We start from the raw sequence: 72,089 nt of genomic DNA, 5'->3' as shown, positions 1-72,089 counted from the left end.
AGGCAGAGGCTTTCTTCTTCCGAATTGCTGGAATCTCAAATCACTGAATACTGTTGTTATTGTTTGCTAGTTTTCCTTTCAGGATACTCAAATTCTAAAATTTCCCCTGGGTTGAATTTCATACATGACTATGCAATCATCTTCTCCGGCGAGCTGAGAGTCTGCCGTGTTCCTTGGGCTGATAGTGCTATAAGTACAGAGCGTTCATGAATGATAAATTATTAATGAAGACCCTGCAGACTGAGTTTTCATAGATGATCTGTATTGTCATCAGTTTCTGGCCCTTGTGAGTGCTTTCCCCACATGTCTTGTAGTAGATATATAGCAGCCACGAACTGGACCACGGATAAACATTCACTTTGCTATTAAGTCCTGCTCGAGTCTCTGCCATTTGGTAGTGACATTTCCCACAGTGAACTCTTTAGTAAATCCATGTGCGACCTCACAAGCATGTCTACTTAGATTAGCTGATGGAGAACACGTGGTTAAGATTTGCTGAGAGCTATTGTTCTTCTTTACTTCTTTAATGATCTGGCTGATTGCCATTGTATGTTCCAGGCATCCAGAGTGCACTGGGACTCCCTCTTTTTGGACACCTGTGTCACTGTACTCATTGGTGAGTAGATATGTTATCGACCTATGGCAATGATGGACCATAAAATCTTCCCAGATACGAAGAAATATCAGCCTCCCACTTTTTGGCTTTCCAAAGATGTCAACTGTGAACCGGAAAGGGTTGTCATAGAGGCCTTCCTCTACTTTCACCCTTACTCCTTTCTCTGGATTGTCTCTGCTCTGCAAAGCTGAAGCAAGTTATCCAGGATAACTTTTAGATCATTAGTGTGGCGTGTATTGTGTGTGCGCGTGCGCGCGTCTATGCATGTGTGTGTGTGTGTGTGTGTGTGTGTGTGTGTGTGTGTGTGATATCTTCTTATTAATTATTTGAATTCTTCTTATATGCAAGGAGCTGATTTCTAATTAAGAAGCAAAGGTCCGTTGCTGTAATTTGGTCGGCATAAGCGATGTGTGTTGCGTATTGAATTTTAGAAAAATCTTGCGTATTTTTATTTTTCCACTTACGACTTACAGGTTGTATTTAAGTGATTGTTCACTAATCGTTACTTGAAAATTAACTAATTGTTACTTATTAACTAATCGTTACTTATTAACTCATCGTTATTTAACTAATCGTTACTCTAAGTTTTTTGATATTACGGCTTAGACACTTAGTAGCAAAGCCGAAAACCCCACCAATTAAATATATAAATCATCGTAGCAGGTCGGAGGCTGGCGCATATCTTTGACTAATTTCATGCAATTCAGTCGAGTAGCCCTTCTCTGATACATTTTGGGATGACAGTGTATGCAGCAGTAGCACCATCTCTGGTAAGAGAGCAACACTCTATTGTGATCTTACTTAAGCTTTGTAGAGAGTCAGCAAATGTTAGAGACTGACGTATTTTCTGAACCTGAAGATAAGGTTGGGTATTCACCAGAACATTTGGAGTGTTTGTGAGGGCTGTAGTAAAGCGCTGCTCACGTCTAAGTGGGTGAGGTGCGATGATATTTCTTCATATGAACAGGGATTTGTTTTTGTTTTTTAGATTTTTCTTTTTTGCTTTTGCTGATGGAAGATTGATGTTGCTCCACTGGTGAATGCCTTCAAGGTCTCCCTTTATGGAATCGGTGCAGGTTGAGGGTTACAGTACCTAGGTTGCGTGTAGCTGATGCGTGTTTTGAGAAGTTTAGTTCTATTATCCGCGCCAGAGAGGGATTTGGACGTGACAGCAAGATGGCCATTGAAGTATTGAAGGAAAAGTGTAGCGACAAACTGAACACTGGGGTACACCAGAATTGATTGAGGGTGGACAGAAAGAGCTCTGTTAATACAGTACGATTGATTCAAGAGACGAGAGAGAGAGAAAGATGTTGCCTGTAGGTTGGAAGTTTCTGTTGGAGATTCACATGCCAGACATGTTGAAAAGTTGTATTGATATTGAGAGCAACAACATTGCTTTTTACCAAATTTCTCTAAGACGAGAGCTCGCAGGTGAATGACACAAGAAAGTAAGTCTCTAGATCTCCAGTGGAATTTGCTCTACGGAATCCATACTGTTGATCGTTGAGGAGAGGAAGGGAGAGAGGGGAAGGGAGGGAGAGGGGACGGGAGGGAGAGGGGAAGGGAGGGAGAGGGGAAGGGAGGGAGAGGGGAAGGGAGGGAGAGGGGAAGGGAGGGAGAGGGGAAGGGAGGGAGAGGGGAAGGGAGGGGAGAGAGAGGGAAGGATAGAGAGAAGGTGAGAAAAGGAGGGGACATAGAGAGAGTGAGAGACAGAGATTCAAAGTGTTGGAGAAGTCGTTGTTGAAGGCTGTTTCCATTACCTTTGAGATATGGAACTGGGTGCAATAGGACAATAGTTGACAGGGGTCAGAAAGGTTACTTTTCTTGGGAATAGAACACACTATGATATGCATTGCCAAAGATCAGGATATTTCCTATAGTGATTGAGAGATTGAAGAGTTTGTTGAGTATAGGGACAAATTCCGTGTTTGAAGGTTATGGAAGAGATGCTGTCAAGGTCGGCGATCTTGTCAGGTTGAAGCGACCGAAGATATTTCCCCTCGACATGTGCGTATATGCAAGGTGATGGTCCTGAAAGGATGTAAAGGGATAGATTTGGAGACCAAATAGGTGTAGTATGGAAGTAGAATCAAAACAAGTAGCGAAGGCGGAGGCTTTTTCGGCGGGGATACTGCACAAAGATCCGTTGTTGCCGAGAAATGGAGAACAAGAAGATTCCACAATGTTGGTGGAGATTCTTTTGGTAAGACACCAGGACTGTCTGCGGTTTGGAAGGTGGTAAAAGTCGAAGGATGTGCAATTCACGAAGGCATCTTTGGCAGTTCGGATAGTAGTTTTGCAGGGTAAAGGGTAAACCCTCCATTGGTCACGATTGACCATGGGATTGCACCGAGAAAGTTCCTCCCCGAGGCACAAGTCCGAGCAAAGTTGTTTGTGGAAGACCAGCAGTCGTCTATGCATTCCAGCCTCCCCTCTCTACGCCATTGATGTTGTCTAAGAGAAAGGCAAAGGCCAATACGGATTGGTACCAGTAAGGTCGCAACTCATTTCTACAGCAGAGTGAACAGGAGCAACGTGAAATAAAATGTCTTGCTCAAGAACACATCACACAGCCCTCTCCGGGGATCGAACCATGCCCGTCATTAAGGAGGTACACTGGACGACACTTCCCCCTCACTATTCAATGATGCACACTCAGATTTACAGTGATTTCGAAACTCCATTATTTCAAATCGATGCTCACCTAGAATATTCTGAAGCACCCCCAGACACCAAAGTTTGGTGACGAGTCTGAATTGAACTCACAGCCTCACGATTGTAAGCCCGACGCTCTAACCACTGAAACATAAGAGCTGTGATATTGAACAACGCTGTCCAGTTTTGGGAAGTGAGTGAATTTCTCCAGATGATGTAGGCCTTGCTTTCCCCTGAACAGCTGCAGTGCAGTTATGAATGAACCACTTGGGGAGATTTGAGTTTCTATCGTGTTGGGGATATAGAGACATACCTAAAAGGATATTTTCAGTCACCTACCTAGATTAGCCGTTGTAGCAGTATTATAGTCCACCGGGCAAATCAATGTACTAGGCCCTATAATATTTATTTATTGACAAGCCACAAACATACGTAGATCAGAATTAGGGCTCTAGACCTGTGAGGTCCCCGGGTAACTGCCTAGTGTGTCTATGCTTTAAGACGGCACAGCTGCCTAGTTGCTTCTGATAGATTAGGAGTGAATCACGTGTACTACCAGAAATAACCGGCATAAAACGGGCAGAATTTCGGCCAGTGGGTTGACTTACAGTACCGTAGGATACGAGGGGTAAAGCGTTATGTAGTATGTAATTCCGACGAGATGGTGGTCGGATGACCCAATAAGATGTAGAGATTATTACGATTTAGGAGAGCAGATTTTTAAGTAAGAAAGAGGTCGTAAGTGTTTAAAGTGTCTTTGTGTCAGTCTGGAATGCGAGTAGAAGGTAAGGCAAGTTGATACATTGAGTTGAGAATAGCAAAATATCAAGCTTTTGCATTAGTAGCTTCGGTATGGGAGATGAGATTCATGAGCTTTGAAGTCACCGAAAACGGTAACTTCGGGGAACGATAAAGTAAGCTATATATTCCTTTAATACAGAAGGAAATATAATCAAAGAGTTACTAGTAGTTTAAGGTGTTCGGAGAGCGAAAACGGAGAAATGTTCATCGTTGAAAACGACGGAGAACCATGAAAAAATTTGTGTGTTGTACGCGCCTCTATATGTATGTATTTATGTATGTATGTATGTATGTATGTATGTATGTATGTATACGTATTTGTGCGTGTGCGTGTTTGTGTGTGCGGGTGCGTGTGTATATAATACACCGGACATAATGCTTAGTGGCATTTCTTCCCATTTTACATCCCGGGATCAAACTGCCCGAGGTCGACTTTGCCTTTCATTCTTTCAGGGTCGATAAAATAATACCAGTTGAGTACTGTAGCTGACGTAATGTACTCTCATCTCCTCTAATATTTTAGGTCTTGTGCCTGTAGTAAAAAGAAAATTGTATTGTATTACATATTTATAATAGAAACACCTCACATTTCTCTACTTTCTCTCTTGTGTGTGTACGAGTTGTGTATGTGATCTCACTGTCTCTAAGTATCCAGGTAAAAGTGGTGGGGGAAATCAATCGTAGACTCATGCAGTTCTGATCAGCCCTAATGAAACAGAATTATACTTAAATGAGATCCAATCGTGACAATCCCTTTTATATTTGTATATCATCGAAATTCTCTAATGTGTACATCCTTTTTTAAAGGTAATATTAGCTGCAATTTCTAGTCGGATGACTGCATAAAGGTTCCCTAGTCGATTCCTATTAGTAACCAATGGTGATGGTTTATAATGAGTCAATAGTATTTGTTTTGAAAATGGATGAGGAGGAGGTAATCTCTTTTCACCCTCTCTTATAAACATTCCTCTCAATTTCCCCTATATTCACCTAACCCTTCTGTCTCGTTCTTTTTCTCCCTCGCTGTATCTTTCTTGTAGCTTTTGTTTTCTCATTTTTTTTTTTTTTTTGAGGTGAGGAAGGCGGAATTTCAGTAAATACTTTTGCTGACCTACTAATACCGTTTTTTATTCTAAATCATCGTCACTATTGTTTCCTTCGTCGTCATCGTGATCGACATAAGCTGTTTCCATGCATATGGTTTTCTTTACTTTCACTACAGAGCAATAAATTCGTAAGACCATGTCTCCAAATGCCAAGCTGTTTTCAGAAATATGTATATCATGGGAAGTAACTCTTGGTTCCCCATTACGCGCGGAAGAACACATTTCTGTGTACAAATATCTGTACGCGTATATACAAAGAGGGAAAAAAATGTGATTACATGTAATTCAGTTATTTATTTGAATTTACTGATTCAGTCCATTTTCACTCTATATTTCCTGCATCTAGGTGTTTGTTCTGTTCAGATGAATACATAGACACATTATAAAAAATCATTAACTGTAATGAATTAATTATATAGTAGAAATGTGTCTGAACAGGTCACAACAAAGCCGACCTATCTTAGAGAAAAATAACCTTGAATAAAAACTGATACATTATAGCGAATGATTTTAGTTCTATCAGATGGCCTCCCTACTGTCGATGGTATGATAAAATTCATGCAACCCATGCTATTACGTGGTTTGTGATAGAAAAGGCATTAACCATTAAAAAACTCATGCAATCATAAATTTGAGGAAGAACTCTAATTGTGTATACAAGACTAACACTATATTAACACTGAACAAGGTGTGTGCTGGCTTGGTGTAAACATTCTTTGACTCTCATCAAATGATCATATGAGTGCTCTTCCTTCAAGATGTTGGCAGATATAAAGAAACCGGCGAAAGTAAAGAATACATACACCGGGTGTTTAGGGCTAAGGCTTTTGTTACGCCAAAAACGGGTGGTGTACGTATTTTTTACCTCTGCCTAAGTAACCTACACACTGCCACCAGTAGAGAGGTTTTAGATGGATAGGTTGTTTTCCATCTAATGTGACTCTACTCAGAAGGCTGTAACATCATTGGACAGGAACACGGTATAAAGAAATACATGGAACAAGGTGGTAACTTTAAATATCTTTAATGTGGCCACAAATATAAATACGAACGGAATAATAAATGGAAGTGGTTGATGGACATTTATTCATATATCTACATGCATCTGCGTGGGTTGTATGTTTGCTGTTAACCCTGGTGAGGACGCTCATGAACAGCGATATAGGTCAGTTTTGGCATGGCTTTTACAGCTGGATGCCCTTCCAAATGCCAACCACTTTACAGTGTGGACTGGATGCTTTTTAAGTGGCATCAGCACTGGCAGGGTCACTAAGTAACTTGCATGACAAGGAATCTTTGAGAGGGAAGGAGGCATTGGAGGAGGTGATCTTGTGTCAGATGATGAAAGGTTAGAGTGTGACAGAGAGACTGAGAGACAGAAACAGATGTCTTGTTGTGGAGGAGGTACATGCATACCAACCCAAGAAAAGTATATACTTATTTCTCACATAGTCAGTTTAGTATCCATTGTTGTATACAAGAGGGAAGACTGCCTGATATGGATTTTTAATGCACATGAATATAGTTGGGTGAAAAAGTGCTAAATGATGCAAATAGAAACCTGTAGAATAGGAAGAATGAAAAAGCCATGACAGAAGTGTCGAGGCTGATCTCAGAATGTATTGCCTCAGAAAGATTACAAAGGACTACAACAAGTGAGAGACACTGTGTTTAAAGTAACTCATCCAACCTATGTGAGCATAAAGATGTAAAAATTACAATGATCGTGATGATGATGATGATGATATATATAAATAGAGTATACATTTAAACACATAAGAGATATCCACCTTAGAATTCGTATTGATCACATATATATATATATATATATATATATATATATATATATATATACATATATATATATATATATATATATATATATATATATATATATATATATATATACCATCATTGTGGGGGGGGGCATGTATGCATGTGTGCACGCAAATATGTATATGCATATATTTGGGTCTCTTGCTCAATATGTACTTGTGAAATCTCCATCTGATGATCTCTCATGTACAATTCAGTCATCTCCCTATCATGTACCTTTTCTGCTTGCTATATTATTTTGCTACTGTAACTAAGGAATGCAGTATTTGATACACCATATCATCATCCTTTCTGCACTGCTACTCATCATTCCTTTTAACCACTTGCTAATAACATTCCTAACTTAGTCTTAACATTGCCCACTACCACCTCTTTTACCATTTACCATTCTCATTCCTCATTTCCTGCCTTCTCCCACTAATTATTCTGCTCTTGAAGCTTTCACCCACCCTTCTTGATTCTTTTACTGTTATATCTCTGTCTACTAATCAACATGTGGAGGCGCAATGGCCCAGTGGTTAGGGCAGCGGACTCGCGGTCATAGGATCACGATTTCGATTCCCATCCGGGTGTTGTGAGTGTTTATTGAGCGAAAACACCTAAGGCTCCACGAGGCTCCAGCAGGGGGTGGTGGTGAACCCTGCTGTACTCTTTCACCACAACTTTCTCTCATTCTATGTTTCTGTTGTACTTGTATTTGAAAGGGTCAGCCTTGTCACACTCTGTGTCACGCTGAATCTCCCCCGAGAACTACGTTAAGGGTACACGTGTCTCTGGTGTGCTCAGCCACTTGCACGTTAATTTCACGAGCAGGCTGTTCCGTTGATCGGATCAACTGGAACCCTCATCGTCGTAAGCGACGGAGTGCCAACAACAACAACTAATCAACATCTTGGACCCATTTAATTGAGTGTCTGAATGCATTATGTGTATCCCATTACACTTTCTAATCTTATTGGATACAAAGTAACCTTACTAGTGCCATTGCCATGATAAAATGCACCCAGTAATTGGTAAAGGAGTGAAGACAGTATCAAGCTGGGAAGAACCTTTATTCTTGTGGTGAACATGATAGTCTTTCTATTACTGGTGCCATGATAAAATGCACCCAGTACACTCTGTAAAGTGGTTGGTAAACAAACAAAGACAACATAGGTCTAAGGGGACTCTTTAAGTCTTATAGAGGACATGACAACTTCTTTGGTTGTCATGTACTGGATCCACAGTAAAATGCATCCAGTAACTCTGTAAAATCGTTGATGATGCAAAAGATATTAAGTCATAGAAACCAAACCAAAAGATGGGAAGATATGAGCAAAACATGGTCGTCTGACACATCTAGATGGGCACTAACTAAGAAGTAACTCAGAATAGGAACTGTCTTGGACTGTGACAGTATGTCAAACCCATGCCAATTTGGAAAGCAACGTTAAATAATGGTGGTGGTGGTGGTGGTGGAGGTGGTGATGATGATGATGATGATGATGATGATGATGATGATGATGATGATGGCGATGATGATGACAATGATGATGATGACAACGATGATGATGATGATGGTCAACATTTTGACCACTTCCATTTGAAGAAGGCATGCATTAAATTTGTTTTGCCTGTGAAATTAATGGATTTCATGGCTGCCAGCTTAAATAAGCATTTCTACTGTTTCTAAGTTCCTTAAATTCAGCATTTCATAAATTTTTAATCGTTCTCTGTTGTTAAATTTTTTGTGGCATATCACTAAAAAAGTGCTCAAAGAAGTGGCATTTTAGGAAAATATGAACTTGCATAATGTTACATGATGTTGCATATTGTAACATGTCAAGTTATATAATGTACTTGTGTTCTAAATTAAAATTGCTATGGAAGCATACATAGTAATAACCAATAATAGCCATTTGTTTCATATGTATTACTATAGATTACACCACATCAAATGTACCAATTATTCCCTTGATACATGCTTGGATTTGCAGAATATCTGATGTCAGTGAACTAACCATGCAACTCAACATTGACTGCTGACTTGAATGTTTAATTACCTGGAATATTTAGAATGAACTGTCTAGCCAAAAGGTGATGTGCTTTGATGTTGATTCGCCATGATCTGATTTATTTGGTCCCTCCTTTTTTATGATATATATTTATATATATATATATATATATATATATACATATATATATATATATATATATACATATATATATATATATATGCCAGTCAGCCAGCCAGCCACCCCACTTCGAACTGGCTCCTGTGCACTCACTACATTCTCAGAGTGGTTGGTATTAGGAAGGGCATCCAGCTGTAGAAATATTGCCAGATCAGATTGGAGCTTGGAGCCTGATAGCTATTTCGATTCAGAAATCTTTAGACAATTAATTTATAAAATTAAATTTATTATAAGACGAATATCTTCAGATGTAGAAAGGATATACTAATTAGAAATACATGTTTGAGATAATATGTATTTAGATAATTTAGATAACATGTTGAGATAGCATATTTACATAACATGTTGAAATAACGTGTAACATAGCCATTATCTCAACATGTATTTCTAATTGGTATATCCTTACTACCTCTGAAAGGATTCATCTTATAGTGATTTTAATTTTATAAATTGATTATCAAAAGCAAAAGTTCTCAACCCATTTTGGCCCATTATCACCCTTGGAGTCACAAATGGCTCCCCAAGAAATTATTTTTATTTTTTAATATACTACTTATTTTGATATCAGTAGATAATGATTAAAAAAATAAAGGTTGTCATTTTACATATGCACTTGTACGCAGTGGGGAGTACAGATGTACAAATTGAAATGCAAAAAAACAAAACAAAATAATGAATTGAAAGTTTGGTAATTACATTTATTTCCTCCATGCAACACTTATGAGATCAACGTGTTGTCTATCGAAAGAGTGCTCTTTGGTACATGAGAGCCCCTTTGTGCTAAAACGCCCCCCCTCCTCGAGCTCCAAATGGCCCCCCCCCATTGAGAACCTTTGATCTAAAGATTAATAAATAATTTTTATTAATTACCTCTCCATTTTCTCCTTATTCTTCATATATATATATATATATATATATATATATATACACAGGGTGTAATGGGTAAATTATTGTCATTTTATATTTTTAATTTCACACATGCTCCTTGTTTGATTTTGATTTTGTTGACTACACAGTATGGTAGGGTCAGCTTGACATTCGCACCGAAAGCTCCAATACGAACATTTCAGAGTGTTTGGGTCTCAGTCTGAGGACAGTGCAATCTTAGGACAAGTACCAAGAGCAATAAAAATCAAACATCCAGTCAACATCAGGGTGCTTGGAGTGATCACTAGTAATGGTAATGTTGTGCCTCCATTTATCTTCCCACATGGCCTGAGACTCAACATGGAGACCTACATCAAGTGCCTGGAGGAGGTAGTGCTGCCCTGGGTCAAGAGGGTGGTTGCTGGAAGACCCTATGTCTAGCAACAAGACTCTGCACCATGCCACACAAGCAGGAGAAACCAGTCATGACTATCAGACAATTTCTACAATCACATCACCTCTAACATCTGGCCACCTAACCCCCCAGATTGCAACCCCCTTGAGTATTATGTGTGTGTGACACAGTTGAGCGAGAGACCAACAAAACTCCTTGTAACACCAAAGATGAACTGAAGGCAAGGATTATGGCAGCATTCACTAACTTGAACAAAGAGACTGTCCACAAGAGTTGCAGGAGATTCCAAAGTCGAGTGGAGGCTGTGGTTGAAGCCAATGGCAATTTTATTGAATAAATTCACTCTTTAGCATTTCAAAATATTTTAATGTAATTTTGGTAAATATATCTGTTACAATGAGATGTCAGTGTTATTTTTATTTTTGCGTAATTTTAGACGACAGTTTATTCACCGTACCTTGTATGTATGTATATATATATATCGCTACGTTAAAAGCACCCACCACTCACTGTAAAGTGGTTGGCATTAAGAAGTGCATCCAGCCATAGGAACCAAGTCAAATAAGACTGGAACCTGGTGCAGCTCTCCTGCTTGATACCGCTGGTCAAACCGTCTAAACTATGCCAGCATGGAAAACGGACGCTAAAAGATGATGATGATGTGTGTGTGTGTGCACGTATATACAATTTTTAATGGGGTGGTTTTACGCAATTATACAAAGCTTAAGATACAGAAACTGCTTATATTTTGTTAATGGGTGAGTATAATTACTGCATGCGAAAGAGAGGGGGAGAGAGAGAGGGGGAGAGAGAGAGAGAAAATAGAGAGAGAGAGAGAGAGAGAGAGAGATGAATATTACAAAAGATAACCTCTCTTAAAATTCTAGTTTTAGAGATAACTTTATGCTTCGCATAAATAAGAAGGGAAGGTACCTGCATCAAAATTTGAGAGGCTAACAAAACCTCTAGAAGCAACGTTGCGTTTGTTACATGTATAAATATATTTAAAATAATTAAAGCAAATTAGATGTTTTAGGAAAATTAATTATTTTGGCATTAAAACATTTTCTTCATTATTTGACAATATACCTTACTTATCTAGTAAATATTTTTGAGATAATTACCAAAATTTGCAAATATGACATTAAAATGTAAATTATACAACTTCGAACATTTGCAAAAATCTAAGACTATACTATGAATAATTTATGTAATTTAAAATGTATAGTGAGTACGCAATATTATTAGATTTTATTTACGCATGTGTATTTGATATTAAACGGAGAATAACAAAAGGTGGGGCATAAAGGTATATCGTCAAGCGAGATAACTCGAAAGTTGGAGAGATCACGTGCTTTTGCACACAGCGCCCCGTATCAGAAGCTCTATACTTGGTGAGTTGGCGCCAACAGGAATTACTACAATGACTACTATACATTCATACAGCTGCCCCCACTGCTAATAGGAAGTAAAAAAAACACGAGAAATTAACTAAAATAATATCGACCCATTTATGTTTTTAAGTGGTTGGAAAATAACTCTGAACAAAATCCACCTGGAAAGGAATGTATTATGGCAAAAAATATACATTAATTATACAAGTCAACGAACAATATATTTCATCTTCGCCTTTTCCCGTTGTTGTTTTTTTTCTATCACCCTCTCTTACTTCTTTCTGCGAGCCTACTGCCACTACCGCTGCTGCTGCTGTCGTAAGGCCCTGCCAACATGGCGGACCAGCGAAGTGCTACTGGTATCATAGAACAACATAATGTTGTTGTGGTTGCCGGAGGTAGTTCTGCTGAATTGCCCGCGATGGTTGTACCTACTGGAGACAGTCTGATTGTATCTGAAGAATTAACTGAACAATCAGTTGACCAAGAACAACAACAATCCGAAGGTGTCCGAGATATTTTGCAGCAAACCATGTCAGAAACGGTTCCACAGGAAAGTCTTGCTTCAGTCAAATATGTACAGTCCACTATTGACAATAACAACACTTCTACAGAAAGTGTCGTCAGTGTAGTTGGTCCAGCTGGAGATATTGTTAACTCTGTTGTGGAAACTAGTACCGTTCTTCAATCTGCTGTCACTACAGAGACCATTACATCGCCGTCAGTTACTGGTTCAGTCTCTACTGTGGACACTGTACAACATGCAGTCAACGTTGTTTCATCTTTATCCATTCCGCAAGTTGTCCACATTGCTCAGCCGCAAGTGCAAGAAAGTGCGACAGGATCATCTCAACAGGAACGTGCTGCCACTGTGGTTGTTGTTTCCAGACAAAACGATGACAAAGGACATCAAGTTGTTGACGGTGTACTCGTCCCCGAAATACATGAAAATGTCGTTGTTGGAGCCAACAGCGGTGAAAATCAGCCAGACACTAATACTGACAACAGTTTTGTCGATGGTACTGGGGACTTTTCTATAGTTACTACTGCAAATCTCTCTGAACAACCGTCGTCATTATCGGAAACTATGTCTATGAGTGAAGTAGCATCATCTGTGACAGGTGTTGAAGATGAAGGAGGTAGTGATAGCGTAGCAACAGCAGTGGCTGCTAATGCTGCTGCTGCAGGGGTCCAGGAGACATTTAACCAAGATTTAGTTAACACACATACTACAACTTTACCTGTACATGTCATTACCACTAACAGAGTAACCACAACAAACAACAACACGGTTAATAATAATAACAACAACAATGACCGAAACGATCTCGTACACCATCAACTTCAGAATCTGCAACAGCAAACTGGTGATGTTTTAGAGACGGAAGAAGAAATGATGGGTTCAGATATAGGCACACAGAACATAGTGGTGGAACAGCAATTTGTAAACAACGATAACGGATGTTTGGCGAACGACGAAAATGTCGACGAGGCAAATGATAACAGCTCGTCTCGCAATGGTATAACACCACAAAACAGTATCAGCATCACTCTTGCACCTTCTAATGACGAAAGTGGGGCTCCGTTGGGCTCCAGCCAAAACCCTATCCGTATTATTCAACAAGGGAATCAATATACACCGTTGCAGCAGCTGACTACGGATCAACTACAACAAATTATGCAAGTCGTACAGCAACAACAGCTAGCTCGCAGCACGCAAGCTGAGGGTTCGAGTATTCTGTATAATCCTCAGACCAACACTAGGATCGTCTATAGAGTGATCTATCCGTCCGAACTACACAAATCTGTCACCAGCGGAGAAGTTGAGAGTTCTAGGTCAGACGGAACCACATTGCAGACTCGAGTGGAAACTCAGTCACAGGGTCAACAAACAGTGACGTTCAATCAGTTACAACGGAGACCTTATCGACGGCGGAACAAAGAAGAAGAGGAGAAAATAGACGGACCCGAACTAAGCAAGGAAGAGAAAGAGGAACGTAAAAAACATCGGCCCAGGACTAGGTCAGGTCGTGTATCGAAACCTCCTAAACACATGGTGAAAGATTATAAACATATCCACGTGCTTGATTGGGACGAGGACTATGATGATTCGGATGGGGGTTACTCTGATTTTAAGTACAGCGAAGATGAAGAAGCTGAACGAAGGGCTGCCGCAGCCGCTGCCGCCCGAAGTGGTAATCTAGAAGTCCTTGATGAACCTTACATCCACCCAGGTAAGTTTAATAATCGATAGTATTCACAAGCTTTCTTTCTGTTGGCTTCATCAAAAACATCTCTGTTATTCGTTATCATTCCATATCTATATTTGATTATAAGGTCTATGGCTTCGACATGGTGGGGAAAACTTTTACGTGGTCATTCGATCTGCGAGAAAGAGCAACCAAAATTCCCTCAAAACACTCATATGAAAAGAATACGTTAATGTAGTTGGTGTTACATAGTCCTGAACATATAGGATGATATGCCTTTAATCATGCGTTTGTTCAAACTGTGCTGACGTTAGTTAAACTAACAGGACGAACAAGATTTCATTTGGTGTCCCATTTAAGTTCCGAGTTTACACTTATTTCCTCGTACAGTGACAAGGGATCGAGAAAAGATTAATCAATAAATAAGTAATACAATCCTTTATGGAAAAGGGCTAGTCTGGGAAATAAGTTATTTTTGAAAGATTTGCAAATATTACGCAATACTCTTTTCCATTTGTCTGCATGTGGCTTCAATACTTCATATTTGTTATTACCCCAGCTCTTAACTCTGTTAACACTAAGAGAGAAGGGTTTTTGTAGAACAGTTATAGATAAGATAAAGAGTTTCTGTTAGGATCCATCCGCTGTTTTCATTTTTCTCTCATCACTTTCGTAACTCAACATTTTGTCCATTTGTTTGTTAAATTGGAAGTAAAAATCTATTTTCCCTCATTTTTTTTTTTTTGCACCTGAAATCTAATCCACTCAAAAGATGAGAGCCAGTATTTTGAATACATGTGCAAAAATTAACGTTGTTCATTGTATGACGTTAATTTCTTTGGGAGTTGGGATTATATTGAGACTTACATGATTAGACACTGACCACCACTACCACCCCACTTTCTTTCAGTGTGTGAGAATACAAATATAAGGTTGCTGTGTGTGTGTGTGCCTGTATGCATGCGCACAACACTCGGTTGCACTCGTGCTACATACAAATGTCAAAAATATGAGAGACGTAAAGGTAGTTTGTTGCGATTATATGAGTTTGGGAAGAGCGCAATATTCTTTTTCACAAGAGAGTATTTAACTCATCTTAAGAGTAGTTCTAGTTGAGTGAAACCCAAACAAGCAACCACTAAAAGAAAAGCGAACTCATCACCAAGAAAACTGTTCAGAAATTTAAATTGTTTATGTTGTTATTTTTGTAAGATGAATATCATCGTCTCTAACAAATTGATTGTGAATAAGGAATATGTATACATACATTCATAATAACTTGTTAGATGAATAAAGAAATATAAACATTTTTTTTTTTATATATATTAGAGTGAGGGGCCACTGCCCATCCATTCTAGTACGTCAGATTATTCGAAGTTCCTATCTAATGATTTCTAATTTCGATGCAAGACCAGCAATTTTGAGGGGAGAGAATTAGTTGATCTCATTGATCCCAGTAGTTGACTGCTACTTCATTTTATCAACCTCGAACTGCAAAATTGACCACTGCAAGATTGGAACTCATAGCATTAAGAGACGTAACTAAATACTGCAATGCATTTTGTATGACGCTTTAACAATTCTGCCAATCTATCGCCCGCAATAACTGTTTCGAATTTAGGCACAATGCCAGCAGTTTTGAGGGGACGGGGGTCAGTCAATACTATCAACTTGCGTACGTGGCTGATGCTACATTTTATCGGCCCTGAAACGGTGCAACGCAAAGTTGACCTTGGTGAGATATGAACTCAGAACATCAAGGAGCAGAACTAAATGCTGCAGTGCTCTCTGACACTTCTACTAATCACATCCGTATAATAATAACAAAACATAGCGGTATTAAAGAGATTATTTAATGTAAGGTTATGTATTTAGGTAATCTGTGGTGATGTTTGTTTTACAAATAGAATCGTGCAGTAGTGATTATTGATTTCTCAGTTGCTTGCCAGTGATACCGTCTACAGAAATTTAAAAGGGGCCTGAATGTGTACACACACATATACACATACACACATATGTGGTTGTGTGGTAAGAAGTTTGGCCCCTCTCTGTAACGCCTCCATTGGCGAATTTTAATGAAATAAAGAAGTTTGCTTCCCCAGCCACATGCTTCTGAGTTCAGTCCCACTACATGGTACCTTGGGCAAATGTCTTCTGGTATAGTATGGGCTGACCAAAGCCTTGAGAGTGGATTTGGTAGACAGGAGTCTATCATGTATGTGTGTGTGTGTGTGTGTGTGGTGGTGGGGGGAGGGCACATGGCCTAGTGGTTAGATCATGGTTTCCATTCCTGAACAAGTTGGTCTGTTGTGTTCTTGAGCAAACAATTCACCTCATGTTGCTCTGTGATCACTTTGACACCTGACATGTGGTATACTATGTACTTGTTCGGGCAACATTGATTTGATGGAAGGTGTGAGCAAATAATATACAGCACAAACATTTGATCACTATAAACAAATCATTTATGCAGGTTGTCCAACAAGAAATTGCAGAACTGTGTCTCTTGGACTATGAAAAACTATCTTCATCAAATATATATATATATATATATATATATATATATATATATATATAAATGCAGGTGTAGCTGTGTGGTAAGAAGCTTGCTTTCCAACCACATGGTTCCTGGTTCAGTCCCACTGTGTGGCACCTTGAGCAAGTGTCTTCTACTATAGCTTTGGGCTAACCAAAAGAGACCTATAGGATAAATACTAGGCTTACAAAGAATAAGTCCTGGGGTCAATTTCTTCGACTAACACCCTTCAAGGTGGTGCTCCAGCATGGCTGCAGTCACATGAATGAAACAAGTGAAAGAAAATATATATATATATATATATATATATATATATATATATATATATATATATATATATATATACACATACATACATACATACACGGTAGCAGACTGAGTCTAAAAACATTGGTTGCCTGGAGTCTAAGGGGGCCCACCCACAATTACAATGCTATCATTTAATTTTTTTTTTGTTAAAAGTGTTCTTTTCAACTGTCTACACAGCCAGGCTTTTCCATGCTGCTTTGTTTTTAATGTAAGAGCAGGCATGTCATTATCCTTCAAAACAAGAGTTGACTCTGCTTTGAATCATGGAACACCTCATGCTGTAGAACATTAACAGTCCTCTCAATTTCCCTTCTAGTCACTTGGTATAGTACTCTGCTGCCACTTTCAGTCTTTCGAAGCTGTCTCTTTTGTGGTGTTATCAGCAGTAGTATTCCACCACTAAATCACCTTCTATCTGGTTGAGGCATTACTCCAGTTACAAATTTGATCTATAGCCCATGGTAGTTTTTCGCGAAGGAACTCCCAGTTGTCGTCTATGTTATAAGTTTCCATCTCCTCTTCCTTTTTGTTTAATGTCTCAACTCAAACCTATCTGAATTTCTAATTCTTCAATGGATCTTTAAAGTTTCTGTCTCTCCTTTCTCTAAACTGTTTTGGGTAGCCTGAGTCTATCCAGCTCTTACCCTCAAGTCATTAATCACTAACTTTATTTAGAGTGATAGACATAAGCATTCTTCATAAAATTTGCAAAGCAGTCCAACAACTGTCAAAGTTTGTTATTTATTGATGAACTGGGCAAAGCTTAGGTGTTCTGGAAACTGAATTTGTCTAAATTGAAAGGGTACATTTGTAGGTATGTATGGAATTCTTGATATAATTGCATCTCCTCCCTTGGTGTACCTGCTGAAAATAATAGTATATCAATGACATATAGCATAAATTTTCTAATCATTAGTCTTGTGCTTTTGCATAAGCACACCTGATCTTAATTACACTGTAGCAGTATTGAGGATCCTTTTTCTAGCTGATGTCTGCATGGTAGTACACCTGGAGGTTTCAGTAAAACTTCTCTCTACATTAAATTCCACTGGACATCAGTTTTCACAGCAACCCAAGTTCAAACATCTCTCTCTATTGGTTGTACAAACTTTCTCACTTACAGTTTGAAGATCTTGAAATGAACTTGTTGAATCCTAGAGTATCTTTATGAATGGTAAAGACAAAAAAAGCACCTGAAAACTTCATAACTGCTGATACATTGTCCCTGTTGGAATTTGGTAACTTCTTTGCCGTTATTTTTTTTTCTCATGGCAAACACTGTAATTTTAGATCTCTTGATAACATATTTACAAGTATATTTGATTAACCTTATTGAATTGCAGGATTCAAAATTAACATGTACCTTATGTCTTGGTCAGGAATACATTGTCGGGAGCTATCCATTTGTTGCCCATTTCCTGCTGTCCGACCAAGTTTTCAAAGCTTCCAACTTATGATGCTCTTTTATCTGTAGAAGGGATAACCATCTTCACTTGTTTGGGTCTCTGTGACAAATGGAAACCATTTGGTGCAGTTATTGTCTTCCATGCAAAGTGAATTCATGATGAGTTCCCAACAGAGACCATGAATCGGCTGGGTTTTAATAATGCAGAGGAGATCTGTAGATATGATGAAATCAGCTTGATTGGAATGTATCTTAATTGTTAACCAGATCAAAATGTGTGCATATAGCAAACCCTCTTTTTCTGTAGCATAGTGATGGAAGCAGCATTTATAGCAAATTTAGGATAAAAGACTATATTTCTTTGCGACTGAAATGGGAACTCCCATTCACAAAATATAATTTCCTGCTTAAGTTAAAATCAATTGGTACATCAATTTCTGATGTGCATAGCAACATTATTAGCAACAGTTCTACATTAATCAAGAATAGAGAGAAGTAGAATTGGGTGGAAGAAAGGAATGAGAAAGGCTTGAATTGGGAAAGTTTTCAAATAAAGAGCAGCAAGAGGAATTATAATAGTAAAACATATAGATTTAGTACTGTAGTGAGAACAGAAGAGCTAGTGATAGCTGCATACAAATGAAAGAGGTTGAGGGGCAGAGAAAATGGATGTACATACCCTAAACTTCTCAAATATATAAGATTGCACACACACACACACACACAGTTTGGTGGGGGTGGGAGACACACTTTGTGTTTAGAATTTATAGTATTAAAAGCTTTTGTTCTTCTACTAGTCTTTGTCATTGCATTGTGGCCATGTTGGGATACCACTTTGAAGGGTTTACTCCAGTCCCATGTTGCACTTCAATTTTCAAAAAAAAAAGTGTTCCCTACTATGTATGGACAAACAACTTTCAGCTTCTCTCTTTATCGACATCTTGCTACAGAGAGATACCGAGTTATTTAGGAATGTTACCTGCAATAGATTAGCATTATTCAGTGGGGTCTATCTCTCTCTCTCTTTCCCTTTTTTGTACCTTAAAACCAGAACTAAGCACTGGACCTGAAAAGCCTTTGGATTTTAGGAGGTATTTGCATTTCATTGCATGCATGAATACATACATGTGTGTGTATCTAGATATGTGCTTAAGCTCTCTCTGAATCTGGCCGAATGTGCTTTCTTCCAGAAATAAGAATTGTAGTATTGTCACTTCATTATCAACACCCAAATGGATGTAAAGCGAAATTGACCTTGACAGGATTTGAACTCAGAGTGCAGAGAATCCCAAAGCATTCTATCTGATGCTCTATTCTGTCAAACTGCTGCCTTATAAATATGAGCAAGGGTGTATAAAGTAGAGGTGGCTTTGTAAGATGCCCCTAAAATTATCTTTAGTAGTCACTAATTTTCTGTTGACTGGGTCAAACGTATATCATAATAACCTGTTTCATCTTATCTGAATCTGTACTAGCTTTTCATTGTTGTTATGTTTGAAGTTAAACTTGATGGAGCAGGGGTTCCAGCTATGATCATTCTAACTTTTATTCAGCTAATGGATTTAAAACTGTCTTCTTTTTCTTTTCTTGTAAGAGAGTAGGTGTGATTTGAGGGATATTTGGATTCTATTTCTTAAAGAGTGATTGATACAAAGAAGCTCTTCCTTTGGTTTAAAACTGTTTAAACATTTTGCATGAAAGCCATCTCTAGTAATCTTAATGAGCTTAAACCTAAGTCAAAGAGGATTTGAAGTTCAAGTATTCTTGTACTGCAACTACACCACTATTAGCAAAAATAGTGTATGAGTTGGGGAAATTGCTGAACAAATTGAAATCTGAGGTAGACTTTCAGGCTCCATTGAACAGGAAGTGAAATCCATCAATAATGCGGGTGGGTGTGGGTGCTCTGATTCACTATTGATTTGATAAACTGGTAATTTCATCCTTAACCAGTTAAAGCATTTCTTTGTGTTGCTAGAAACTCTCTACTTTTTTACTTGTTTCAGTCATTTGACTGCGGCAATGCTGGAGCACTGCCTTTAGTCGAGCAAATCAACCCCAGGACTTATTCTTTGTAAGCTTAGTACTTATTCTGTCGGTCTCTTTTGCCAAACCGCTAAGTTACGGGACGAAAACACACCAGCATCAGTTGTCAAGTGAAGTTGGTGGGACAAACACACACATATACACACACACACACACATATATATATATATATATATATATATATATATATATATATACATACATATATACGATGGGCTTCTTTCAGCTTCTGTCTACCAAATCCATTCAGAAGGCTTTGGTCGGCCCGAGGCTACAGTAGAAGACACTTGCCCAAAGTGCCACGCAGTGGGACTGAACCCAGAACCATGTGGTTGGTAAGCAAGATACTTACCACACAGCCAAGTGATCCAAATTAAAACCTTCCATCAAAATTTCATGTTAACATATGCTGCTCCAAACAACATCATACTAATGACAAAATTATTTTACTAAATTCTTTGTTATTTTCAAAATTATTTGAAACAAATGATGTTCATATCAACAGAAATATGGTAACAAAAGGGTTTTAGTATGTGTGTGCATGTATATGTAATCGTGTGTGCGTGTGCTGGCAGAATACCTAGTACTATTTGGGATGAAAAGCAGCTATAAATTTTTCTTAATGAAGGTATGACCAGTTTAAAGAACAGGGTTGAATTTCTCTTCAAAAAGTTATCTTCCATGTCAGAAATGAAATTTGTTTTCCAGTACATTTATAGCAATTCGTTATCTGGCCATTGGAAAAGCTGTCTCAACACAATTTCATCTAACTTGTGTAAGCGTGGTGGTAGTAGTGGCTATGTCAGCATAAATATATACTAACAGAATGCTTGGCATTGCTTGGACTGGAAAGTAACCATAAGTAATGTAGAATTGTACTTAATGAAGGCATACTCATTTAATAGAAGACCAGTACATTTCACTTGAAATGTGAGAAATGAAATTGCTTTCCACTATATTTATAAGTAGTCCAGTGTCGAATGCACTGTACTACTGATGTTTACTCAATGGGATATTTCATGATTGTGTGAAAGACTTATATCTAATTCAAGCAAATTAAATAAAAATACAGGGTTAGATAACTATGAATACCTTTTCTTAATTTTTCATCATCATCATCATTTAGTGTCCTCTTTCCATGCTGGCACAGGTTAGATTGTTTGACTGGAAATGGTAAGTCGGAGAGCTGTGCTAGGTTCCAGGCTGAATTTGGCTTGGTTTTTATGGCTGGGATACTCTTCCTAACACCAACCACTCACCTGGGTGCTTTTTGCATGTCACCAGCACAGGTGCTTTTATGTGTCACTGGCACCGGCCACAACTATGATTTCACTTGGCTTGGCAAGTCTTCTCAAGCCCTGCAAATCACCAAGGGTCATGATATTCTTAAAATAAGTTGAAAAATGAGTAGAAATGGAAGTGTCTAGAATCAAAGATTCGTGGAAATGAAAGCATTCTCATAACATGCCATATAAATACTGGTATGCATCCACATATGGCTACACTCATCAGTGAGGGTGGCAGTGGGAGGATTTATGTCCAGGTGGTGGAAGCAGTAGTGAAGTAATTGCTAATTTCTCTTGCATTTTCAATTAACTTTTCTTTGTTCTATTATATGTATGTATGTATATGGCTTCATGTAACATTGTGTTGTGTGTGTGTGTGTGTGTCTTATTAGCAAAATGATCTCCCAAGATATAACATTTGTTGCAATATATGTTCTTGCATCAAGAATCTTGCAAAATAAATAGAAAAGCACACATACATATAAATATATATATTTATATATACACACACACATATCTATATATATATATATATATAAATTAGATTGGAGCCTGGTGTTGCCATCCGGTTTCACCAGTCCTCAGTCAAATCGTCCAACCCATGCTAGCATGGAAAGCAGACGTTAAACGATGATGATGATATATATATATATATATATATATATATATATATATATATATATATATATATAATCCTTGTGGGTGAATTTTGGTAGAGAGGAAACTGAAAGAAGTCCATCATGTATGTGCGTGTGTACCCCTGTCTTGACATCATGTGATTGTAAAGGAGAGTCAGGGTTATACAAGTGATGTTATTTGTTTCCAGTCTTTCATGAAAAGACATACCTGAAGATGGGGGCAATGTTACTTTGCTTGGAAACAGGTGACATTTGGTGATAGGAAGGGTGTCTAACTATAGAAAACCTGCCTCAACATATTCTGTTTGACCCACCCAAGCTTGGAAAATGGACATTAAGACAAAGATGACGATAATCATACATCATCATCATCTTCGTCATGTCACTTGTGATCTCTCATGAGTGCTGCTGTTAATATGGAATCCAGTACAACCTGTGGCATAGTCGGGTTGTCAGCGACTAAACTGGCACCTCAGCTAGACTTGCTTGGTAAGGAGGGTTGCTGGAAACCCAGCAGGGTTAAAAGCAAGACCAATGAACCTGGTATAGATTCTAGCACTATCTAGCACTAGCATGGGCTTTCAAAGAGATCAGGTTGGTGTCTGGCTTACTGGAAGACCACTGGGAGTAAGGCATCCCAATAACTTTTATTAAAGCATGTCTCTAGGAGAAGGTCACTCTAATATAAAACCAGATATGCAGGGAAATGGCATTGAACATTTTGGGGGACTTTTACTTGCACTTGAGATCATGGTGCTCCCACTTTCTTCAGCCTGCAATCCATATTGGCATTGGATATCTTACCCTGGTTTGTCTCTGGATCATGTCCGTAGGGTGGCAAAGGTTTCTGAGGTGCTTTGCAAGCTTTATTGGACCTAAAAGTTTAGGTTGTGCAATCATTGGTGAGACAACTACACGATGCCTGGTCAAGTAGGCAGGCTTTACCTACTTTGCAGTGAGCATGGAATCCACAGGTGCAGACCTGGGTGAAGCCAACTGCTGTGTATAATAACCTCATGCACAGGTGTTGCTGGCGTTTTGCATGGGCAGTGTTCAGTGATGGTCTTCCTCAGTTACATCACACACACATACAGACATATATATATATATATATATATATATATACATACATACATACATACATACATACACACACACACACATATATAAACCTACATATATATATGTATATATATATATAGACTACTTTTTTTTCCTTCCATGCCGTTTCTATTTTTGAGTTCTTCTTAAGTTTTTCTTTCTTTACATAACTACCATACACATTCAAATGGTATACATACATACATACCATCATCATCATTTAATGTCCGTTTTCCATGCTGGCATGGGTTGGACAGTTTGACTGGAAACTGGTAAACTTGGGAGTTGCACCAGGTTCCAATCTAGTTTGGCATGATTCCTAATGCCAACCACTCCAAGAGTGTAGAGGGTGCTTTTTACATGCCACAGGCACAGGTGCTAGTTATATAACACTGGCATTGGCCATGACTACAATCTCACTTGGCTTGAGAGGTCTTCTCAAGCACAATATATTGCCAAAGGTCTTGGTCACTTGTCACTGCCTCCATGAGGCCCGAAGTTTGAAGGATGCTTTTTTATGCGCCAGGTGTGTGCGACACTGACATTGGCTATGACTATGATTTCATTTGGTTTGACGTATTTCCAAATAATAGTCTACAAATACCAACTAGACATATATGATTTATCTTTCAACATAGTAGACTAAGAACCTCTCTTGGTTAATTACAGTTTAAACTAAACCACACATGGTATTACTGTGGATGTTGAACATAGAAGATGAGTATAAAACATCTCAGTGGCCCCAAAATCAAGTCAATATAACTAGCAGAATGCTAAAGAAACAAATCGGCCTTTAAAACTATTACCTTTGGATTTGTTTCTGAAATAACTCCATATATATTAGGAAAAGTAACAGTACAAATTTTAAGACTTTGCAAATATACCATGGAGAATAGAGTTACTGATGTTTTGGGCAAAGTTGTTCTTCCAGTCTGAGATAAAAGAGAAGGGAAGAGGGAAGTGTTTTATATCACTGGTAGTGACTGTTTGGGGGACTGTAAAGCCACACAAGAGTACATGCATAAACAGGATGTAGTGTGAGAAACTTTGTGAGAGAGGGAGAAAAGGGGAAGGAAGTGGGGAGAGAGATGAAGAGAGTGTGGGCAAAACTGATGGAAGGAAAATTAGAACAAGACAGGAACTAAAGGGTAAAATGAGATTAGCTGCAATTTCTCTGGATTTCTATTTATATCCATTTATTTATATATGTGTGTGTGTGCATCATTGTTTTAACATCTATTTTCCCATGCTTGCATGGGTTGGGTGAAACTCCATTGAGGTAGAATTCTTCCAAGGTTGCTGCACTTTCTCATACCAACACTCACCTGTTTCCAAGTAAGCTAATAATTTCCCTAGTCTGTCAAACAACAAACAGCTTGGAATGCTTTCACAAAAAGACTGAAAACAAATGACACCATTTATATGAATAGTGAGGCTTTTGTTTATGATCAGCATGCATGTCAAGACAAGGGAAAATACACCACACACACATAATACGCATATGATGAGCTTCTGCTTTTCATCTACTGACCCCACTCATAAGTAGAGGAAGCGAGATAACAGTATTTGTGCACTGAACACCTAACTCCTAACCAACCAGTTCCAGAGGAAACTTCGTGACACAGCTTGGTCTGCAATTATTATATAGACGTGTGTGTGTGTGTGTGCACGTGCACGCATGGTGATTCAGAACTACCATACACATTCAAATGGTATATAGATTTTTTTTTATTTTGTTACAATTTTTGTTTTTATATACTTTTAAATGCCATTTCAAAATGAAGTTAACATGCTGTGTAGAGTAGAGCTTTTGGATGTTTCAAGCAGTTCTTCAGGATTGCATAGTTTGTCCTTAATGCTTGTTCTTGTGCCATGCATATAAGTTCTGCAATATCTGTCTTGGCATTTGTATCTCTTGCAAACTGACCGTACTTTTTTTTTTCCTTCCATGCCGTTTCTATTTTTGAGTTCTTTAAGTTTTTCTTTCTTTACACAACTATCAGATTTGATGATGCTGGACTTATGCACCTACTTCAGCAATGGTTCCACGGCATTTTTTACATATCATTCTAAGCTGTTCTTCTCTGTTTCTACACAATCCTGGCAACTGGTCAAACCTTTCCCACCCTTTCTTCTGGACAAGTACAACCTATTAGTGTCACTGTTGGGATGGAATGCTCCCTGCCCTGTCAATATTTTCCTTGTCTTTGTATCCATGTTCTTCAGTTCTTTCTTTTGTCAGTTTATGATCCCAGCTCCAAACCAAAGTGTACATGTGTGTGTGCAAGTGTATGTGTGTTTATATATACAAGGTCTGATTAATAAGTATTCAGACTGTTGTCATAGTAACGAAGCTAATGCGCATAGCGTGAGGCCGCTTGGCAAAGATTGACCTTGAACTCTGCTTTGCATGTGCACTAAGTTTTAAAGTTCTAGCTCACTTCCGCTGTAAACAGCAGAAGTGTGTGTTGTGTGTGATCATCACAGTGACCATGACAGAGAAAGCTGTCATGGCGATACCTGCTCAGAGGCCTACACAAAGTTGCAGAAAGTGTATGGAGAGGAGTGTATGAGTCGCACATGAATGTACTACTGGTTCAGATGTTTCCAAGATGGCTGAAAAATGTCGATATTGACGAACGTTCTGGGAGACCCGCAACCAGCAGAACTGAGATAAACATTGCAGATGCACATGCAGCTGTGAGGGGAAATCGTCGAATCACCATCCATGAGTTTTCAGAGGGTGTACAGATTAGTTAAGGTTCAGTTCAGTCCATTATCACTAAACATTTGGGTATGAGACGCGTGTCTGCCAAGTTTGTGCCAGAACTGCTTTCAGCTGACCAAAAAGACACTCGGGTTTCTATTTCACAAAATCTTGATTGTGTCAAGAATGATGAAAACTTTTTGAAAACTTTGCGTAGGCCTCTGAGCAGGTATTGCCAAGCTTTTGATAAAATTTGATAGATTCTCTGCTCAACTTTCTCTGTCATGGTCAATGCAACGGTCACATGCTACACACCTTTCTTCCAAGCACTGTTGTAAACAGTGGAAGTGAGCTAGAACGTTAAAACTTAGTGTGCATACACAGCAGAGTTCAAGATCAATCTATACCAAGTAGCTTCACTCTGCGTGCTTTAGCTTCATTACTTTGGCAACAGTCTGGATACTTATTGATCAGACCACATATATATAGGTGTAGTTGTGTGGTAAGAAGGCAGCAAGCTGGCAGAACCGTTACGCTCTGAGTTCAAATTCCGCCGAGGTCAACTTTGCCTTTCATCCTTTCGGGGTCGATAAATTAAGTACCAGTTACGCACTGGGGGTCGATCTAATCGACTTAATCCCTTTGTCTGTCCTAGTTTGTCCCCTCTATGTTTAGCCCCTTGTGGGCAATAAAGAAATAAGAAGTTTGCTTCTCAATCATGTAGTTCTGCATTCAGTTCAACTGCATGGCACCATGGGCAAATAGCTTAGAGTATAAGTTATGTTTTGGGCTGACCAAATTCTTGTTGAGGGATTTGGTAGGTGGAAACTGAAAAAATCCCATTGTATATGTGTGTGTGTGTATGTTTGTATTTGTGTTTGTTCCTCACCATTGCTTGATGACCAGTGTTGGTTTGTTTACATCTTCATAACTTATCAGTTTGGTGTAAGAGACCATGGAATCAATTTACTTCACTAAAACCCTTCAAGGCAGTGATGCCCCAGTATAATGAGCGAAGCAAGTAAAAAAGATTTTTTTAAAATCCTTTTTTGTGTCTATGTATGTGTGTGTGTGTGTACATATATATATATATATATATATATATATATATACATGTGTGTGTGTGTGTCTACCAAAGTAGTGGAAAGCAGATAACGGTTTATGATGATGGTGAGGTTGTTCTTCAGGTCTGAGATAAAAGAACAGGGAAGACAGAAGTGTTAAATGATGATGATATATATATATACCTATATGATGATATATATACCTATATGATGATATATATACCTATATATATATATCTATATATATATGTTTATATTTGTACATGCATCTGTACATTTACCGTAAGGTCATATTTTTCATTTCTTGATTGCTATAGATATAATAGATATTGTCGATTCTTAGAAATGTGATGGAATTTAAGAGTATTGCCTTTGTTTTCTTGCATTCAACTCTCTGACTGACTTATTAGAATCAAGTTAATCTAGAAACATGGTGGAAGGAGTGAAGCTACAGTGTAATGTAAATTAGTTTATTTATACAGTCTATAATCTATATATGCTGCATAAAGTAGTAGCTTTATAACTATATATAGAACAGTAAATGATGAGTGTGTGAGTCTGTGTTTGTTTTATGTTTTATAGTAACTGTAGCTTAAAATCCCTGCTATAGTCACCCTAGTATCTGGCTAGATATATCTACACAGTGATTGTGAATGGAGTGAAATGAAATGTATTTGCATACATGTGTGTGTACATGCACACATATAAATATAGATGCTTATCTTTTGCTCTCAAGGATGGCATGCAAATTTGTGAAGTGTCCCATACATTACCATCCAACCCATGCCAGCATGGACAGTGGATGTTTAAATGATGACAATATATATAGTCAAAAAAATGAACATTAAAAATAACAAACAAGGTGACTGTATTAGTTTGAGTCTCGATAAGAAGAAAGTTTTTGATGTTCTGAGCATAGCTTTTCATCAGAATGGAAAACAGAAAAGTTCAAGGAAGGTAAAAAAATACCACAGCACGTGTGACTGACACACACACGTGTTGATTTTCACTGTGTACATGTGCGTGCGTGTGCTTATAAGATGCATCTGAAAGGTTTGGCGTCAGGAAAATCATTTGACTGTAAATTGCCACTTCAAAAAGTCTCATGCAACTCTTGTCAGCGTGGAAAAATCAAGCATAAAAATGATGGTGATGCTACCGACAATGGTGATGACTTAAAACATGTGTGTTATATAATGGCTGCTCAATAACATTAACAAGCAAATGTTAAAACCTAGACTGAGCTTTCAAATGACAGATGTGATACTAAAGAAACATTTCTAGTTTCTTTAAAACCACATTTACTATTTCAGTATGATTAAATATTTTTGTTCAGCCATTTGCACCCATGGGTCCTATCCATGTTAGATAATCTGGTGGAATATGATTCACTATCTTGTAACCAACAAGGATCAGCAGTGCTAAAATAGAAGATAAGGAATTGTAAATCATCATTTAGTGTCTATTTTCCATGCTGGCATAGGTAAGATGGTTTGACTGGAGCTGGTAAGCTGGAGAGCTACACCGGCTCCAGTCTATTTTGGCTTGATTTCTGCAGCTGGATGCCTTTCCGAACACCAACCACTCACTGAGTATATTGGGTGCCTTTTATGTGTCACTGGTCTTTTACATGTCACCAGCACTCACACAACTGGTACAGGTGCCTTTTATGTACACCAGCATAGTTACCTCTTACATGTTACCAGCATAGTTACCTCTTACATGTTACCAGCATGGATGCCTTTCACATGTCACTAGCACTGGCCATGACTATGATCTTACTTAGCTTGATGTGTCTTCTCAAGTACAGCAAATCAACAAAAGTCTTTATTATTTGTCATTGCCTCCAAGAGTCTCAAAATCTAAAAATTCTGTTTCACCACTTTGCTCCATATCTTCCTGGGTTGACCTCTTCTACTGGTGCCTTCCACATTTAGAGATCGGCACTTCTTTATGCAGCTATCCTTATCCATATATATCACATGATCATACCAACACAGTCTTCTCTCTTGCACACTACATCTGATGCCTCTTATGCCCAGGTTTTCTCTCAAGACACTTACACTCAGTTCCCTGTTTTATTAGCCTTCTCATTCACTAGGAGACAAATTCCTCAGTAGTACTCAAACAAGTTAATATGTTAAAGCTCATTGCTTTTTATTTCTTTGCAATAATTAATTCTCTGTCACTCTTCAAGTGATTTTTTTTTCTTGATTGCTATAGATGAATTAGATATTGTCAATTCTTAGAAATGTGATGGAATTTAAGAGCATTTCCTTGTTTTCTTACATTCAAGTGAATCTAGAAACATGGTGTTTTGTAGGTGATTCAGTTTGCTATAATTTAAAAAGACAAAAATTAACTGTTTGGCTTCTCAGACTGTTTAATATTTATCATTTGTTGTAGTGAAAGAGAGAAACTGATTGAATGGATAGGATACTGGGCTAGCTCCGGTTTGTGAGTTGAATTTGTTCAACTTCCATGCAGAAATGAATGTGAAAAAAATATATTTACGAGGTGGTATTAAGAAGTTTCCAGACTAGTTATGTTTACTAAAAAAAGTAACTTATTTACCTAAGTTTTAACACCATCTCCTTCAAAATAGTTACCTTGCATAGCAATACACTGGACCCAGTGTTAGTGCCACTTTTGGAATCAGGCCTGAAAATCGTTTTCCATAAACAAGTGAAGGACCTTTAGCAATTCACTCTTGATCTCAACAATGGTGTTAAAATGGCGACTTTTGAGCTGCATTTTCATCTTGGGGAAAGAGATGGAAATCTGCAGGTGCTAAATCTGGCGTAAAGGATGGGTGTAGAAGAAATACCATGTTGTTTTTGGTGAGAAACTCATGTGCGAGGAGAGCTCGGTGACAGGGTGCATTGACGTCATGAAGAATCCATTTCTTTGCACTCCACAGATCTGGTCGCTTTCGTGGAATGTCCTCTCTCAAATGCTTCAAAATGTCGTTAATTGTCCTCTGATGATCTTTATGCACAAGCTGGTGCATTTTCTCCACATTTTCGGAGGTGCTGCTTGTGGCAGGTCTTCCAGATTGTTCATTGTCTTTCAGGGACATTCTTCCACTTTTGAAGCACCCATGCTACTCAAAACATTGCTTACAATCCATTGCCTTGTTGTTGTAAGCTTGCTGAAGCATGTCAATGTCTCTATAGCAGACTTCCCGACTTTGATGCAAAATTTTATGTTGGCTCTTTGTTCCAACTTCCTGTCCATGACAAAAATTGCAGACTACAACATACACATGATCACAAAAACACAAATTTCAAAACTTGTAAAGTAAACACAGGGATGTCACCCAGCACACTGCCTTGTGAAGGTCACTGCTTGCTCTCACTGCACACGCAACCATGTGCTGCCATTTCTTGGCATGCTCTAGAACTAGTCTGGGAACTTTTTTTATACCACTTTGTATATATTTTTATTTCTCTTAAATGCTATTACTGATCTCTTTCTCTACTTATCTGTTTTTGCTTGCTAGGTTTGGGTTCTTCTAAACCAAAGAATTTTAAATGCGAACTATGTTCCAAAGCATACATTGGCCGAGCTGGTCTGGCCAGACATTATCGTCTGAACCCAACCCATGGCCAGCTTTCAGCTGAAGATGAACTTGAACTGCGAAACCAAGGTAAGATATTTTCTTTTCTCAAGAGAAATTTTTTAAAAAATTTATTTTATTGTTATCAGTGTAGAAGTAACATTTTGGCTAATACATGATAGAAAGAAAGAAAAAAACATGCAAAATTATCACTATTTTGTTCTTGACAATGGTAGGCTCTTTCTAAAGACAGTTTCATCACCATTCATAATGTTTCTTGGTTTATTCTTTCAATTCCGTCATGGATGTTAGCCTTAAATTGCTGGATGGTCTGAGATTTGTTATGGTATACTCTGTCTTTCAGGTATCACCATGAGAAAAAGTCTGAAACCATTAAATCAGGTGAACATGAGAGCCTATTGAATCTTGACTTTCTCGAAACTATCCTCCTTCCTAAAATTTACCTTAACCCATTCCCTCCCATAATTCTATTAACTGGAATTTTTTTTATGAAACTTTGATTTCTAGCATAAAACAGCCTTAGAAACACGCTGGAATGATCAAAATAACATTTCATAATAACATTTGAATATCAGAAAAATATACCTAGTAGATATAGCAAGAAGGTTAGATATGTGTAAATATTCACAGATAATTACGAAATTTGTAATTTTTAAGTGATCTCATATGAGATCACTGGTAGGTAATGGGTTAAGAGCTCCATCATAAGGCAAGCTGTATAAGCAGTAAACCCAATTTGTTGTCACCATACCTCTGGTGTGTTTTCAACAGTAGGATACACCAAATGTTCCAGCATCTCCCAATACCTTTTGCCTGTGTCAGTTAGTGTTTTCTGCCTCATTCTCAAAGAAAGGACCAAGAACTTTTTCCGCAGTTACCCTGAATCAAAGTGTTACTTTTCCAGGGTGCAGCTCACATTGGTGGGCTATTCTTGGGTTTTTCGTCCTCCAAAATTGGATATTATGTTTATTGACAAAGCCATTTTGATGGAAGTGGGTCTTGTTACCCTTCATGAGGTTGAGAATGAAATCACCTTGCCCTGCCAATTCTTGGTTCTGGGCAGCATACACTAACTGTACCTGATAATCTACTAGCATCAGTTCCTGCACCAGCTGCACTTTATATGAGAATAAATTCAACATCTTTTAAACTCTCTGTAGTGAGCTTCGGGATATGCCCAGCTGCTGGGACCACCTTTATGTTTATGTTAAAGGCTCTTCTTCAATGCCCTGCTAAACACACTGAATGTTGTCCTGAGACTTCCTTGAACATGACCTTTCCACACATGGTAAACCAGTCACGACCCCATGTTGTTCAAACGACTGGAATAAGTCGAGTATCGTTTGCTTAGATGTTGGTTGTGACTTCAAAATGATGAATGTAACTTCCTTGGGTTAGCACAATCGATCATTGGTTTTCTAGATAAAATTAGACTTATTTTTACTGTTTGCTTTGTTGTAAATTTCTCCATGATTAATTTCCAAGGACTAAATGTCAGTCACAAACAAAAATAAATTGGAAACATTAATTGCGAAAAAGTTATATTTTAAAATGGTCTAGTGATTTTGGGACACCCTGTATATGTATTTTACCTTATTGAAGTCTCTGTTGATTATTGGGTCTCTATTGATTCCTTTTTTGCTGCATTCCTAACAAAAAAAACATTTGTGTTTCTCATAATTGTATTTAACTGTTATGGGGGAGAAAACAATCCCTTCCCCTGTATACTAGGATATGAAGGAGTTTGGGCAACAAAGAAATATCACTAGTTTGAACCAACCAAATATTTCATATTAGCAATATAGAAATGTAATCTGAATGGTTCCTCAATATGTTTCAGTCTTTAAAAAATACAAACAACAAAAACTATTACTTCTTTCCATTTCCAGTTTTACAACATACTACTGTAAATGGCATGGGAAACAGCAGTGGAAATCTCTCCGAGGACAGCAATACTCAAGACTCTCTTTTAGGGTTATCATCAGGTTCGGGAAGGACTTCAGTTTCCACATACACCACCAGCAGTTCTTTGAAGTCACTAGCATCAGCAACGACGACATGCATAGCTGGTACTACCACCACAACACCAACGGTGACGATAACTACTGCTACTACCACAACCACAAGCCTCCCCAGTAGTGAAACAACAACAAGTAACAGCAATGGTGTTAGTGGTGGTACTGCACCTACTGTCTTCACCAGTTCAACTCCAACCAGTTATGTATCCAGTCATGTAACACGGGGACCCGGGCGGAGGCTTGGACACCATCTTCATGAAACACCAGCTAAAAGAAAAGCCAGATTAAAAGAGGTGATTTGCATTACATGTTTATTATGATCTTACATATAGTAGAGTTTAATGCAATATGTATGTGTGTTGGTTAATAATCTTTTTATCTAAACTATCATGATAATACTTCATTATCACGTTCTGAGTTCAAATGTTGTCAGCATCAACTATGTCTTTTATCCTTCCAGGGCCAGTAAAATATAGTGTCAGTCAAATACTGGGGTCAATGATATCAACTAAACTCATCCCCTAATCTGAGGCCATGTGTCTATTTTAGAAACTGTTGAATATTATTATTCTTAGGACAGTGGATTGACAGAATTGTTTGAATGTTGGACAAAATGCTCTGTGGTATTTGTCCCAGCCCTTTACAATCTGAGTTGAAATCCCACCAAGGTTAACCTTGTCTTTCTTCCTTCTGGGATTGATAAATTAAAGCACCAATCAAATACTGGAATCAATAAAATTAAGTACCAGTCAAGTACTAGAATCTATGTTATTGACTACCTCCCTTCTCTCAAAATAGCTGGTTGACTTTGCCTTTCATCTTTTTGGAGTTGATAAAATATGTACCAGTTGAACATTAGGGTTGATGTAAGTGACCTACCCCATCCCCCAAAATTGCTGGCCTTGTGCTGAAGTTTGAAATCATCATTATTATTATTAGTGCTGTTGCTTTATTCAAACTGTATCTTTAGACTCCTTTCTATTGTGTTCTTAGCAAAAATCATCATCTGTTGGTTCTTATAAAGGCCTTGTTTAAATTTAAATGCACTTCAACCTTATAGTGTAAAAACCAATTTTCTTTTTCCATATGCATAATATGGAGACCGTTGTCAATTGCTTCAATGAAGAAAATGCTTCATAAATATTAGATTACATCTGAGGTACTGGATTTGCAGAACTGTTAGAACATGCAATTCTTGTTCTGTTTCCATACATTCTCTGTTCAAATCCTACCAAAGTCAGATTTGCCTTCATCTTTCTGGGTCATTAAAATAACGTACCAGACCAGGGCAGTGAATTGGTAAATTTGTTAAGAGTGTCGGGCAAAATATCTTTTAGTATTTGTTCCAGTATTTTATATCCTTAATTTGTCTGTAACAACACTGATGCCAATCTGTATTACCACTTTGCATTTCCCTTGAACAAAATGGTGTGAAGAAGGAAGATGTACGTGCATGGTCAGCTATTGGCCTTTCATGAAACACTTTGCCATACAAAAAGAATGCTAAGAAGAAATATAGTTCTTGGCATTCTTTTTGCATGCATTTGTATATCATCATCATCATCGTTTAACGTCCGCTTTCCATGCTGGCAGGGGTTGGACGGTTTGACTGGGGTCTAGTGAGCCAGATGGCTGCACCAGGCTCCAAATCTGATCTGGCAGAGTTTCTACAGCTGGATGCCCTTCCTAATGCCAAATACTGGAAATATTTTCTTAGTTCACTTTGAATTTAACTAATTTTGGATCACCTTGAAAATGTTAACATGTATTTTCAGAAATATTAATTTCAATGATATATTCTATATCTAAATATGTTAATACAACAGAAACAATAGTCGGCTTTGTAAGGTGAATTCTGCAATTAAAGATGTGATTTTCTCTATACAAATTTTTGTTATATATATAATGGAATGGGTGAAAAATAAGAAGCGTGCATAGTGTTACATTAAATAATAAGTTCCAAAGTTTGAACAGAAGCACAACAAAAACACAAATAGAAAATTCACACACAGGACGGAGCATTGCTAATTCCTTGTCACTTATCGTCCAAAAGATTAGATTTCACTATAGAGAAAGAAAAGGCAAAACTTGACTCTGGTGGGGAATAAAATACAGTATTAAATTAGATTGATAAAATCATCTGCTTGCTACCAATCTTACAGTTTTTTTTTTTTTTACTAGTCAAGTAGAAGGGGTATTGTTAATTGAACTGACTTTCGTAGTATATTACATCTATTTTATTGATCACTGAACCAGTCAGTGGCACATTCAGCACAAGTCGGATGTGTACTCATAAATTTGTTTGTGTTTCCAATAATAATAATAATAATAATAATGATGATTTTTCCTATATACACAGGCACAAAAACTAAAATCTAGAGCAGATGAGAAATAGAATTATGTGTTTTTCATGCCTTTCTCAATGCTTGAGGGCATTCATGTCTTTGTCAAGAGGTGAAAGTAAAGTGTCACTAGCATGTCTTTGTCTGTGTATATGTAACCCTGTTTTCATTTAATTAACTGTATGTATGTGTATACACATACACGCACACACACACACATATATATGGGCTACTTTTGTGTTTTCAGTTGATTAAACAATGTGAAGATGAAGAACTGATGGAAATTGTGCTTCCTCGCCTGGCTACTGTGATTACTGTTTGGGAGTTCCTTTTAATGAAGGTAGAAAAGGGACGCCCGTCAAAACCTCAGATTCCTGACATCTTCAAAGAGTTTGAAAATTTACACAAACGTGTTCAAAAAATATGTCAAAAGTATCTTGTTCCTGTCTCCGAGCGAGATGGTCATTTGGAAGGAAGCACTTCAAGTAGACTAAATGTAAGTATATCTATGATATACTTTTCTATTTTTCTTTTGTTTGTCATGTGACTCCTGAGAAAGCTGTGTAGCTCTGGTCACCTTAGGCTTCTTGGTTAACATAAGCGTCGTTCCTATTTCATGATTAAGTGAATTAATGGTAGAAGAACATGGCTTGGCTTGGCTTCATGCTCTTTCCTGATATGGTTGGGATCATTCCAAGTTAGTAGTCCCAGAAGCTTCACCATGCATAGAACTGGTCTGGTCCATCGGTGCTCTCCATCACTGGTGGTCTTGTGCCAGTCCCTTTGCATCCTCCAAGGTGACATCGATCCTCTGGAGATCTTCCCCAATCACATCTGATGTGGGGCGTGCCACAAGGCCTCTCCCAGTTCACAACTGCTGTGTCAAAGGAGAGTAAAGTCCTGGTATGATGACCTAGTAGGAAATTTAGGACATGTCCTTACCAGCGCATACAATGGATAGCTATGAGGTGGGAGGCTGAGGGCTGATGCATGCATGCATGCGTGCAGTTCTTTGTTGGAAATGTGATGGTACCATCTGATGTTCTTGATGGTTCTCAGGGCTCTGCTATTGAAGCTGTTGATCCTCTTAGCTTGGATCTTAAAGAGGGGCCATGTTTCTGCTCCATAAAGGAGAATGGAGAGGACTGACGCATTGTAGATGTGGAGCTTCATAGAGATAGAGCAGTGGCACCTGTGGGACTTCCATAGGGAGTACATAACCCCAGCAGCCAGACTACATCTGCAGTTGATCTCCAACTTGAAACTTTTCGCTCTAACACAGTAGAAACATCGAAATCAGCAAAATCTGTTTCAGATGGTAAAAGTAAAAAACAGTTGATGTTTTAAAAGTTTCTAAAAGATTAAAAATATTAAAACTATTTTTTGTATGCAAAAATAATAGTACAATGAAGTGGAAACTTGAATGCTTACAATGGATTGAAATTGTGAAGTCATTATATCTTTTCTATTTGTAGGTTTTTGTAATAGGAGCAGTTGTATATGAAAGATGATAATTTGTACCTTACTTTTCAATAGCAAGTTTTTTTTTTTTTTTTTTTTTTTGTGCAAAAAACTTGGTAGTAAAATATTTAAATCAAATATTAGAGAAATGAAAGTTACTGGTTTTGAATTTTTACCAAATGTTGACAATTTTATGAAAGTATGGGATTGAAAAGTTGTTTTTTTTTTGTTTTTTTTTGCATGTATAGTTTTCCTAGATGTAAATGGATGTAGGCCATGGCAATGTGGTTAAGCAGCTTGCCTTTCAATTATGTTGTTTTAGTTTCAATCTCACTGCAGGGAACTTTGGGCAATTGTCTCAGATGAACTACAACCTTGTGAGTGAAATTATTTTGGTGGAAACTATGTGGATGCCTGTTGGAGGAACTGTTTCTGCATCACCACTTGTCCCTTGAGAGTCCTTACTTCATTGGAAGTATTTTGCTAGGTCTCTGATGTGAGGATAAGTTTCTCCCTTCCTCTCACTAAGACATGGCAGGAGGAAGAAAGTGGTATCATGGTTAATATAGCTTACCATTAAAATCTGCAGGAGCATTGCACGATTTACAAGTGTTGTGGGTAACTCTGCCTACAAATTTGTTTTATTTTTGACGCTTGATTTTTTGTCCGTCTCCTGTGATTCTGCATTGACACTGCAACAACTTTTTTTAGATTTTTTTTTTCTTTTAAATGAATGACAAAGTACAAAAACATATTTTCAGTTGTTTTGTCACAAAGTAAATTTTGCATTCTCATCATCATCATTGTTTAACGTCCGCTTTCCATGCTAGCATGGGTTGGACGATTTGACTGAGGACTGGCAAGCCAGAAGGCTGCACCAGGCTCCAATGTGATCTGACAGAGTTTCTACAGCTGGATGCCCTTCCTAACGCCAACGACTCCAAATGTGTAGTGGGTGCTTTTACGTGCCACCGACACGAGGGCCAGTCACACGGTACTGGCAACAGCCACACTCAAAAAGGTGTTTTTTACGTGCCACCTGCACGGGAGCCAGTCCAGCGGCACTGGCAATGACCTCACTCGAATGATTTTCTAACATGCCACCAGCACAAGTGCTGAATTTGAATGCTAACTAAAGCTAAAATATCTTAAATTATGTCTATTCTTCGAAAAATTTTCTTTTTGATTTTAGAAAAGAGGGGGTTTGAGAGCTTCTAAAATATTGTAGGTGAAAAGGTAAAGTGTTTGTGTTTTCTTTAATGAGAGACCAATGCAGAAGGTTGCATGGAATTGATAGTTGATGGTATGAATTAGATAAAGTACATAAGTGTATAGTTTATGATGTAATTACATAAAACTAAAAACATTGGGTTATATCATTCTTTTTCCATTCATAATTTAAATATTTGTGTAATCTTATTTATGTTATAAAATGTTGCCTTTTCAGGTGCAGAATTCTGCTGTTGCAAAATCTCTTGGTTTGTCTGTTGGGATGTATGATGTAAAAGAAGTTCCAGTTCAAGAAGAAAAAACATTCCAGTACAAGCTGCTGACCACTGATCCTTCCAGTTTAAACATCGCACCTGGTCAGACCAATAAACGGACGATAGAACTGGTCACTCAAGAGCAACTAGTGAGCCAGTCACCCAACAAAAAGATCCGAGTGTTCAATTTGAACCCTGCCGACTTATCTGAATTGTCTCAGTTCTCTCATGGGACCTTACCCAACCCAGCTGAGCGGTATCCAGTTCGGAGGGTAAACAACAACACAAATAACCTACCCCAGTTATCTGCCCTTCCCACACCCCTTCCACCTCCATTACCACCTCCTCCCCCTTCCTCTCTTCCACCAGTATCATCTTCATTGACAGATAATACAAACAACACACAGCCCTTAGCAGTAGCAACAAATTGTGATAGCATGAATAGTAATGACATTAGCAACAGTAGTGGTGAAGGCAGCAACAGTTGTAAGGTTGCTGTAAGCAATTGCGAAACAGTTCCTGTCAGAACAGTTGTTTGTGTGAATACCAGTTCCAATAATGACTCAGTCGGTCAGTTGGCTCAGGATGGACTAAATGACGAACTGAACGTTACTACTAGCTTAGTGAACGGCATCAACAATGCCAACACCACCACGGTCGTGCTCCCTGTTACTGTAATGACTCGCCCACCAACTACAGAAGTGATAGCTGTTTCTTCACCTCTCTCTGTGTCATCGAAAAATGACACGGCTGGAGAAGGTGATAGTACATCAAGGAAAACTGTTACAACACCTATGGACATTGGAGCTGTTGTTGGTGACATTCAGACTCACTCTCAACCAAACAACCTCACTAGTTCTAATCCAGCAATCACTTCTGTTACTGATTCTGTAGACACATCTGCATTGGTTGTCAATAAAGCTAATCCTCTCACTTCAAAGATAACGACAGTTGTTACACAGTCCACTCCACTAACTGAAGTAGTATCATCACCTGCATCTTGTCCAGTCACCCACTTGTCCCAAATTCCTGACACTGCTGCTCAACAGACTCTGCAAAACCTAACCAGTACAACGACAACAATGGTTGCTGCTCCTGTACCATGTGTTGAAGAGCATGTGGTCGAGGTCCCTGTTGCCATGGAGCAAAACATGCCGATCTCTGCTGCTGTTTCCACGGCGAGTGTATTGGGTTTGGAGCATTTAAATTCTTCTGAGGCTCATACTTTGAAGGCCAGGACGTTTGAATCAATTGAGCAGCAACCAGCTGAGCTGGTAAATACAGGGCAGATAATTTTTGAGGACAGTGTCGTGACATCGGAACAGCTGGTGTCACAGCCAAACATTTTCCAGACTGAGAATGGTATTATAATTATTCAGAAACCAGATGGCACCACTATGCAGATTCAGGGGGAGCAGACTATATCATTGGAAACTGTACAAGCTGTGTTTGCTATGGACACTGAAGACCAAATGGAACGAATAGCATCGGTGCAGCAGCCCACTACAGATCTGGAGGGACAGCAGTAGATTGTTGACATAATTATGTTGTTATTAACATTTTCATTTCATCAAAAGCAAAAAAAAACAAAAAAAAAAAAAAACAAGAAAATATGTAAAAGTTTGTTGAAGCTTTCAGTATTTCTCACATTTATCCATCTAACTCTCTCTGTTCAATGCTCTTATCTGTCTGTTGGTTGTACAAATTACTACTCTGTATCTCTTTTTTTCCCTTCTCATACACACACACACACACACACGTCTTTATTCTTTTGTTTCTCCATCTCAGTGTTGCTCTCACTTTCTTGCTCTTCTACTAACCCACCCACTCTCTCTCTCTGTCTACATATATTTATGTGTATATATATATATATATATATATATATATATATAAGCCTGTCATTTTCTTGGATATTCACACATCTCTGTCTACCTCCTTCCTCCTACACAAACTCTTCCTCTTTGTATTATTTGACTGAATGTCTGTTGTTTGTATACAAATAAAGAGATTGCTATGCAAGTATTGTACAAGAAATATAAAACCCCCATCGACACACACTTAGACTCGTGTACATGTCATACACACACACACACACACACACACACACACACCATTACATTTCTATATTTTTGAGATGAGTTTGTTTTCTAGGATAATGAAGAATTGATTGGACATGAACTTCCAACTTTCATGTTTAAATTTCTGCTGTATTTCAATTGGTATATTTTCCGGTCGTGTCATATTTAAACTTTTATTGTAATTCACAGGTTATGTTGTTTGTAATGTTTCTTAACTATTATATTAGAAGCATTGAAACCTAACAGAATTCACAAGTTCATTTTATAAAGGCAAAAAAAAAAAAAATAGAGAGAGTACACCTTTGAAGACATGAAAGATAAGATTAGAAGAGTTTAATCAGTCTTTATTATCCACACACACACACACTCTCCTGCATGGAATCATACATAAACATGGACACACATACATGCACATATATATGCACATACACATGTGCATTTGTGTTTGTATATATCAGATGGTCATGCAAAGAATGAAACCCACCTCAAAAACCCAAAATGAAATAAAAGTAAAACAAAAAGAAAAGACAAACCTGTTGAATTTTCAACATAAGAAAAGAAAAAAAAATCAATCATATTGTATTCTATTTATTTTATTTATTTGTGATTTTTATTTTAATGTGCAGTGATTGAAATAGATTTTGGAGAACACCACTCTGTTCAAAATGAATCAATAAACACTGGAAAAGAAAACCACTGAAATAATAACAACAGATATCTGGGGTGGGAAGGAGTGAGGAATACCTTTTGGAAAGAAACTATTTTTATAAATTTATAATCTGTTAATAGAAATTTGAGATTGTTTGTGCATTGCAAGTGTAACAAGTACTGACACAAATGCATCTACCCACCCACCTGCTCATGCACATGCCCACACAAAGGTAAAGAAGAAAATTTCACAAGAAATATCAGCCAGTTTTATTTATTATTTATATAATGGTGAATGTTGTGTGTAGTAAAAGAGGTAATGTCTTTGCAAACCAAGGCCTTGAAGAAGCTTCAGTACACAGTTGAAACAAATTCACATTACTGTTTTATGTAAAGAATGACATGGTTGCCAACCATTAGTTTTGACTTTCTAGTTCATCATTCAGGGGTTACAAAATCAAGTACTTGTGAAGCATTCGTCAGTAAGATCCATCCTTGAAATACATAACTTGCTCCTGTATTAGAAATGATTAGTAGAAACATTAAGTTGCCTGAGCTATTTGGCTAAGTAGTTTAAAATCTGAGTTCAAATCCTACTGGGGTTGAGTTGGTATTTCGTCCTTCAGGGTTGATAAAATTAATATTGAAACCATTAGAACATTGGACAAAAATACCATGTTATATTGAACATTTCTTCTGAATTGAAATTCCATGGAGGCCAACTTTTCTTTTCATCCTTTCGGGATTGATAAAGTAAGTACCAGTTGATTATTGGGGTCATTGTGATCGACTATTCTCTCCCCTCAAAATTGTTAGCCATGTGCCAAAAATTAGACTTATTAAATATTATTCATTGAGTTAGTTCAAATTAAGATGTTAAGCTGGCAGAATTGTTAGGGTTTCAGGCTAAATGCATAGCAGCATTTTTTCCAACCCCCTACTCTGTATGGCACTAAGAGGTACCTATTTTTGTTGTTCACTTGACAAAATGCATTACCATCCTTAGTTTAAATCCCTTCACAACTGACTTAGATTTTATTCTTGTAGAATTAATAAGTGACTGTACAATACTAATCCAGTTAGCTCTCCCCTCTTGTCCTCTTTATTAAAATAAAATAAACAATGTTATTAGTATGGAGTTTGGTGAAACAGGTAGAACAAGATTAGATAACTAGATACATATGCTATTGATATTTGATATTAGTATGTCATTACTCTATGCAAGTCACACTAAAGTTGGATAGAATTAGTACAAATAAGTAGCAAATACTAGGATAGTGTGGAAAGTGGCCCTCAGTTCATGGTTTATAAGTTCAGAATTCTTGTAGGAATTTTGGTTTGTCTCAAGATGTTTAATTCTACCAAGCATCACTTCATTTTGCCATCAGGAATAGCTGTCAGATCTCATCAGGTGTTATAATGAACTGAAGTCCTATCCTGTGAAGAAATTTGTCTTTAAATCCAGAGAAGTAGATCAACTTGTCTCCTGCAGATAGATTGACTGGGTTGGGTTTCAAACTCAGTATTTGCTTCTCTTTAAAAAAAAAAAAAGGAGGGAGAGGAACTTATGTCTAGTTAAAAGTTTCTTGTGAGATTGAAGCTCAAAATGCTATTGAAATTATCATTCCTGTATCATTAGGTTATACACAAAGGCAAGTAGAGTGGCAGAAAGGATACAGTATTTACTTTTCTCTGTGTTCTTAGAGCCGATACTACTGAGTTGATTTGATAATGTACTGAGGGGTCAGTTGGATTGCCTATGATTCTCCTCTAAGTTTGTGTCCTTTCTCAATGCAAGAAATTATATATGAGATAATTGCACTAAATTGTTTATGCCATATTGTTTGGTACCTCACTGTTCTTCATTTAAATCTTTCTCTCTCGGATTCATTTAGTAAATGCTAATAAGATATTAAAGACCATTTTCCATTGAGTTCAACTACTCTAACAAAATATATCTTGCTTTCTAATCCAAAGAAATGTTTAATATCATAGTTGTGATGCAAGCAGTAAGTTCAGTGTGAACCAACATTAACACCCACTGCATTTTGTAATGTGGAGCCCTTCTGTTTGGGAAAGGAACAGGCAATACATTCTATTCTAACTTCTAGCTTTATATGAGTTAGGCATTTGAGAACATCCTAACTCATATAGCATCCTTTGTATTTTTAAAATTCTCATGTTTTGTGCTTATATAAGCAAATGACATTGAGTGGTTGTTCTTCAGATGCAGTCCAACACACCCATTGAACATTCCAGTTGCGTCTCCCACCTTTTTAAGGTCATATAGGATTATATGTCTGATGTGTTTTCTCCCTATTTAAGATGGTAGGATGTGATTTGAAGCAGATTTGGCTACTAATGTAGTAGCTCCTCCATTAGCTCTAACAATATTATGTATGTAATGGTAGAAACCAACAGGTTCAGTGCTAAGTTCAAATTTTACTTATGTTCTGAAATTTGGCATTTGGCTCCACTACAAATACTTTTAAGTTCTTTTCTGAAGTGTGATTATATCCGTGCTTGTTTCAGGTGCTAGAACTGGTTGACTGATATTCATGTTAGTATCACTTTTGAAGTATACAACTTAACTGCTCAACTGCTGTACCAGAATGTAGTGTTAACTTTGAAAAGAGGTTTAGTTTTATAAAAATTTTTTGTTTAATCATGTTATACTATATGTTCATTACAAAAAAAAAGTCTGTATTTATTGGTTGTCAGATATTTTTCTTTCCATATATTTTAATCCTTATTTTAAATCAGTCAATAATATATTCTCTTTCATTGTTCACGTTTTGCCAATGTTCCACTATTTTGTCAATGTCTTGGTGGTAGAAATCACCAGGTCTTGACTAAGTTCACTGAGCCACATTTTTCAGCTCCATGTTGTTGCTGAACAAAGCACCTCATAGACTATTGGAGCGTAACCAAAAAAAATTTGATAATCTGAAGGAGCTGTATATGGTAGGGATGGTAGATCTTCCCAGTAGGGCTCTTGAATTGCAGTTTTGGTTGAATATGAAGGCAAGCATTTCATGTTGAAGAAGCATTCTTGTTGAGTCAATTTATCTGGATTACCTTGTTGAGCTGGTGCATTTGCTGAATATAAAGTTTTATATTGATCATTTAGTTGTTTCAAGCATTTCATGGTGAATTAGCCCTTCTCAGTTCCACCAAATGTAGATCAGTGTCTTGGATGCAGCTCTGGTTTGGCTTAAGATGTTGCTTGCTTGTTGAGACTCAGCCATTTTTTTTCTCTGCTTCATACTGATGTTTAAGCACCATTTTTCATCAGTGGTGACAATGCAGCAAAGTCTATAAGTAGCCTGGTTGTGGGACCTTACCTACTGAGTGAAGATGATAGGCAACAGTATCATAAAAGCATCCTATCTGTTAGGTAAATTTTTTCTTGGATTGGCAGGGATACTTGTGGATGAGCTTCAATTGATCCTCATTGAGCTGGAGAAGTTAGCTGGAGAAGTTAGCTGGAATGTGGAAAGTCTGTGAGGTTGAATTTCCACTCCTTGAAGTATACAAACCATGTCTGTGCAGTTCTTTCAGTAATAGCACCTTCATACAGAGTACAAATATGTGACTTTGGACTTTGATTGAAAGCAAAAAGAAGCAGGTGTCGAAAATGCTCATTTTTTGTTTTCTACATGGTACTCCATTATCATGTATCTGAAAAGGGGTGAAATTTATTCAAATTTCAAAAATGATAAGCAAAAGATGTGGGGGAAGAACAGCTACAAAAAAAAAAGCCTATGAAACACTACAATAAAAATATTTTTCAGGTTAATTCAAATAATTTTGGAAAGAAAGAAATTTATCTGACAACCCAATATTTTGTTATTGGCTGTGTGCTGTGTCCTCTACTTAACTCTACTTATCAATGGATCAGTTAACCTTGTTAATAGGATTGTGATGCTGTGTAGTTCATATTTTTCCTTAACAACAAGGGCTACTGTTTCATGTCATGAAAGTAGATAGCTAACGAGTAGTTGCAATTTACAGATGAATATCACATCCTCTTGACTGAAAAATGGTGATTCTGTTAGATGTTATTAATAAAATGCTATTGTCCATTTTACTTACATACTAACAATTAAAGGGTTGATAGATTAAGTGCTATACTATTAAGTTGTTCACTTTTGCGATCTATAATCACTTCCTGTAATGTGCGCTCAATTATAATTATTTTGTTGTGATTCTAGACTGAACCATTTAACTCTATGATTCAGTTTACTTAGCTATTGAGAAGAATTATTTTTAGGGCAACTATAGGCTTTGTGCTCTATACTGAGAAGGCATTGAGGATTCTGATCCAATGTATGTGTGTATTCACATATTTAAAAAAAGACGGTACTTTAAATATATAAGATAGCTTATCTCTGGTTTGTTATTAGATAAATGTTTGTGCCCTGCCTAAACTTAAAATCAATTGTTTACTCTTGCATGAAAAAGTTTAATACTTCAAAGCCATGGTAGAAAGTAAACAAATTTATTGATTTCCATAAATAACCTGGTTGGTTCTTACCAACTTATTATTAAGGTAGTGAGCTGACTCTTTACATTTTGGACTCAAATTCTGCCACGGTCATTTTTGGCCTTTTATCAAGTACTGAGGTTAATGTAATCAACTAACCCCCCCTCCCTTCCCTAAAATTTCAAGTCTTGTGCCTATATTAGAAATATTATTATTATTTGTGAGGTGGAAAACTGGCACAATCATTAGTGTCAGAAAAAATGCCTTGTATTTAGTTGTGCTATTCAATTTTCTGGGTTGAACTTAGCCTTTCAACCATCCAGGGTTGATAAAGTACCAGGCAAGTACTGGGGTTGATTTAATCATCTAGCCTTCTCAAATTTGTGGCCTTGTGTCTATGTTAGAAGCAATTAAAGACAGTTGGTTTGCAGAATTATGAATTGTTTGTTCCAGCTCTTTACATTCTGAGTTCAAATCCCACTGATGTTGGTTTTACCTTTCCCTCCTCAATGGGGATGGGGTAGCCAATAAAATAAAGTACTGGTCAAATAGTTTTATTAACTAACTCCCCTTCCTTCAAATTTGTACTCATGTTAGAAACAGTTATGATTTTTGTACTAGATCCCTACTTATCACTGATTTCACATTTTCTTACTCCTTAAATATGAAAGCCATAAAAATATAAAGTAGGTTTGATTGTTTTATATCTTGTCTTGCGGCCAGCATCATATAGTAAGAAATCTTAAACTGGTTGTTTAAATCCATGATATATTTTTGATTCTTGTTCAAAGTTATTTTATTTCACTTTTGCGTCTGGAAAAGGGATAAGCAAACCCAACTGTTTTGTCTCCCTGTTATTTATCTGAAGTCAGCTCCAATCCATATGACAAATATCTCAAACATCTGCCAACAGCTGACATGGATCAGACTTCAGCTTAGATATGCCAAAATGCAAATCAGTTCTGGTCCCTGCTAAACGTTTTACCACACAAAGTTTAGATGTGTGTGTGTGTGATGGTAGTGGAGGTGTGTTCTCTATCTTACTTTTAGCTTTCTCTTGAAAGATAGCTTTTGTTCACAACTGTCACGGAAATAAGCCATGTGCATTCCTTTAATGAACAAGAATTTCACATTATTGGGATTTACAATTATGTGTTTATTTGGATAGGTAGATGGATCAGTGAATCTGTGTTGTATTCTAGATGTTAAACCATGAAACATTATTATTTGCATTGCTGAAGAATGGCTCTTTAGGTTTATTTCTATATGTTCCTATCACTAACAAATTCATTTTCTTCAGTTTGGTTTTTAGTTTATAGGTTTGTTTTCTTTTTCATTTTGATATTTTTTATTAATTGGAATACAGGGGCATTGTGTGCCATTTCAACCAATCAACTTGAAACGATAACACTGGAAAAATGTGAACATATTGCTAATTACTTGTCAATTGTTTGTTACATTCTACTTCCAAATATTTTATAAGGCTAAGTAGTTGGAATAATTGTTGTGATTATTTCTGAAAAAAGTGACCAACAAGGTAAGAGGCATGCTAATTGCTTTACATCACACATTCAAAATGTCATAAATTGTGTCCCTGGAAATAAAAGGTTCCTAAATCTACTTTGCTAAGGCTTTGTATCAGAAATCACTTTTTTAAGCTAAAATCAAATATTTTAATTTATACACAATTCTTCAATGATTATAAATTGGACTTGTTGTAAGATGTAGTAAAAATTTCATAGGCAGTTTAGTCAGCTAATTAACATTTAAAATTTTCATGTTGAACTAAAATCTAGAGTAGCTAATACAAATGTTTCTCTAATTAGATTAAAATGTTTTACTTATCGTCATCAAATTTAAGACAAGTTTAGTAAATGACAGACTGTAGTAGTCAGGGAGTGGGTGAGATTGGGCAGAAATTGTAACAGGTAAAATGCTTTTAAATATTTAGATCTAAACTATCTGTTCTAGGGCAATGTTTTGCTTTGTCCCTTTTCAAATTCTAGTGCTATACTGTGTATTATTGGGTAACAGATTCTTTGATTAAATTAACTTGATTCCTTCACAAATTTATGATGTACCTTGTCCAGAGAAATCAATATGAAGGTAACAGCTGACAAATATATTATAAAGATGAGTTCTTGATGGGTTGACATAATGACCTAGTTTGATAGCCATTTCTCTCTGCTTTCACCGCTTATGATCTTGGAGAGAATGCATGAGTAATTCACATTTACATATTTTTTCTCAGTTAATCTTCGGCTTCATGCCTCTATAAGAAACACTTTGGGGAAGCAGCTGTCATATATGTTGCAGCTAAGCTGGATTTAGGAAACAATGGTTAATGTATTTACTTGGAAGAGATTACTTTGAAACCATCATCACTAAATAGAAAGAAAGCATCATTTCAACAAAAGATGGATGTTCATTATATACATATAGTTTGAAATATTATCAAATCTATTTTTGTTGTTCATTGTCCTCACTTCAACTACTGCTGAATATATATATATATTGAATCTATATATATATATATGCATTTATAAAATTGATTATTTGTGTGTGTATGTGTAGCAGGAAAGTTTACAAGGTCTATTAAAAAATAATAACTGAAATTATTGTGTAGATAAAAAAAAAAATGTGTTTGCTGTTGTGTGAACAATTTTTATTTTTTCCTTTCTGAAGATGCTAGTAATAATGAAGAATATATATATTATAACAATGGACACCAAAAAAAATTCACTTCCCACCAACCATACACACACACACACATATATGACCAAAACAACCAAAGAAAAATCTCCTCACTTTTGTTTTTTGTTGTATGTTTGACATCAGATAAAATTTTTTAAATGTCATAAGGCAAACTTTGCAGATCTTAGCAAAAATAAAGAGAAAGAACATTTATATATATATTAAAAAAGCAAAAACTTGACACCATTGGTTTTTTTTTTTTCTCTGTCCTTTTTAATTTTGTTTAGAGATGTTTATGACCAATTCCTAGTAAATCTCTTGAAGGAAAAAGAAAATGCATTTTTATCTGTGTTTCTTATACAAAATTTTCATTATTTTAATTGGGCAGTGAGCCAACAATCATTACAGCATCAAACAAAAATGCTTTGCAGTATTTGTTATAACTCTTTATGGTCTGAGTTCAAAAACTACTGAAGTTAACATTAACTTTCATCCTTTCAAGGTTGATAAAAATAAAGTAACAGTCAAGTACTATGGCATTGGCTAATTCCCTCCCATCAAAATTGCTGGCTTTGTGTCTAAATCAGAAACCAAGGGCAGTGAGCTGGTAGAATTGTTGAAGTTACGGGAAAATGCTTTATAGTGTTTGCTCCTGCTCTTTATGTTCAGAGCTTAAATCCCATTAAAATCAACTTTACCATTCATGAGAAAATAAAGTACCATCGACCCCAGTTAAGTTCTGGGGTTGATGGCTTCAGTCAGCACCCATCCTCTCAATATTGCTGGCTTTGTACCTATATCGAAATTTATTAGGCATAGTAAATTGGCAAAATTGTTAAAGCATTGGACAAAATGTATCTATTGTGACTCTTCTCATATTGAGATCAACTTTACCTTTCAGGGTTGATGGTGTTAACTAACCCTCCCTCCAAAATTGCTGTCTTGCTGAAATCAGAAACAATTATTTTAGTTCTATCAAATGATCTCAAAGCAATGCTAATTACAAGGAAATATTGCAACTTTAATATACTTATTCAAGGAGAAAATGTTTTATTTCATTAATTATAATTAACAAAATCAGTGCAGTTGTAGAAACATTTTATACTTGGTTATTTTCTGAGTTCAAATTCCAGGACTAATTCAGTTCATGACTTCCTTATAGATTTTAGATAGTTTGAGAAATTATAATTAACATTTTGTGTTTGTTTGCAAAATTTGTTTTGATTTGTATATGCTGCATTCCTAACACAGACTTGCAAGTGCTGTCAATCGAAAACTCTGCATACCAAATGCTAGTAAGCTTCAGGGGTCTTCAGGATAGAATGCACACTGCTTCAGGGCCTTTGTTTCAATGGCTTTACAGTGTGTCAGGGCCCCACTCACTGATGTGAGGCTCTTCATACTGGATTGACTGACTGATAAACAATCTTAAGTCCTTCATCTCTGGATCGTCAGCGTCATTGAAATTGTGGAGTCCTACAGACTTGACTCACCATAAAGGTAAGTAGGTACCTGCCTCCCACCTATATATCACTTTTTTAATCAGGTTTCATCATCCTTTCAGTCATATCCCATAACTGGCCCTCACAATTGTTAATGTGATTTCTTTCAAGATGATGTTTACTTACTGATGATGCAAACCAATTGATAATAACCACTATTTAAGTCCAGTTCCCATTAAACCTCTACATCCAATTTATACAAGGAAGTGCACTGCCCTCCAACCAACATCTTTGCGATCTTCTTATAGCATCTCATAAAACTCATTTTGCCTAACCTTAGTAGCATAAACATTGAGTTCAAATTTTGGCACAAGACCAGCAATTTCAGGATAGAGGATAAGTTGATTACATTGACCCCAGCACTTGACTGGTATTTATTTTATTGCCCCTGAAAGGATGAAAGACAAAGTTAACTTAGGTAGAATTTGAACTCAGAATGTAAAGAAAGTCGAAATACACTAAACATTTTGCCCGGCATGCTAATGATTCTGCCAGCTCAATGCCTTAGTAGCATAAATATTGAGCTCATGTGGAACGGTTAATTCAACAAGATGTACTTTCTTATGGTTTTCATGCCTGATAGTTATATCAAGCTTCTTTGTTGGTACTGGAAAGAGGCTCACCTAAAAGATCTGTCACCTTCCAAACTCTGTCCCAATTCTCATTGTTCACAGCTTTCACCTGTTTTAAGTATGAACAAGTGTTCCTTAGGATGAAGATGAATAGCTTTTTAATGAAAACTATTCTACAATTTCTTGTTGCCATTGATTATTTCCAATTGCTTCTTAACATTTTGAGAATCATATTGTGCCTCCATGTATACTTTTCGTGCACCACTGAGCAGTTAGAATATGCTTTAGTGTGCCAACTTTTTCATATCTACATTTGTCATCCATTTGCTATTTTCCATCTCATCAGATTGCAGTGGGATGGTGATACATCATATATATCTGAAAGAAGGGTTCAACTATGATGTTCTTCTCCTCCAGATCTTATTTCAACCCACTTTTCTATCGATAACCTCTTCTTCCCATTTGATCATCTGACCTTGTGGGAAACATTGAATCAAATGTAGTTCTCTTGTTTTAATACAGTCACAGTCACTATGCTTCTTCAGAGTAGTTAAAAATAGTTTAAATGGATTAAAGCCAATAGCTTCTGGTCATTTTGAATTGTTTCCATTATGTTCATGTGATGTAATTATGTCATCAGTTTCTTTCTTGGCATTCCCTTTTTTTTTTTTTGTAGTTTGGACACCTAGAAGATTGTCTTGAATTCCTGTCATCAAACTCCCTTAGCATCATGACTGTTCCCACCTTTCCAGCTTTGTATATCTCAACAATTGATGTTATAGGTGGTTGAAGAGATCTCTAGATTGTCTTGAATTGCTATGTCATCAAACTCCTTTAGTCTCGTGACTTTCTAGCTTTGATGTTACAGGTAGTTGAGGAGATCCTTTCAGTACTGAACTGTTTATTGTTTGAGGTAGACCAAGCCATTTCTTGATATAAATGCTGTCTTTTTATTCCATGATCTCTACTCTTGACAGTACTATTTTGTATAAGAGCAGAACCAAGCATGATGGGAGTGGGTGGGTATAGAACAAACTGTGGGCACCAGAGCTTATATTATAATGACTTATCACTTTTAATCCATCTTCACATTGTGCCATGATCTCAACACTTCTACTTTTATCAAACAACAAGTTAGCATGCCATTGTCCTAAACTTTTGACAGGTTTGTCATTAATTACTGGCATCGTTTCTTTTGCAATTAACAATATTTGTTCATTCCTAACAAAACTTTCTTTATTTTTCTGAGTGCATCTAAGTTGCAGTTAGATTTTCGTAAGTTGACAAAGTGCTGTGACTGTGTGGCTATGAAATCCATTTCTCAACCACTTGGTTTCAGGTTCTGTTATAATGCATTGCACCTGAGGCAACTGTCTTTCAGAATTTCAAGCTGACTGATATTTTGTGAATGAAATTTAGTATTTGGAAACTGTCCAGAAGCCTGTCATATATATGTCTCTGTGTGTGTGTGTGTGTATATATATATATATATATATATATATATATATATATATATAAGGGTATAAAGTAAAGACCCCCTTTGGTCATAAATGATCATGGGAGTGCACCTAGAAAGTTCCCCTCCAAGCTACAAGTCCAGGTAAGGTTGTTTTATGGAAGACCAGCAGTCACCCATGCATACCAGCATCCCTTCTCCATGCCATTAATGTTGTCCAAAGGAAAGGAAAATACTAATACAGCTTAGCATCAGTGATGTCATAACTCATTTCTACAGCTGAGTGAACTGGAACAATGTGAAATAAAGTGTCTTGCTCAAGAACACAACACACAGCCTGGTCTGGGTATCGAACTCACTACCTCATGGTTGTGAGTCTGACACTCTAACCACTGAGCCATGTGCCATCACTATATATATATATGCGCACAAATAAATGTGTGTGAGTATTTTCTGCATGTCTTCACACTGAAACTCTTTAAACTACAGCACAATTGTTTATGTCTGTCATAAACAATATGTCTCATAGCTTGTTGAAAAACAATGGTTGAGAACGGTAAAGGCATCCAGTTGTAGATTATTACCTCAACAAGTTTCATCCAATTCATGCCAACATGAAAAGAATAGATTTAAAAACCATGAAAAACAATTAGGGGATATGAAGTAGAAAGTGTAAATGAAACCTGTTGACTGTTTCAGTAAACTGATACAAAAAGTTGAAGATTTGAATTAAAACACCAGCTCAGATGTCTTGCTTATATGCAAACAGATGCCTTAGTACTTTTCCATATCACTTACAGTCATAAGTAAACATTCTTCCAATCAAAACGTGTTAATTGTTGAAATCACAACTGCTAACTCAAAAGCCCAAGCATAAACAGTTCCAACATATAAACTTTGTGTCAAAAATTGAAGGAAACGTGGATGTCTTAGGGATCACATAAGTTCACAACTATTTATGTTGTAATAATCTGTGTATGAGATAGTAGAGACTGTGGAGAAGCAAACTAAATGTTCTACATGCTATTGCCAATTCAATTCATACTGATGTGTCATCATTACTTTTTAATTTTTCTGAGGTGAAGATCAATAAACTTATGAGGAGGTGCTGAAAAGTTTCTGGCTTTGGGCAAAAAGAAAATATAGGAGAATCAGTTAATTATGATTTTATTCCACATATTCCTCTCTCAGATTCACACACTTATTGCAGCAGTCCTTCAGTTTTTCTAAGCCCTGTAAAAGAACTCAGAGGTTTGGGCCTCCAACCAGGACTTTCACAATATTCTTAAAGCTGGGAACCTTTCAGCACCCCCTTGTAAAGCCAGTAATATACCAAGATTCTATCAACTGGTACATAACCTTGTAGCTTGTTACTGAAGCTCCAGCAAACACAGGATTTCAATAGATTTGGCCATGGACACTGACATATCCAGCTGGTCCCTTATAGGGATCACAGTATTGATTAACAACAACACCTGAGACATGGTCTCCAACATCAAGGAAATTAAGTCAAATATCAATAATGCTCAGTCTACTGGTCGACTCTTTTCTCTATAAACAAACATCCATAGACTTTGGTCCAACTTGAATGCTGCCCATCACCTTATCTAGAATGTAAGTCATGCATCCTGTCCCTCACTGATACAAATTTCTCACCTGTCTTGACTGTCCAGGATACATTATTTTCCAATTTTGCTCTGAAATATGGTACCTACATGCATGTTAAATTAACTTTTGCTTAGATCATTCAACCGTTAGCAGCTATTCAACCAATTCTCAGTCTGAATATTGGACATCTATATCACTTCACCTCTTTCTCTTAAATTGTCTTTGGTGACTTCACTTGCTATACTTGCTGTAGCTATTACACTAATTTTGTGGAATACTCTCACAGAAAAAGATTTCACATTTGTTGTCTGCTTTGCTTTCAACCCTACATTGCTCACATTCAATAAAACTTCCTGCTCCATTCTACCCTGTACTCATACATGCCAAGTGATAAAACACTTTTGGTCATTCAAGCCATCAAGGTTACTGATCTTATAAATATCCCTTCCATTGCAGAACATCTCAGAAAGAGCTCCTGTTGTCCTTCCCTACAATGCTCAAATAAGACATTAATAAGTTTCATAAATTACATGGAGTCTAAATATTACCAATAATTATGTTCATTGAAAATGATATTTGTTTTCAACATCACAAAGTAATAGTCATGTATGGTTTAGATTTATTTAACAATAATTAGTCAGAGGAAGCTGCTCACACATCCAAAATTAAATTAATCAAAAGAAGGCTATCTGGCTAGCAAGGACTTGTTTTAACATCTTCCTTACTCCATTGCTATTACAACAGCCTACAAGTTGCATACTGCCTCCTCCTCACATCACACCTCCTGTAACTTTCCCCACAAACTCTTCATTAGTTAGTACTATACTGGTACTTTACTGTGTTGTTTCACTACTTGCCTAGAATAAAAGTTTCACCTCAGTACCACCAAAATAAACTATCCAAAATATGAATTTCAAAGGAATTTGTCTTTTCTAGAATGTGTATATATGAAACCTGAGTACCTGTATTTGAGGAATCCTCAAGGCAAAATCATGTACATCCATCCCATATAGTCCTTATCTCTTCAGTGAATTATTCTACATAGTTTGAATTCATTTTATACAACATAATTGTCTCAGCATTCAACTTACTTGTGTAATAGATCAGATTCAATGATTCAATGGTGGACGCTTCCTGAACTTTTTCTACACTGTTCTTATCCTGGCTACTTTACTTTTGGAGTAACCTCCTCCCCTGCTAATTATGCCTCCTAGGTAATAAAAGCAAGAAAAGCTATCAACTATCTCTAATGGGCTGTCCAGGCATTTAAGAGAATCTGTTTCTGGATTGCTCATTTTAGGTACTGCACCGGTACATTTTCCATTTGTGTTTGTGTGTATATTTTACACACACACACACACACACCTAGCAATATCTAAATCCAAATTTTTCTTGGTTCTGTTATTTTTGTATTATCAGTAAGTATTCACCTGGATCCTTCTATCCTAAATATTAATATGCTAATTTTTTTATGTACATACCTGTGGTCACACTTACTATAAAGGAAGAGGTAAAAAGAGAGAAATAAAACTAGTTAAGCAGAGGAAGTATAGTTGAAGTGAGAGGCAAAGAGGAGAGACAGATACGGAACGAGAGAGCGGAGTTTCATACCGCTGACAGATAAGACGAATGTAACGCTTTAAACACAGGAAGATGTGTGAGAAGCAAGGTGACATAAAGGAGGGAGAGGGGAGAGGGGGAGAGACAGAGTCAGAGAGATAGACTGAGTGAAGGAAGGGAGTGGATAGAGAATAATAGTGAAAGAGAATGAAACCGTTCTCATACTGTCATAGAGAAAATGCTGCAAAACTTTTCCTTTTTGAGGATATAGGATAAAGCAGTTGAAAATATAGAAATTGCAAAAAGAAATGTTGCCTCTCTATCTATCTATCTATCTATCTATCTATCTATCTATCTGATACTTATTCTGTCTGTCTGCATCTCTCTCTCTCTCTCTCACACTCTCTCAACAAATACTTGTTGATGTCACTTACTTTTCTACAATTGAAGGGAGAGGTACAGAGGAAAAGAGAAATGAAAGGTGTTAAGCAGAGGAGGTATAGTTGAAGTGAGTAGCAAAGTGAGAGAGAGGAGGAACAGAGAGGAAGTGAGAGAGAAAGAGAGAGTGAGAGACAGAGTGAGTGGTGACTGAAAGGAAGGTGGTCACTATCTAAAGATGCTTACAATTTTTGTATTTTGTACAATTTGCCAGGGTCCTGCTTATATATAATAATTCAATAATTATTAAATGAAGTCACTATTTACAGATGCTTACATTTTTTATGTTTCCCGTGAAGTTTTCACGGGTCCAGCTAGCTACCATTTATTATTATCACCAAATATTTTACCTGATCAAATGATTATTAATTCAATTACACTGTTGCTCCAGATCTGCACTAATTGAGCAGATTTATGGTGCAAGATATTTGAGTCATGATCATTCCAACTTTTTCTCAGACACAGATATCCAAAACTATATTATTCAAAGTCTCCTTTTCCAAGATGGCAGGCTGTAATCTGAAGGAGATTTGGCTGCTATTTCTATCTAGTTAAACAATCACAAAGAGGCTTCCTCATTTACTTGAATTAACTGAGTAAATCAATTGATTGACAGAATCAATAAAACATCAAAAAAAAAAAGCCTTGCAATATTTGATTGTAACCCTTTATCTTTTGATTTGGAATATTGCCAAAGTCAACTTTACTTTTCATCTCTCTAAGGTCAATAGAAAAAAAGATATTAGTCAAGTACTAGGGGGGGGGGGGGCAATATAATCAACTTTTTCTTTCAAACCATGGATTGTGGAATTGATAGACTATTAAATAAAATACCTTTTGGTGGTGAAATCTTGCTTGTTCCATTTTACCTCTCATCCCGCTTCTGAGGTCAATAAAATAAGTATCATACTTTAGAAACTGGTGCCCCAGTATGTCCATAGTCCAATGATTGAAATCAGTGAAAGATAAATAGATATTATTCTTCATTCATGTAAAAGACATTAAAAATTTGGCTTCATGCCAAATCAAAACAGATTATTTTTTTGATTGTATGTAAATACCTCTGTTTGAAATATTCAGACAATGAATGGCATCTATTTTTTTTTTTTTTTTTGTATATCTATTTTCCAGTGAAATTTTCCCTTATTACTGAATGTATCTTCAGATAAAGATCAATTATTTTCTAAACCAGACGAATTTATAAAGCTGGTGGCTATTTTTTATTAAGAGTATGAGAGAAAAAAGTTTCCTTTTGGATTGTAGATAGTCAACAGGTAGCTTATCTTGTCAGAGGAATTAAACTAATCCTACAAATTAACAAAATATCTCACAATTTCATCATTGCTTTACATCATCTGCTTCTGTGTCTAATTAGAATTAAGGGCTCATGACTGTTGAGATCAAGGTACCTTGGTCAAAGATGTAATGTAGTGTTAATGACAAGCCACAAACTGCTGACCATGTGGCTAATTATATGACATTCTGTTGTCTTGGATAAAACTGTAAATTGTAAAATGAAATTTCAGAGGTAATTCAAGAAAATGTAAATGAAAAATCCTGTTATTTAGGATGAGATAACATGCATGATGTTATTACTCTTGTATGAAAAAGAACACTGGAAAAGTTTGTTATTTTTGACAAATCAAAAACTTTTATTCTTTTTGCACATAAAAAAAAACAAATGCTGTTGTTACTATGAATGTCAAGAGTTTGAATGTTATTGTTCTCGATGTAATTGTAACAGTAGTCAGAAAGTTAGCTACTGGTTGTTGTCTTACTGTCACCAAGTGTTCATTGTGGCTGTTGTCAGCAGCTGTCCACATCTGTTCACTGTCCATTTGCTGTCTTGTCTCTGCTGTTTCTCAATGCCCTCTCTGCTGCATCCCAAGTAGTCAAAGTGTGCCAAATTTATATCTGATTGATAGGTTCAGAAGGAAGCATGCCAAAAGAAGAAATCGTTGCTAGAGTCTATTCCATGCAAAATTGTGAATGGTCAGATTTTGCAAATCATGATTTCATGTGATTGCTGAATATTCTCGCTAGAGTCTTGTCTAAGTAATGCTTATCAAATGTGCCAATTGTATGAATAAATAATGTCTTTTCCAACAAGTGTCTTTTGTTACCAATTCAGCTGAGACTGTCATATGCTCTAATATATAAGATAGTACATTTTAAAATGCTCATATTCAAATTAAAACCTCCCTTTGTACTTTCTAGACACAATCTAAACAAATGATCCTGTTACTTAAAAAATTAATCAAAGTATATAGGCAGTGTATTTTGTTAAAAATACAGTCACAAAAGAGTTAGTCTCTATATAAACTGTTATTACTCTAATTTTATAATGATGTCTTGAAGAACTTCTGAAGATGTTCCTGATTTAAAGGTCTCAAACCTGCAAAGTTCATCTTTTATCTTTTACTTGTTTCAGTCACTGGACTGTAGCTATGTTGGAGCCCTGTTTTGAAGGGTTTAGTTGTACAGATCAACCCCAGTACTTACTGTGAAAGTCTGATACAGATTCAAGTCTCTTTTGCTGAATAGTGTTGGTTTGTTTATGGGGACATAAGCAAACCAACACTGGTTGTCAAGCAAAGCAAAACACAAAGGCAGACACATGCACTATCTCTCTCTCTCTCACACACACACACGCACACACACATGCTGAAAAAGAAAATACCTACACTGAAGTATTGAGAAACTTGCAGTTACTTTATCCACATTACAAGTTCAGGTTTATACCTGTAATTATTGGGCACTGGGATATGTAACACACTGCCAAAATATCAATCTTGAAAAATTAGGCTTCTGAAAACCAGAAAAGGGAAAGCTGATTCGAAGACTACAGATCCAATACATATCTAGAACTGTAAAAATTTGTAAAATTTTCCAGAAGTTTATAATTTAAATATATATGAGCATGTCTAGACATGCAACTATATACATGAGAATACATACATAAAACAAAGCATACAAATCTTCACATATACATACATACCCTGCTGATGTTGTTGAAATTCCAATGAAGGAACCTTGGATATAGGTTAGAAACTAGTTCCTTCTCTATTGGCAAGAAATCTTGAAATAAAACTGAATTATGACATACATATTTAATGGGTATCTATCGAATCCAGTCACAGGGGCTTTTATCTTCCTGGGGTTATAGTAGGTAACACTCACCCAAGATGTCACACAGTGGGACTGAACTGAAGACCACATGGCTGGGAAGCAATCTTCTTATTACACACAGCCATGCTTCTGTGGACAATATTTTCTGATTATAAAGGCAGAGAGCTGGCAGAAACTTTAGCATGCCAGATGATATGCTTAGCTGTATTTGTCTGTCTTTATATTCCACTGAGGTCGACTTTGGTTTTCATCCTTTCAGGGTCGATACATTAAGTACCAGTTGCATACTAGTGTTGATCTAATCGACTGGCTCCATGCCCCCAAAATTTCAGGCCTTGTGCCTAGAGTAGAAAAGAATATTTTCTGATTATAGTTTGGATATAAGTAATAGCATAAAAATATTTTAATGATATAATTGCTTTTATATATCTAATAGTAGAGCATAGACAGTTGAATCAATAGGGTACTGGACAACCAGTTTAGAGTCTGATAGTTTTTTTTATCTTACTATCTTTGAATTTTGTTCACATCCAAGACATCTCTCAAATGATCCTTGCTATCAATTATGTATTTCATAATGGTAACAACCCATTATTGCTTGTAGCGTCATTTTCATATTAACAAATGGTTGTTAGGTTGCAGTTCTGGTGTCACCTCTTCCTCTGGATAAGGCTTGAAAAAGTTCTTAAAGATGCTTTTTACAACCTGTGGATTACGGGACTTATCACTGTAGGGACAAACTTTATCAAAATAAAATTTGTTTAAATAAATCATACATTTCGATAAAAAAAATTATAGAAATTATAGAAAAATAATTCCATTACCGTTCTAAAAAATCACTGGAGAAAAAAAACTAAAAAATTTTCTTAGATAAAAAGGAATTTTGAGTCATGAAGCAACAAGAGTTGCTGGACTTGGCTCTAATCACTGCGCATGCTCATATAAATAGGCCGCCATTTGTTATTGTCGGAGTGCGAGAAAGTGTCGCCTAGTGATTGCAATGAAAAATGAATTGTGAATCTTAAATGCTAGATGTCGGCTCTGTACATGTTCAGAAAAGCCGCCCATGGAGATATTAAGAAGTCGGCGCAGAAAGTGTTGGATAACAAAAAGGATCCTCCAACCAGATTGAAGCATTTGCGTGTACTTCTAGGTAAGTTAACTATGACACACACACACACACACACACACAAATACACGCCCGCACACCCGTATACACATACACACACGTACGCACATACACACACACACACACACGTATACACATACACCAACACACAAATACACGCCCGCACACCTACACACACTCGTATACACATATACGCACACACACACACGTATACACATACACGCAGTACTCAAACACACACACACACACACACGTGTGTGTGTGTGTGTGTGTGTATACATATATTTGTTTTTAGAAACACTTTTCCCACTGTTGCTGTTTGCTGTTTATTTCCATTTCTTTCAATATGTATAAACGTTTTGTTTTTAAAATCCTGCTTTCTGTTTTGTCTTCTGTTGGTTCGCTCCGTGTACAGGTGACAGCTCTTTTCCTTACTCGTAGGAAAAAGCGATTTTCCTCCTTACTGTATTCATACATATCCAAGCTGTAAAATCCAATCATATCTATACTTAGTGAAGAGTCGATCACAGTACTTCTATGTACACGCTATAACAGGCTAATATTATACGTAAGAGTTTTGAACAGATCATTTCAAGCACAGAAGGAACATTAATTGAAAAATTAGTGAAGTTGGAGAATGGTTATACACTGTCGAATGTGTTGAAATGTCGAGGTTAATATACGAACTTGTATCGTTAACTCCCTCCCTCTATACATCCTGGGTAATGATACTACACCCTCATCTCATTTTGATTTCGTATAAATCTAATCTGCTGTACTTTTCTGCGTAAGTCAGTATTGGAATATACAAGAAAAATATCATCCAGTATGTGTCAGAATTATCATACACACACACACGCGACCGTTGTATTGGGTAGGAGGCGGAGTTGATGTAGATAATCGACAGAATTTCTGTATTTTTGGATTTGCAAGGAAAAAAGATTGAAATATCAACATCACTTCTATCACTCTTAATTAATTTAGGCATGAAATTCGAAAGACCTTTTCTTTTCTCTGTTATTCTCAATTTGAAAGTTAATTTCACTGCTCTTCATTCTGTTAATGCATTAGAAAATGACAAGAACGTCACGCAAACTAATTCCTCTTCAGCTATACATTTGTGGTCGTGAACCTCTGAACAAAAATCGTTATTATATAGATAACCTCATCTTCCCTTTAGCTACTACCAATGACAGTCCACCCTCACCCATCAGTCGCTGCCACTACCATCGCCACGCCTCTCTAATTATTGTTCTAGTTGGCTAGTGTGTAAATTAGCTCATTGAATCGCGGAAGAGAAGCTAGGAAGTGGCAGTAATACTTAAAACAAAAATAATATCTATTCATTTTCAGAATAATCAACCTCACATTGATCTGTTTTGTTGTTGCTGAATGTAACAAGTTTAAAAACATGTTTAGCAATAAACTCTTACCCGCACATAACACATGAAGGGCGTATTTATTGTTACGTTCAGCCTATTTAGCAATTTGAAGATTACAAAAACTCGAACCAGTGCCTCACGCACACAATCGATAGTGTTTGTTTGTGATAGACTCTCGATGTTTCAAACCTCGCTAGTCTTGCGTAACGTTCTTTAAACACTGTTTAAAGGCCATTTGGTAATGGAGATGGCCTTTAAAATGGCTTTTAAAACTCTATTGACTGATAGCACAAACATTATACAGGATTTTTAATTTGCTCTATTTGTCTTCGATCTACCTCTCTTTATTGTTACTTAGAGATTAATATGCGCGCACACACATACACTTGTGCACAGAATCCGTTGCTTATATTTAAATTTCAAAGTATATGACTAGATAATTAGGATGCCTCCTGGGCTACTTGCTGAGATACTTCCCCACCAAGTATTTATGTCCTTTGGCAAAGTCCATCTCGGTGTTTGTCTAAATTTAGCCACGCTATTTTTGTTTCAATTCTCGTCTGAAGCCATTTTAATTCATTTACGTATCTCATGCCCTTGGAAAAGACATGATCGTCGCAATCTCTGACTTACGCCTGTGTAAGAAACAGTTTATTCATTGTTGTTAGTTCACAGTAACCCAAATCTTTTTGGGTTTCCAGTCTCAGCTAAGATTATATCATTTATGTTGTTAGTAATTATAATAAAGGCATGAATATCAAAACTTCTCGTTTCTCTTCATGCTACTGATGTAATTGCCAGATTACCAAATTTCTTAAGTCTACTCTGTAGTTCATAATTTTTTTTTGTTAAAGAGGAGTTAACCAACAAATTCACAATTGGAGCACAATGTCCAACTATCACCGTTTCCTCCAAACTAAAAGACAACTACATTAATGCCATTTACTTGTCTCTTAGCCTCTCTTGTAACCAACCTGTTTTGTCATAATATATTAAGTGCTTGCTGCACCATAGCAAACTATACAAAGCCACGTGAGCAAAAGAATGGCCCTTACATGGTTGTTTATTCTGCTAGAAATAACATCACATTCTATCATCCTCACCATTTTGCTTTCCTAGGTTTTTTCTACGGCTATGGCCATTTTTCATTACCAATATCTAACACCCTTTCATCTAGATGTTATCCTTTTAGCAAGATATTTTTATACCAGCATAGATCACTTTCCTTCACATATTGGCTGTAAATTAATGTTGCACATCCATTGGGTCATATTCAGCTTATTTGCATCAAGTTCCAAAACCATGAGAAAGTCTCTACAATGTCATACGATCTAATAGAAATAACAACCAAATTGCCTTAAATCACATGAAAGATAAGATATAAAAAAATAATAATTCTAGATGCATTATGCTTGACTTAAAAGACCAGATGATCATGGTGCTTGAAAATCTTTGATCATAGGCTGTCAATCAGAGCTGACTCGGAGTGAAACAGCAACACCCACTTGTCCATAGCACATTCTATTTTAAACTCCATGGCTCTTACTATATGTTGGACCAGTGGCAAACATATGAGTATATCAACAACACTCTACCATTGTAAAATCCAGTCTCTTCCATCTATTTCAGACAAATACAAAACAACCTATCCCTATCAAAGTAATTACAGCATCAATTGTCATTCTAGACTTTAAAATATTGAGTTGCCACTACTTTAAAGTCTGTAATCACTATAGTTTGGATTGCAAACTAGAAGTAATATATGTTCAGCCTTACTTACCTCTCACACCACTAAACACTGCATGATTATGTGATCTTAAAGTATACTGAAGCTTGGTATATCTAGTGAAAGGTTGCTACTGACTTTGAATTAGTTACCCTAGGCCTTCAAGAGTATTGAGATGGTTAGAGTCTAGTGAAAACATAGTACTAATAGTCTCATCAGAATTGGTATTTGAGAATGTGGACAGCTGAATGAATAGGATATTGGATAACAAATTGAGAGGTTGATGATTCATATCCTGTTACATAATTTTGTTAGGGGTGTTAATAAAAACAACCTGCTGTTGTAAGCAGCTGCTGTATAATAAAATTCAAAGGTATTTCATTAATTTGTAATGCAGAGCTCACATTAACTTGGTGAAGGGTGACCTCTTCCAAATAGATTTCTTTATAAATGCTATCATCACTATTATCAGTTGTTACATTTAGAGTTTAATCAAACAAAATATGTACTTAGGACAACACGGGTTTTATTTTTTATCATTGTGCAAATGTTAAATTAGTACATTAGAACAGTTTATTTAGAAAAAGAATCAAATGTTGGAAATTTGTATTTTTTTTCTTGTCGTAGTTATAAGTAAATTACTTGTATTACTTACTGCTAGTTAGTGTTAAATAGAATTAAAAAATAAGTTATATTTGATATGGTTGTAGAGGAGGCTTGGAAGGAAGTTCAATTTTTAAAAACTTTTATTTCACCTTCAGGACTGTTGTCTTAATGCCTTCAACAATAGAAGAATAGAGAAGGCACCATAGTTGGGTTGTGCTTAGGGTATCTGTTGGCCTAAATCTGACCCTAGTTGCATCCATGTCACAAAACTGTTTACTAGATTGTGCAGTGAAGTCTTTAATCAGACTAGCATGGCTGGTGTGCTAATCTTGTGTGTTTACCCTCAAATGGTTGGTCAGTTACTATCCAAAGTAGGAACGGAATTACTCATTAAGATAACACTCAATACCCATTAGTGCATATATAATTGGTGCATAGGTTTTATGATTGGATGGTTATCTCACTTGAAAGCATGTCTTTCAGAATTAGTCAATGTTTATCATAATAATCTTCATTTTCATGTTTGTTTTATTCATTATGCATATAATAGGTATATTAATGTGTTTGTCCATGTATACATATCTCAGCTGATACCTTTCTACTGAAGAAATGAGATTGGTTTGTTCTGAATTAAAAACAAAATTATTACTGATGCAATCAGTTGTTTACTGCTTTGAGTCAGTCAACTGTGCCCATGCAATGCACTGACATATTCTAAAATAGTTTTAATATTTCTTGTGTACAAGTTACTTGTTTTCAGTTGGAATATCAGATATATTCACTTGTTGCTTTTGTTATTTGCTGGCTTTGGTCATGAATGCTAGACTAAGGGATAAAGTTAATCGTTAATGGCTTCATGAAGACTCATAGACCCAATATAGCACTTATTCATGTAACTCATAGTTGATTTTATTGATTTTGGATGGATGTAAAACTAAATTGATTTAGGCAGGATTTGAAGTCAAACCAGTAAGTTCGTGAAAAACGTATCGGTTATTACATCTAGGAGCTATATCAAGGCAGGAAACAAGTACTCTATTCTTAGTGAGACAACTGTAGATGTTTTTAAGCTAAGAGCAAGCCATTATTAACTAAATCTGGAGAATGCCTTTGACAAGATACCTTGCACTCTATTCTAGTGGTTGCTGAGAAAATTTGATATAGATGAATAGCTTTTAAGAGCTGTGTCAGCTAGGTACAGCATGAACTATCAGCAAGGCGGAAGTTGGTAATGAGTTCAGGAAGGAATTTATTTGATTCCTATAATTAGGTGTTCATTAGAGCTTGGTGCTCATCCCCCACCTGTTAATTATATTTCTCTAGATCATAACAAAGGGGTTGAAAACCATTTGTTTGTTGGTATGTTTGTTTGCTGACGACTTAGTTCACATTAGTTGAAGAATTAGAGAAGTCCAGAATGGAAGAACAGGACTTAAGATTGAAAAGCCTAAAAGTAAATTTAGCAAAGACAAAGGTTTTGGTTTGCAAGAGAGAATATGGAACTCTGCCATCTTTGAAGTAACATGTTCATCATCATCATCATCATCATCAATATTTAATGTTCATTTTCCATGCTGACATGGGTTGGAAAGCTTGACAAGTTCCATAGTCTGTTTTGGCTTGGTTTCTATGGCTAGATGCCCTTCCTTATGCCAACCACTCCACAGAGTGTACTGAGTGTTTTTACTTGACACCAGCATCAGTGTATTTTTATATGACACCAGTACCCATATCAGTGCTTTTTACATGGCATGAAAAGGAATGTATAGGTATCCTATATTGTGTACCCAATGTAAATTATGGGTGTATAACATATAGAAGCAGAACTTAGAATGAAGATGTCTAAATGTGAACCTATCAATGACAAAGATTTTGGTTAGCAAAGGGAGAGTGCAGAACACTCTTATCTATAAAGAAGCCATGTTTAATATACAGAAAAGAACTAGGTGGGAATTTTATATTGTGTACCCAATGTAAATTAACTGACACTCTGTTGGTTATGATGACGAGTGTTCCTGTTGATCCGACCAACGGAACAGCCTGCTCATGAAATTAATGTGCAAGTAGCTGAGCACTCTACAGACATGTGTACTCTTAACGTAGATCTCAGGGAGATTCAGCATGATGCAGAATGTGACAAGGCTGGTCCTTTTGAAATACAAGTACTACTCATTTTTGCCAGCTGAGTGGACTGGAGCAATGTATTTCTTAGTGGCACCATCATCATTGTGGACCTGCAGTAGATGTTTTCATATGTCACCCATTGTCATGCTGCTTCAGTTCCAGCAGCTTCCTTCCATATGTCACCCTCAATGATATTAAATGTGGTTTGGATACAGCTAGTTTTCTGTTGTAATCAGAGCTGATGGGATTAGACTATGGGAATGGCAAATGACTGGACAGTGTCATAATCTTCCTATTCTGAGTCAGCAAGTTTCTCATCTGCAATGATACTTTCTCCAGTAGCAACCTTGTGAAATTGGTGTCTGATCCAGTCTTCGTCACCTGATTGGTGGAGGATTGCAAGCTGACAAAGTAATAACTGCTCTCTCAATGAATTTCTTTTCAAACCTATAACAGTGGAAACCTTTGTCATACTAGGCCCTTGTACCATCTCTCTACTCAGTTTGTTTGGCATACAAATTGCCATACATGTGAATGAGCTTTGCTTGGTGGGTTGGCTCTTTCAGTGCATTTTCTTGACCATTCTTTGAAGCGACAAGTTTGCTATTTTGTCTGCTGGGACTGTGAAACATTTGCACGACTCCCTGCAATAGTATTATGTGTTGGTTGGTCTTAGAATTCACATCTTTGTTTGGTCATTGCTAAAGATGATTGGGCTTTATATTTGAGATTTAATTGCTGTGTTTACTGGTTAAATGATCTATGAAAAACTCGGTTCATTCACATATTCTTGGATTAGTTATTAATATTTACATGCTGGAATTGGTTCCTATTTTGCTACTCAACCCATTAAGCTGTACAATAGAATACATCTTCCATTCATAGTTAAGTGGTTGGTTTTGAAAAGGCACCATTTATAAAGTACTCTTTTTAACAATTTAAACAACTGTCTCTATTTGCACTTTTCTTATGTAGCAAGAAAAGAAAAATGTAAAATGATACGAAAACCTGCTAATTTATAGAACTCAAATTATTTTTTCCATTAATGTAGGTAAACTTCAAGCTGTCAACAACCAACTGGTTCATGGTTTTCTTTTCTATTTAAATGTTTCACTTAAACAAAATATTGTTTTCAAATTTTGGCACAAAGCCAGCATTTTTAAGGGAGTGGGTAAGTTGATTACATTGACTTTAGTACTCAGCCTGTACTTATTTTATCAACCCCAAAAGAATGAAAGGCAAAGTTGACCTTGGCAGAATTTGAACTCTGAATGTGAAGATAGATGAAATGTTGCTAGGCATTTTACCCAGCATGCTAATGATTTTGCTAGTTCACTGCACTACTTAAACATAATATTGAAGTTAGAACTTGTGTTCGGCTATACAATATTGTTCATCACTATATATTCTCTTATCTTTATTTTATCAAATTCCTTGTTAATTACTTTATTATTGCTGAGTCTTCCCTTCTTATTTTACCCAGGTTTGTCAATTTAAGAGCAATTGGTTTTTTTTTTCTGGTTCAGTTTGTCATCATTTTATATCTTCAATTTTCTGTAAATCTCCAATACACTTTTCTGTGAAGTGTTGTTTTCATATTTGGGTTGACGCATTTCCTTTTTTCATCGGTATTCTCAACAAAATCCACAATATGTTTGTTCCGCTAATCAATAAACCTCCCTTTGACACTTTTCGACTCTGAACCCACCTCCTGGTGTATCTCTTCTCTTTGCAACATCTACCAGTCTTGTAAGAGAGTATGCCTAATTTGTTATACCATTTAACGATTACTTTTTCCCCGTCTCCTCAGCAGTATAGAAATTTTTTTTGTTACTTTTGTACTTTGACTACTGTCCAGTGAAATTCCTCTTCTTCTTGCATGTTCTTACATTACCTTAATTTCCAATTTTTTAAACTTCATAATAACTAAGCAATATTGGTGGTGATTGCATTGTCCTGGTACTGCCGAATACTTAGTGTTAATTACAGGTAAAACTGGGTATAAAACAGTTTAAAATTCATTACCAAAGATTGAATTTGCAAACATGCTTTCTCACTCTGTTATGCTCTGTAATCTATGGTTAAATTTATAATTATGCTTACCTTGGTGGAAAAGTGTTTCATCATGTAAGGCTAAAACTGCCAACTTTGAACAGTAGTTGTGTGGTTTCGTAGTTAAGGTATTCAACTCATGATCATAAGATTGTGGAGTCAATTCCTGGATTGAGGGAGATGTTTTGTCCTTCAGTAAATAACTTCGTTTCATATTGTTCCTGCCTACTCAACTGTAATGAGTACCAGCTGTGTACTGGTGCAGCCCTCTCTCACTGAAACTGTCACATTCTAGGTATTTGACGGAATGAAGGGTAAGAGATTGAGAGGATAGTTTGCTTGCAACTATGCAGGTGCCTAAAGCAATTAAGCAAAAGAAAAAAACACGGTATTGAGCCAGACAAAAAAGGGAAAGATAAAATGCAAATTATGTGTGGTCCATGAACTGGACTTGTGTTTTTCCATCGGGCATCAGAGAACCAATAGGGAAACCCACTAAGTCAAAATCTTCAAAGCTCAGTAAAATTTCAAACATATACTTAAAAACTGTGGAGGACGGGAAAGAATTTTGACACTTGTTGACAGTGTTAACCATACAAAACAATACTGGATAAAAAAGACAGATTATAAAAAAATTAAAAAACTCAGCCTTTGAATATTATCAAAAACTTAATTGAAGTGTCTCCTTCTACATATAAGCAACTCAAATTTCTCTTTAAAAATCGGAACATGGATTCAGATTACTGCGATCAATCACTTGTCTTCTCACACACGCCTTATACAAAACTACATATTGACTTAAGAAAAACGACACAGACATCATTCTAATGACCACGAACATCAGCAAAGCATTTAACTATTTTCTTCACTACTCACTTAGCAAGATATTCAATACTTTAAACATTACAAAATACTGGCTATCAAAACTATCTCTCAGGTGTCACACACACATACACACATATATACAGTGCAATAACATATCTACAATTTTCTAAACAAAAGTTATGTCCTCTGTCTTTTTAACTTATTGCTACATGACCTACCTATACCTTCCCAAAAAACAGACAGAGATGACATTACAGTTATATATCCCACATGACTACAACTCAACAACAACTGTCTAGAAACCTGATCCAAATGAATTCGCAAGGACATAACTTACACCCAACAATTACACTCAGCAAAATAGACATATAGTACACATAGAAGACTAAACTATTGAAAATTACATGCTACACTTATACAACATTGAGAGCACACAGAAGGCATACTAAAAATGCACAGTGTTTACAGTCACTACGTTTGGCCAACACAAGAAAACAACTTTGTTTTATGTTGAGTAAATGTGGTGACTTAAAGTGTATAAACAATAAATTGGATTCATTGTGGATCATGCAAACCCTACCTGGGTCCCTAATCCAGCAAACTGCAATGTCAAACAGTACATTTAATATCCTTATAGGTTGCACACTGATTATCGCTACAAACCAACCTCAGTAAAAAGCACATCAAAGCAAAACAAAAAAAAACTCAAACTGAAAGAATGTCTGTATGAGGGTACACTTTGTTTAAGTAGAGTCTTTCAGCTCTCGTATTTCCTGCCATTACTTAACACAAATACTTCAAACATCTGTTTATAATGCCATCCTAAAGACAGTAGTTTTCCTCCTCAATCCAGACACACACAAAAAGCACATAAACACAAAATAAGCACATAAACACAAAATAAGCACTGCATTGATAACTTCATCAGCCCCAATCATGGCACTGGGGTACATGTCACTAAGAATTAATACAAAGGAACAACTATTGTGGTTTGAATCCATTTTGCTGCATTTGCTGTAGCACCAAAGCAACCAAATCTCCTTCCAAATCACACTCTAATAAAAGATTGGATGAGACATGGTTGGTATGCTTTTGATCAAAGGTCTACTTAATCAAGCAACAACAGCAGTCAGACCAACATGTTTTTGTCTGTTACATAGTACTCCACAAGATAAACCAATGTATATTGGCATACACAGTATGACCTTTCACTTCTTGTCAGAGACATAGTATACCTGGAGCAATGGATTTCTGGACAACACTGAGTTAAGTGCCTGCCTGTGTGCCATTGGTTTTCTCAGGGTTGATTTTGCATTAAGCAGCAACAAGTAGAATTGATGCAGGCATTTTTCTAAAACAATGTCATCGTAGATATACTTGGAAACACTTTGTTGTTTTAAGGGAATGCGTGATGATGCAGTTGGTGGTTTTATTATGTAAATGAAACGGGTAAATGGGATCTAGATCAAAACCAATCAAAAGTTAGGTTTAGATAAAACAATTAGACCAACAGTAAGAACTAGAAATCATGGAAGAATCATTAGAATTTAGAAACCACTTAAGATAGATATTCTGACAGATTTGTCTGATATAACAATGTATTGAAAAACAAAATGGATGGATGTGAGAGGGAAAAATGAATATCTGTTATTATATATGTATTCATTTGTTGATTTTACAACTGTTTTTCCATGCTTGCAAGGGTTGGACGAATAATTGAGGCATTGTTTTAGAGCTGTGTGCCTTTCCTGATGCTAAACCATACCAGCTTTTCAAATGAGGGGTCACTTATTTCACATGGTTTCTAAATTGCAAAATGACTGGATGATTTGCTGATAGGAGAAATTGAGCACAATTCTATGTATTGTACCATACAAGTAATCAAATACATAAATACACATACACATTGTGTGTGTATACACACACACACACACACACACACACACACACACACACACACACACACACACACACACACCACAAATACTCAAGGGGCTTCCATTTTCTGTTTATCAAATCCACTCTCAAAGCTTTGGTTGCCCTTGGGTTAGAGTAGAAAATATTTGCCCAAGTTGCTGCACAGTTGGAACCAAACAAACCTGAAACTACATAGCTGGGAAGTGAACTTTTCAACTACATAATCATGTCTGTGCGTCTGTATTTTACATACGGACGGACAGACATTTGTATTTTACATATAGCTTGCACTATATTAATTTCAGCACCTACCAGCAGTATCATTCCCATCAGCTGTGCTGAACAGCATTTATGTTATTAAGGAACGTTTAAATTCTCTTGGCACACATCATGCTCTTTTTTCATCTATGTAATCACTAAATCAAACCAGGGCTAGCTGCTACCATCCCAACCATGTAGTGATTATTTTGTTACACTATATGCCAAGAGATATATTGACACAAACATATAAAGAAGTATATATGGCTGGAGCCCTGCTAGGTTCTTTAAGAGCTAGTTTTTAGTTGCTGTTTTGTTACACAAAGTGTATGTATGATAAATCTCTCCTCAGATAACATTCTCAGGTTTTAATGGTGTATATTCTTGATCACCTAGTGAAACAAGGAAATGTAGAATTTGTTCTGAGCTGGGAGAGAAAAAAAACAAAAAACACCAGCTGTGGATTTGAATTCCTGACCCTTGGCCAAGTTGTCCAATACATTATCAACTGAGTTATCTAGTCTCTACAGGGAATGAAATAATTAGTTCAATGAAATTGATAAAGGTGACTTGAGAGAAGCCCTCCAGCTGGTGTCTTTTCAATTACCACATAAAACAAATATCTATTTTGACATTCAAGCACAGTTTTGATAACTTCTGTCATTTGATAAATGAAGTTGAATGTGAAGTACTAAGCACCTATTACTATCCAATTTGGAGAACATATATATGCATGTGTGTGTATAATCACACACACACACACACACACACTATATTAATCAGGGGATTTTTTCATGTTTTTGTGCAGACATTGGTGATTTTATATTGTGTTTATGAATGCACATGTTTATGCCTATGGGTGCATTGTTGTGATGGGGACTTGTAGAACTAGAGGAATCCCTCGCATTATGGGCTTAATGAGTTAAGCCCATAAAGAATCTTGCTATAATGTGAAATCTTGCTATAATGAGATGCATTCCAATGGAGGTAATAAGAAAAAAAAAAAATGAAATAAGAAATGCCCAAACAAGAAACACAACCATGCATGAAAATAACAATTTCTAAATATACATAATACAATATGTATACATGAAAATATTTGAAGAACAATACATTGGGGAATAAATAAGACTTGAAATGGAGTCTGTTGTTACCATTAAAGATGTTGACTTCTCTGTGAGGGATGTTGATACTGGAGTGAGAATTACTGAAAAGATGAAGCATGCTATCTTTGTCTTCAATTTATTCAACTGTAGGAATGGAGCTCATTGTAAACTCTTCTTGAAATTTTTGTGTTCACGTAAAAGCACCCACTACACTCTGAGTGGTTGGCGTTAGGAAGGGCATCCAGCTGTAGAAACTCTGCCAAATCAGATTGGAGCCTGGTGTAGCCATCTGGTTCACTAGTCCAACCCATGCTAGCATGGAAAGCGGATGTTAAACGATGATGATGATGATGATTCGTAATTAGGATTTATATCAGCAAAAGCTTACAGTCCCTCTTTTATAATGCCGACCCTTTAGCAATATTCTTAGTGGTCAATTCAATTGGAACTGATGGTATTTCTGTATTTTCAATTTGCTGTTGTTCTAACAGTATCAGCTTAAGTAAACTTTCTTTATGGGTATTTAACAACTCAATCACATCAACCTCTGTGACTTCTTTAAACTCTACATAAATTGTGTCACAATATCTTTCTTCGTTTGTCGTGGACTTTCTGCTTGTGAAAAACTTGTAAAATCACAAATGCAGTCTGGCCATATATTTTTCCAAGCAACTATTCCAGTTTGAGGGTTTCACTTCATCCCGTGACTCAGCTCTGTTATCCACAGCATACATTATGT

The 72,089-nt window shown here is 36.6% G+C and overlaps 2 protein-coding genes across 2 annotated transcripts in view; both read left to right on the top strand.

Annotated features, from left to right (window-relative positions):
* Positions 1–12,173: 12,173 nt before the first annotated feature.
* Positions 12,174–39,813, top strand: LOC106870838 (uncharacterized). The gene is made up of 5 exons (XM_014917068.3): positions 12,174–14,101; positions 30,672–30,818; positions 32,639–33,060; positions 35,357–35,605; positions 38,018–39,813. Exons 1-5 carry the CDS (start codon positions 12,202–12,204, stop codon positions 39,581–39,583), a joined length of 4,284 nt encoding a protein of 1,427 aa, XP_014772554.1. The 5' UTR covers positions 12,174–12,201; the 3' UTR covers positions 39,584–39,813.
* Positions 39,814–59,164: 19,351 nt separating this feature from the next.
* The window catches only part of LOC106883134 (ral GTPase-activating protein subunit alpha-1), a 289,144-nt gene continuing 276,219 nt past the window's right edge, over positions 59,165–72,089 (top strand). The window contains 1 exon segment of the mRNA XM_089359945.1: positions 59,165–59,378. Within this exon segment, the coding sequence (XP_089216071.1) occupies positions 59,258–59,378 (121 nt within the window). The 5' untranslated portion in view covers positions 59,165–59,257.

This window comes from Octopus bimaculoides, chromosome 11 (genome assembly GCF_046866305.1).
Source record: "Octopus bimaculoides isolate indiv1 chromosome 11, ASM4686630v1, whole genome shotgun sequence".
NCBI lineage: Eukaryota > Metazoa > Mollusca > Cephalopoda > Octopoda > Octopodidae > Octopus > Octopus bimaculoides.
The sequence above is the reverse complement of the archived record's forward strand: the minus strand, read 5'-3'. Positions and strand labels throughout refer to the sequence as shown.

Bases quoted from the DNA above. Each gene is read 5' to 3' on its own strand.
- LOC106870838 (XM_014917068.3), top strand. From the start codon at position 12,202: ATGGCGGACCAGCGAAGTGCTACTGGTATCATAGAACAACATAATGTT. The intron at 14,102-30,671 runs GTAAGTTTAATA...TTTGCTTGCTAG, and splicing joins TGAACCTTACATCCACCCAG to GTTTGGGTTCTTCTAAACCA. The intron at 30,819-32,638 runs GTAAGATATTTT...TTCCATTTCCAG, and splicing joins ACTTGAACTGCGAAACCAAG to TTTTACAACATACTACTGTA.